Source organism: Chlamydotis macqueenii, chromosome 3 (genome assembly GCF_036417535.1).
Source record: "Chlamydotis macqueenii isolate bChlMac1 chromosome 3, bChlMac1.mat, whole genome shotgun sequence".
In the NCBI taxonomy this organism is placed as follows: Eukaryota; Metazoa; Chordata; class Aves; order Otidiformes; family Otididae; genus Chlamydotis; species Chlamydotis macqueenii.
The window spans coordinates 80,179,124-80,251,212 of NC_141558.1; the positions used below are offsets into that span (position 1 = coordinate 80,179,124).

General features: G+C 39.2%; 1 protein-coding gene and 1 non-coding gene across 2 annotated transcripts; one reads left to right on the forward strand and one right to left on the reverse strand.

The window, feature by feature from the left end:
• Positions 1-18,837: 18,837 nt before the first annotated feature.
• On the reverse strand, positions 18,838-52,416 carry HAAO (3-hydroxyanthranilate 3,4-dioxygenase). Its single transcript, XM_086745599.1, has 10 exons — positions 52,289-52,416; positions 48,642-48,720; positions 40,724-40,807; positions 39,111-39,217; positions 36,399-36,488; positions 35,639-35,682; positions 24,059-24,204; positions 22,840-22,908; positions 21,579-21,661; positions 18,838-20,131 (listed from the first exon to the last, which is right to left on the reverse strand). The coding sequence occupies exons 1-10, from the start codon at positions 52,366-52,368 to the stop codon at positions 20,053-20,055; spliced, it is 861 nt and encodes a 286-aa protein (XP_086601725.1). The 5' UTR covers positions 52,369-52,416; the 3' UTR covers positions 18,838-20,052.
• A 5,947-nt stretch (positions 52,417-58,363) lies between these two features.
• TRNAI-UAU (transfer RNA isoleucine (anticodon UAU)) lies at positions 58,364-58,457 on the forward strand. Its single transcript has 2 exons — positions 58,364-58,401; positions 58,422-58,457. It is a non-coding gene; the product is annotated as a tRNA-Ile (tRNA).
• The last annotated feature ends 13,632 nt before the right edge of the window (positions 58,458-72,089 follow it).

A 72,089-nucleotide genomic window follows, 5' to 3' on the forward strand; every position in this document is an offset into this window, starting at 1 on the left:
ATATTATACAGTTACAGGGGTTTTTTGAATGAGAGAGGAAAAAAATTGTCCTTCTAGAAATCATGCAGAAGGCCTATGTCATTTAGATGTCTTTTAAGCTTTGGTTTGAAAACTTCTGGCCCTCTACACAGTAATTACTTCCTTTGAGGAAGTGCACACATTCTGCTACTCACACTAATTACTGATTAGGAAAAGGCCAGAGAGCTCAGTGATGAAACATGTTTCATGCACTTGTTTTTCTTTTACTAAGCCAAGTTCTGCAAAGCTGGCAGCAATTACAAATAGTGCCTTCTGTAATCATCACCCCTCACTGCAATTTGAAAATTCATCAAAAATAACAAGGTAGTAGCACGTGTCTCATCAAAATGGGCTTTGCATGCTATGTGTACTTAGTACACGTGTACTTAGTGGCAGGCAGGTAGTTAGTCAATAGGCCGCAGAGATGAGTAAAAAAAAAGGAAAATTGCCTCATTTCTTCAACTGTGCTACTCACTATGAAGATTGAGGGAACAGATGCTGTTGTAAATATGAGGAAAGGGAAGGAGCAATAGTTTGGCTGGATTACAGTCTTGAACTCTAGACACCTAGTTTGTCATTTTAATTCTGATAACCAGAATTGCCAGCTCTTCTTCAGTCATACAATACTTGTCAGCGAGACAGTGAGGGAGGGAGGGAAGAAGCGATAAATTCCAGCATATTTCCTACTTCCTAGATGTCTTGAGATATCTTCCTAGATATCTTCTTGAGATAATGCTGGAAGGTTTCTAAATGAGATGAGTTAAACCTTAAAATAGATGGGTAAAAATTGAAATCTCAAATACTTTTTTCTTTTTACAAAATATTATTTTAAAATTAGTTTTGTGATTAGGAGTTTTAGTATCTGAAAGTAGCAATATTGACTGTTAAGAGGTAAACTCTTGAATTTTTTGCAGAAGGCAACTGGTTCCATTGGAGATAATAGACAGTGTACCAGATACAACAAAACCTTTGTAAATGTGTCCTTTGTTTAGGAAATGTATTCTGATACAATTTCCTATTGAAATCAGTACCAATTCCCCTAACTTTACCTGGTATTACTTTAGATTTGCTTTAATAAAAAGTTGGGACAAATAGTGAAGCCAAAGTGAGATAATTTACATCTTGCTGCATGTCAAATCAACATGTCTAAAAATATTTAAAAATCTAGGCAGCCTTAATATTTGCAGAGCAGTGGCCAAATGTGAAGAGTCTTGTCTGGAGTTTACAAGGTTTTAGAATTTCTTTAAAAAGAAAGATAAATTGCCCTCTGGAGAATGAAACAGTAATTTATGTCCTCTTGAGCTGCAGTGCCAGAAGTAGAAAACTTTTACTGAGATTTTATTATAATTCGGTATTAACACTGGCTGTCTTTTGGCTGCTTTGAGGTAATTTTCATTTAAGATTCTTGACTTTTGCTTGGTAATGTTGGGTAGAAAAAAGGTCTCTTCTTGTATGTTATTATTTCCTTGGTATCTGTATCAGGGGATGAATAGGTCAAACCTTTCTAATTTGAAGTCTCCATTTGAAGAATGACAAAAAGAATAAGCACCTGACACAGAGACACTGCTTTACTAATCTCAGCCTTTCAAATTTTATCAGCCATAATTAAAATCAACATTCATGTGGAGAATTAGCTTGTGTTTAATTATTTTTTCCCCTAAACCAATATAGACAAGTTTTGAAAACATAAAACCAAAATTTTGGGTTTAAAAAAAGTGTAAGATACTGTGGGAATCTTTGGAAGGTGCTTTGCTTGGAGAAGTCTAACATATAAACTTTATAAGAAGACTCACGAACTAGTATCTGTTCCATCTTAGTGTTCAGATGTTGCATATTAATCCCAAAATCCTAGACTGACTTTTTGCAGGGTGGTTGGGGTAGGCTTAACTATGTATTGCCTGCCTCCCTCCTGAGATATGGTACACAAAACTGGAAGCAAGACTTTACCTGCAGCCTTGTGAGTTCCCCATAGACTAGAAGAAATTCCTTCAGGATTTTGTTTGTGCATCTCAGTACAGTCTGTTATGTCCTTTCTAATGCCCTGCTAATGATCCATTTTCATCCTGTGATCCACAATTACCTCCAAACCTTTTCCAGTAGATCATTTGCATAGCAAGTTGTTGCCCATGTTTTTATGCAGTTGATTTGATGGTGCTTATGTGCGTTCATTGTTGTTCAGTTGTCCCCACTGAATTTCACTCTATTGTTTTTTTAGAACTTTCTACAAAGGTATCCAAGAAAACTTTGCATTCTAAACCTAACATCTAGGATTCTGGAATTTTACCTGGTTTGGGATTTTGTGTGTTTTAAATTCACATGCTGTCCATTGCATCATCGAGATTACTGTGATTTATACAGCATTAAATGCAAGATCATTTTGCCAGTCAATGGCTAACAATCCTCTGCAGTATTTTATTCAACTAGTTGTAAGTATTTCTTGAAGTTCACATGAGAGTATTTTCACCTACACAATAGTTTCTTGATTTGCTTCTCTCCTATATGAACCAGTGTCTAGGGCCTTAGTGGGGTCAAAATATGGCAGGTACTATTTCTCCTTTATTTGCCTTGTCTCTAGAAGGAAATTAGATTGGCTTTACGCAATGTTAGTTTTTGTTAACCCATTCAAGCAATTGTTGACTTACACACTACATGTATTTTTGTAGATAAATTACTGGTTCATTACACTGTTCTATGCTAGGTAATGAGAAGGGCTAGTAAGATACAAAAAGATCAAGAAAAGCAGAGATTTCCATTTACCATACATAGGATCGATAAGACCCAAAGATTGAACAGAGTGGACTGTTTCTAGTCATACTAGAGGGAAGTTGAAGATATTTATTAAAAATATAAAACACTTGTATTATTTTATTTTCTTCTATTTAACTATTCTTTGGAATAGTTAACAAGATCTAACAAAAATTGGAAAGAATATACTTTAAGGAAGCTCAATGGAGATTTTTCAAAATCATGTAGTATCTGGAATTTGCAAATTTAAATTGTGGTGAAACAATCTATGCTGGTTTTGGCTGGGATAGAGTTAATTTCCTTCATAGTAGCCAGTATGGGGCTATGGTTTGGATTAGAGGTGGAAACAGTGTTGATAACACAGGGATGTTTTCATTATTGCTGAGCAGTGCTTACACAGAGTTAAGGCCTTTTCTGCCTGACACCACCCCACCAGCGAGCAGGCTGGGGGTGCACAAGAAGTTGGGAGGGGACACAGCCAGGACAGCTGACCCCAACTGACCAAAGGGATATTCCACACCAGATGACACAATGCTCAGCATGTAAAGCTGGGGAAAGAAGAAGGAAGTGGGGGATGTGTTCGGAGTTATGGTCTTCTCAAGTAACCATTACATGTGACTGAACCCTGCTTGTCTGGAAATGGCCGAACACCTGCATACTGATGGGAAGTGGTGAATGAATTCCTTGTTTTGCTTTGCTTGTGTTCATGGCTTTTGCTTTACCTATTAAACTGTCTTTATCTCAACCCACGAGTTTTCTCACCTTTACTCTTCTGATTCTCTCCCCCCATTCCACTGGGGAGGAGTGAGCGAGTGACTGTGCGGTGCTTAGTTGCCAGCTGGGGTTAAACCATGACAACAGACCAGCCTAACAAGTTTAAAGCATCAATTCCTTTTAAAACGGGGGAAAATGTAGGGGTGTAGTAGAAGAGTTAAAGTAAAGTTAGTCAAGTGGATTCAGTAGCCAAGATTACACTCTAGAAGTGTTTTGATACAGTGTGATGTGAGAGGAGAACTCTAGACGTATATGTTCTGATTCTTATATAGTTTATTAATTCTAGGAAAAAATAAAGTACAGCTGAACAAATGCACAGAAAAAATGTGGGACAGCCAGTCATCCCTGGAGAAGTTAGTAAGGTAAAATGATGTGATAGTGCAATTGCGGTACTTTACCATAGAAAAACTTAATTATCAACAGGTTTTCAAACAAACAGACTTTATAATATAGCCATTGCTGTCAGATCTTGAAACAGGTAGTGTTTTTCTGAATTACAGCAGAAATGAACTGCTTAAAGAAATCAAAGCTTTTATTAAAAGGAGGAGAGAGGGGAGTACTCTAGCCCTCATCATTGTTGAGAAAAATGAAATGTAACCTAACTTCAGAGTAAGGCCTGAGAACTCAGGATAATAAAATGAAACTCTAAGAAATTGGCATAAAAATCAAGATGGTGCTTGACCTACTAGACTTTGAGTGTATAGGGAGTTATAATACTGAAATGTACTGCTAAACCTAAACATATTATGTTAGGTTAGCAGTGCTAAGACAGACCAGACCACAGAAAGCCATATAGCAAATAGATTATATGTATAGAACGATTAAAGAGAAGGTAATGTGTTATTGATCACTAAAAAGGTTGTCCAATAAATCTAACTAAATCTCTTCTAAAGTAAAGGCATAAATATTAAGGGGAATAAAAATCTAGTGTAAGGGTAACAGACCAAAAAGCAATAAGCAGCATGAGCTGATGATGGAGGAAAAATTATGTCAGATAAACTTGATTAATAATTTGGAGATGGAATTACAGATGGCTGCAATGAAGCAGATGTAACTTGTATGGCTGTCAGATCCTACTCCTGTTTATATAGATGAAAATCCCAACTGACTCTGTTGACATCCATTGAGTTTTCGCTGATTGAACTCAGAGAACAGGGAACACATCCCTAGTGTTCACTGAAACAGGATTTTCATTGTAAATATCCATTAAAATGTGTCTATGCATATTAGCATAGTCAGGTAAATTTACACATCATAGAAAGAGGATAAATGTATAGATGTGTGGTTTTGGAGGAAGGAAATGAGCTATGGATAATAATGCAAACTTTTTTTTACTTGAAAACAAGATGGTCTAAATGAGAAATTCCTAAAAGATACTGTGTTTACTGAGAGGATGTAGTGCACTTGAGAGAGTGCTACATGTTTTATGGTCTGGGATGTGGTATGAGGGTATGCCAGGAGAGATGGAGAATGCAAACCATGCTGGGGTAATATGATAGAGGATTGCAAAGGCTGAAGGGAGACAAACCTGTAACCTCATTCATCCTGCAGGGAGTGGTTGTTAGGAGTGCTCTTCCCTCGAAGTACTCCCTAATTTTGAGGGGCACTAGCTGGAATGCCCCATAACAGAGCTGTGGGATGAGGCTGGGAATAACTGCCTCACATGCAGCACTTGCCTGTTCAGCAACAGAGGTGCATCCTGAATCACAGGGTAATCCAAGAAATTTACTGACTGAACTCGTGCCATGCTCACAGTTCCAAAAAGTGAGTAGTTTCCTTTTTGCAATGGGAATTAAGATCCCCTAGACAATGTCTAAATTGCTGATAATGTACATACTCAGATTATGAAGGATATGAAGGTGTGAGGTAGTGGCAGGAAAGTAATATTGCAGAAACACATCTGATTAAAGTAGAAATACAGGTTAAAAGAAAATTACTTTACATAAAAGTGATTTTTTAATGCTAAGAAATATTAGGATTATTTTGAAACCAGTTTGGATAATGCTGGATTTCAAATTCCCAGTTATTCTGCGTATAAACACAGGTCTTGAAGCAACATTTTGGCTCACTGACTCCCATGTTACTGCCGCCAGCCATGGCATACAGTTCTCTCTCTAAAATGGAAACACAAGTGCTGATAAGCTTCAAAGTTATGAAGTTAGTACAAAGGGATAGAATAATTGTAAGTTAATAGTGTCTACAGCATAGGGATACTTTAAAGTATACTTAATGCACTGTATGCCAAACACTGAGGAAAAGACACTAGGACAGGAGAGCACATAGCTGTTGCTATATAGCTGGAAGGAATTATTTGATTGCTATATTACTGCTCACCTGAGAATATTGCTAATTTGATGTTTACACATCAAGAGATAATATCTTAGTACAAAAGCAATTAAAGTGGCAGGAACCTTTCTCTTAGTCATCTCTGTTCTTCTTTAGATGTCTTTTTCTCAGTCAGGCATCTGTATTTTCACAACATAGAGTGATTAGAGAAGCAAAGTTTTAACACAATAACTCTTTAGCTCAGAGGACTATGCAGTCTTTGCATCTCACTGCTGGATACTTAGGATAAGTACTGAGCATACAGACCTTTGGAAACGCCAGCTCTGAGAAGAAACAAACATATACTGTGGGTGAAGGAAATGGAGGACTAATGAGGCTTTTCTCATGTGCCTTTCTTTGCTTGTTGCGTAGCTCCCTTTTTCTAGCTTGCTATTTATCCTACAAGCCTCAGGGAAACAGATAATCTCCACCTAAGTTTTCACAGTGCCTTGCTGAGCATGAGAGCCTTACATCATAGAGTATTTGCTTTATGGATCTCTCACATATAGCAGGATTTGCAGTCTGTGTGGCTTTTCTTTTCCTTCCTGATCTTCAGCAATAGCACAAACCTAAGCAGTGAGAGGGTTAGCTTTCTCCCAGAGGACAGGGAATCCTAAAGAAAAACTCCTCTGAACACGCAGCAATAGCAATGTCTATCCAAGCCACGCAGGGCCACACTATGTCTTATCCACATGCTCTGTAGCTGTATGTGGTAGTGAACACCTTAAAAAACTTACACATAGTATATTAAAGAACTCAGTATTTTCATCCCTGGTGAAGAAAAGCACTTACAAGGAAGTACAAAGAGGATATGCCATCTTCCCATGCCTGGGTTGAGGGGCAGTGACATCAGCTGTGAGAGGCAGTGAGAATAAATGTCCCCTCCCTGCTCAGCTTTGCCAATGGAGTTGTTTCTGTGCCCAGTCCCTGCTTGCAGGACATTAGCTGATGAGCTGGTATAGGGATTTGTGCATCAAATATGCCTTTTTTCTTCTCTAGCTCAGCTCATCCTTTCCTTCACCTGATTTGAAGGGCACCTATAGCAAAAGCTCAGCTGCCCATCACTGCAACGCTGGGAAAAGTCCCTTTAAAACTTGCCGTCTTCCTTTTTCCCAAGAGAGTAAAAGTTAAAGTATTTTTCAGTGCTAAAAACAGGCAGAGTAGAATTGTTCAAGGAGTTCATGTGAAGTCTGGGTGTCATACAGCTGGCTTCCTCCAGCTGACGTATCTGCTGATAGTCTGACTTATTTCTCTTTCTTGATACATTTCTCCACCACTATTATGTCCTTCATGAATGAGTCCTTAAATGCCTTTTAAAATGAACAGTATGGTTTTGTCATTGTTGACCAGGCAGAGGATAAATAGCTGAGATGGTATATCACAAAGAACATTTATTTCCAGCAATTTTATTGTAAGAAACTGTCTCTGTGAGCATAGCTGTGAATAATATAACCCTTACAGGACAAAAAGGACATCTGCTCAGGTCTTCCGTGAAGTGACAGTTATATCAACTTAATGGAGAAAACTTCCAACAGGAGACTATTAAGTTTTCCTGAATAAATTAATGTTATGCACTTTTAATGAAGGTCTGAAGTAGATGTGAGAATTAAAGAGAATATGAAAACAAGGTATTCTGTGGAGCCTTACTTGAGTTGATATAAAATTCTCTCTTTCAGATGTTTGCATAAAAGTAAAGTGTATTTTTCAATCTGGCTTTAATGATCTATATCACCTACACTATAGTGCAGAATGAGAGCTTTTAAAGTATAACTTTAGCTGATGAGTAAAGGTATCAGCCATTGGCTCTGTGAGGTGAACACATTCAGCTGGATCAAGTAATCACTGTGAAGACCAGAGCTGAGAAGAGGTAGTTGGGGCCAAGTGGTTTTAGGACCTTTTCCCTATCAGCCCCATCCCATTATAAATTAACCTTGGATTGCATCTACACTGGTTGGTTGTGATCTCTAAAGTGTCGGCAGGCTGGGATTGGCAGAGTGTGTTTATCTCCTGCCCCTAACTCATGCCTGGTAAAATCAAGACTGCACCTGGAAGGAAGGGAAACAGGTATAAAGGATCTGGCTACTCCAGTTTTGTGTTTGCTAAGCCTGTATCAGATTGCTTTTTCTTCTTTTTCTTCACTCTGGAGCAATGTTTATTAATTTAGGTTCCTCTTTTTACTGTTATGCCAGAATTTCAGTTTGTTCTAGCAGCTTTGATATACTAGTGAGTACTTATTTTTTAAATATTTTAATCACTGTTGGGCACTTGTCATCTCTTTGGGATCTCTTTGCAGGTGAATTGTAATAGACTTGGAAATGTTCTACAAAATCTGGTTTTGTGCCTCTTTGGGTTGACCCTAGTATAATCTTCATGTAGTCTTACATGACATACAGACATACCTGATGTACTGTATACTAGGTAATTTAAGGAACTCATTTTAGCTATATGTGTATATGTAAATGTATTATTGTTTCTTTTTAAAAAAATTATAGAAAACATAAGGTTTTTTGAACTTAGTGAATGATTCTGAAGTTGATTCCCATAGAGAAAAAGGAAAGTTAGTTTACTTGACTCTGAACAAAAGATCTCTGTTTCGGTGATTTACGTGGTATTATTACTGTAGCTAATCATGTCCCTGGGCTCTCAATTTCCAAAATGAATACTTGTCACTACAAGTAGTTGCCATGGAAATTCTCATAGCAGGAACCTCTTCAGTGAAAACCTTATGGCAGATAACCTAAATTATGTCTATTATTTCCCTAAACATATCAGACACTAGAGTGAAAGAGAGTTTATGTGCCTTTAAAACACATGCACAAGAACTACTACTTGCTTGTTCAAGCATACATTTCCTAACCTTACTTTTTCAAATCAGATAAATGAATGTCATATTCTAATAGTGTGCATTTGTTTGAGAAAGCAATACAATGAATTGAAGTTCTTTTAGCTCCTAGCCTCCTAAAACATTTTCAGATGAACCTCTTTCTTTTTTTTTACAGGACTTCTGTATGCTGATCTCTTAGGAACACAAATATGGGAGATGTTACTGGCATTTGAATGCTTTCTGTTACTCTACTGCAGAGTCTGCTGGGAGCAGGTGTAATTTTTGCTAGGCCAGGGTCAAATCTAAAAAATGGAAAATATAAAGAGTCTTTCAGTTTCAATTTATAAGTCTTTTTTTTTTTTTCATTTAGATGATTAACACGTTAATTTTAGAGATTGCTTTGGACGACACTTAATTTTTAGTTGAAAGAAGAATTTTTAGAGAAAGAAGTTAGTTAACTGATTGTGGGGTTTTTTGAGATGTTCTCATTGCTCTCCAGTGCTGTCTTCTCCATGTATCTAGATGTTAACATCAACATCTGGAAGCTGTTCCTTTTCCACAGAATGCAGTAATAATGTCTGTTTTTCTGGCATTTCTGTAAAGGCTACCTTGGCTGTAATAGGGATGTTAAAACACCAAATGTTTTGTTCTTCTATCTTGAATCATAGAATGGTTAGAGTTGGAAGGGACCTTCAAAGGTCATCTAGTCCAACCCCTCTGCAAGGAGCAGGGACATCCCTGACTAGGTCAGGTTGCTCAGAGCCTCATCCAGCCTGGCCTTGAACGTTTCCAGGGATGGGGCATCCACCATCTCTCTGGGCAACCTGTTCCAGTGTTCTACAACCCTCATTGTAAAAATTTTTTTCCTAATATCCAATCTAAATCTACCTCCCTCTATTTTGAAACCATTACCCCTCATCCTATCGCAACAGGCCCTACTGAACAGTCTCTCCGCATCTTTCTTGTAGGCCCCCTTGAGGTACTGGAAGACCACTGTAAGGTCTCCCCCGAGCCTCCTCTTCTCCAGGCTGAACAGCCCCAACTCTCTTAGCCTGTCGTCATAGGAGAGGTGCTCCAGCCCTTTTATCATCTTCGTGGCCCTCCTCTGGACCTTCTCCAACTGGTCCATGTCCTTCTGATGTTGGGAGCTCCAGAACTGGACACAGTACTCCAGGTGGGGTCTCACCAGGGCAGAGTAGAGGGGCAGAATCACCTCCCTCGACCTGCTGGCCACACTCCTCTTGATGCAGCCCAGGATGTGGTTGGCCTTCTGGGCCACAAGAGCACATTGCTGGCTCATGTTGAGCTTCTTGTCCATCAGCACTCCCAGGTCCTTCTCCTCAGGGCTGCTCTCGATCCATTCTCTGCCCAGCCTGTATTTGTGCCTGGGATTGCCATGACCCAGGTGCAGGACCTTGCACTTGGCCTGGTTGAACTTCATGAGGTTGGCAGGGGCCCACCTCTCCAGCCTGTCAAGGTCCCTCTGGATGGCATCCCTCCCTTCCAGCGTGTCGACAGCACCACACAGCTTGGTGTCATCGATGAACTTGCCGAGGGTGCACTCTATCCCACTGTCCATGTCACTGACAAAGATGTTGAACAGGGCCGGGCCCAACACGGACCCCTGAGGGACGCCACTCGTGACTGGTCTCCACTTGGACATCGAGCCGTTGACCACCCAATAAAGTACAGTATTAGAGTGAAGTTAGAACCCGCAGATTAGAAACGTCACATTGGAGCCTACCTTGTGTTAAGCAGCCTTCACTTGCTGATGCAGTTCCATCACTGTGCCAGACTTTAGCTATAATGTCTATGTAGATAGAGAGACAAAGTGTCCTCTGTTGCAGTGCTATGAGATCAGAGTACTTCCATTAGCTACATATTTACACAAATACAGCTGAGAATAGCGTTTGTCCCAAGATAGACACATGAGGAAGTTAATAATATGAGTTCAATGTAAAGTGTTAGGAAATAATTATGGCAAATAACAGATTAATGACAAAATACAGTGGCTATTTAAAATAATTAGTAACAGGTTATAAAATATTTTCTACTGTACCTACATGTGTTTTTTTTTTAAGCAAGACGAATATTAGTACCTTTCACAAAAAGTATTTTTATTAGTCCTGCAGGGCAAGGAACTTGAGGATGACTGTTCTTGTAATCATACAAACTGTCCAGCTCCCACTGCACTGATATTGATGTCATGGAAGTAGCATCTGTGACTAACTTGGTGCCAGCTGCAGCAAAGGCCAGTCTCAAATACGAGTGGAAATGGCACTGATGGTGGGTTAAAGTACACAGATGAGGAAGAATAGAAAAGTTTCCTTTGCCACTTAACAGCTTCCCCCCCATAGTAGATAAAAGGAGTACTTCTCTCTCCTGAGCTTTCAGTCTGTCTCTCCATTCACTATATTCCCTTTTAAAATTGAGTCTGTTTAGCTTCCTCTGCCAGACACTCTGGCACTGTTCCTCAGGCGCTTAAATATCATTGCGGATTTGGGCTTCCGAGACTACATCTTATTTCCCTCTGAGGGGGAGGAAGCTTTGCAAGTAGAGTTAATTTTACTATAGAGGAAATAAGTGCCATGAAACCTTTCTATTAGATTAAAACTGATAATAAAAAAACCCAACCTTTGGCCCTCCACGAGGAACGTCCGTGAGCTGCACAGCCCTGCTGCCTGGGATGCTGTGAAAAGACTGGGTGAGGAGGAGCATTTAGTGTAATTGGCTTCCAGTGAAGCCCGGGATAGATCTTCCCTCTTGTATGATCTGCTTTTTCTGGCTTCCAGCAGTATGTATGGAGTGGATCCAACCCACAGAGAGCACAGATGTAGCTGCTCCATAAAAGCTTCTGAAACATCCTGTGTCTGACATAAATAAAAATGACCTTTAGTATCAATCTCTCTCTCTCTGACTGCCAATAATGGGCTAGTCGTGTTACAAAAACACCAAGCACACGCAGTATGCTTGGCACAAATTTCATCAGCATGGGCAAGATACAACAAATTACTGCATAAAAATATTCAGAAGGCGTATATAGGTGTGTTTGTCTGTACAATGTGCGCATATATATATACTACAAATAAACTCTATGCAACTATGCAATGGTATTTTGGGGGATGCAGAACACAGCAAAGCAGCATTTGCATTATTGTAGCATAGATTGATGTAGTTCCATAGATCAGGGCAGCTGCATCTAAAATGGTGAAGATGTAAGTACTGGCAAATTGCTTTCAGTGAAGAATTGGGTGTAAATTGCCTAGCTTATATCCAAAAGATGGAAGAAATAGCTTTAGACAACTGAATGTTGTCATCCACGTTGGAAATAAAAGCCAGAGTAGGTTAATTTTCATTTTAAACTCTAAGTCTGATGGAACAAGCCAATCTGATTCCTGATTCCAGTGCTGGCATACAGTTTCCTATCTTGGTTTAAAAGTAAAGCTAATCTAGTAGTTTTTGGTGGATAAAAAATGGAAATGAATTCTTGCCATTCTGTTAAGCTTTTACTCAGTTTCATTCAGTGTTTACCATTCTCCTCCTGAAGACAGTAACAAGATATTGTTTGATGAAGGAAACAGTTCATTGAATGTTTATTTGCTGCTCAGTAATACAGCTTATAGGGTTTGAACCGTGTGGGTTGTTAGTCACCAATATCAGGAAGCAATCAGTAACTGTTAACATTTTTCTCAGGTTGTCATAAACAAAGCTGATCTATTTGTGGTTTGACAATCTGCTGCTGCTTTTTTTTTTTTTTCCCCAAGTTAAAATGTGTTGTTCACCTTTGCTTTGTAATGTATGCCAAGATGCTATAGACAGCTCAGATCACAAATATGTTCAGGCAAATAATTGCCACAGGGACAATGGCTTTGTAATGATATGTGCTTTCTGTCAGTACCTGCTTTTATTTTCTAGAGTAATGTTTTCAAATGTACTCCATTTGAGGGGTAGTAATTTTCTCCCAGCTCACTAGCAAGACTGTAGTGCTTCCTGCACAGCTCAGTTGATCTTGCTGCAATTCCGCGCAACTGTACCAAGAGGGGGTGGAAATGCTACTATAATAGCAGAGCCTGTGACTGGGATGCTCCTGCAAAGATTTGAGTTTGATTTCCTTCTCCTCTGTGGAGACAGGAGCTGTTCCTGGGGCTTTTGCTTCTTGTGAGACTGCTCTTTTCCTGGGACTTCTGGGTAAAATGAGGTTATAGATCTCTGGCTGTGATTTACAAGGAGAGGATGAGCTTTGCTCAGCTCTTGGAAAAAGTAAAGTACAAGGCCCTGGGATTTCTCAGTGGAGGTGGCTCTCTGCAGCACCCTGAGAGCAAAGCACGGCAGGGTGGCGTTTAAATGACCCTCCAAGCATTTCCTTGTGGTGCAGCTGTGTGTTGTGTGTGCAGTTCTCTTCTTAGCACAGCTTGTTATTGTGGAGCCTATCTGGAGGTGCACAAATCTTCCTTCTGCATGAAGTCCAGATGCTGCCCTGGGGTTTTAGGAGGAAGGAAGAGCTAGGTAAGGTGCAATGACTGTAGTTCAGGATCAAACCCCAGTAGTGTTTGGGAAATGGTATGCTGAAGCTTTCAAGCTTCAGTTCTACACACTGGCGCATGTTTAGTTGCTTTATTCAATTGGATTGTCAAATTTATTTTCAGGCCATAAAGCATAAGGCTTGAACTTACGGGCAGCTTGTCATATAAAAGAGCTTAATTCTGCTATGAGTCAAGTACAAGCTTCATCACCTACATGCTTTAATATTGCCTTCTCAGCAAACTATTTTCCTTCAAGGGGAAAAAGATTAAAACACCTTTAAATGTTGTGCAAAGACTTGACACTGTCCTGCATGACATCCTTGTTTCTAAACTGGATGTCAAATGTTTCTATACATTTGATGGATGGACCGCTTGGTGGATAATTGGCTGGATGGCTGCACTCAGCGAGTGGTGGTCAATGGCTTGATGTCCAAATGGAAACTGGTGACAAGTGGCATTCCTCAGGTGTCGATACTGGGACCAGCCCTGTTTAACATCTTTGTTAGCAACAGGGACAGTGGGATAGAGGGCACCCTCAGCAAGTTTGCTGACGACACCAAGCTGTGTGTTGTGGTTGATGGGCTGGAGGGAAGGGATGCCATCCAGAGAGACCTTGACAGTCTGCAGAGACTGGCCTGTGAGAACCTCATGAAGTTCAGCCAGGCCAAGTGCAAGGTCCTGCATGTGGGTTGGGGCAATCCCAAGCACAAATACAGGCCAGGCAGAGAATGAATCAAGAGCAGGTGTGAGAAGACTTGGGAGTGCTGGTGGATGAGAAGCTCAGCACGAGCTGGCAATGTGTGCTTGCAGCCCAGAAAGCCAACCGCATCCTGGGCTGCATCCTCAGCAGCATGGCCAGCAGGTTGAGGGAGGTGATTCTGCCCCTCTGTTCCGCTCTTGTGACACCCTACCTGGAGTGTGGTGCACCTGCATCCAGCTCTGGAGCCCCCAGCATAAGAAGGATGTGGACCTGTTGGAGTGGGTCCAGAGGAGGGCCACGAAGATGATAAAAGGGGTGGAGCACCTCTCCTATAAGGACAGGCTGAGAGAGTTGGGGCTGTTCAGCCTGGAGAAGAGGAGGCTCCGGGGAGACCTTATAGCAGCCTTCCAGTACCTCAAGGGGGCCTACAGGAAAGATGGGGAGAAACTCTTTAATAGGGCCTGTTGTGATAGGACGAGGGGTAATGGTTTCAAAATAGAGGGAGGTAGATTTAGATTGGATATTAGGAAAAATTTTTTTACACTGAGGGTGATGGAACACTGGAACAGGTTGCCCAGAGAGGTGGTAGATGCCCCATCCCTGGAAACATTTAAGGCCAGGTTGGATGGGGCTCTAAGCTACGTGATTTAGTTGGAGATGTCCCTGCTCCTTGCAGGGGGTTGGACTAGATTGACCTTTGAAGGTCCCTTCCAACCCTAACTATTTTATGATTCTCTAAATACTTTTTTTTTGCCATAGTTGTACAGCACTGCAGAAGTCCTATTTTTATCTGACATAATAAAGATGTACCAAGATTCCTCACTGAAGCTCCCAATGTGCTTATGCTCAGTTTACTTTCTCATAGCCATGACATCTTTCTCAGTGCCTTATAAGATTATATAATGCAGTGGTTTTAGAACCCAAATAATTTCACCCATTCTTCAGCATAATTTATTTCCCAAACCAGGTACATTTTTTTTTGTGTGTGTAATGGCCATGTACATGCACCTGTTTATCAACTCTACAAATAAAAAGCAGTGTTCAAATCTTCAAGCATGTAATTCTGATGCAACTTAAAATTAATTACTGGGCCAAAGAGATGTATTTAACTTAGAGCAACAGCAATTTAGAAAGAATTGTTCTCTGATTTGCAGACCCCAAACCGGAGAGCTGTCTGCAGAAGGGAATCTGATTTGTGCTTTGATTTGCCTAATGACTTTGCTGTTTCCGGGCTTGTTTCTGAAAAGGCCCTGAATACAAACTGTCTGACTTCATCTGTGTATGTGTGTATATCCCTACCTTTCAATCTTCAAATTCCAGTAACATAAAAATGAGTTTTTATGCACTTACACACTTTCTGGACAATCACTGAAAATATTGATTACTGGATCCAGCTTAAGATATTTCTGTACCAGATAGTGGTAGGACCTGTAGGTCAGCTATTTGCTCTGAGCTTCAGGCAGATATTAACTTTGTCTTCTTCATTATTACTTTAAAATCAACAATTTTACTTTTGGTCCAACCAGCTATTATTCTGCATGCTTCGATGTTGAAGAGTAGCTCTGCAAGTACTTGTGTATTCAATCAGAAACAGACCAGGAGGTGATGACCTTCATTAGCCTGAAGTGTTCAAGTGCACTCTGGATTGTTAACCAAAAATAAAATACAGAGAAACCCCAAAGCCCTGAAATATCTGTATTATGAATGCAAGCTGGTTTTGTAGGAATTTGTTAAATAGCTTAAGTAATTTTTTCTTCTTTACTTATATGCAATGATGGTGGGAGGGTTGCTTTCTGTGCATCTGTTCTATAAAACAAAAGTGGCTGGAGAGCTGAAATCAGAGTACAATGAATGTTTTTAACAACAGAATGAAAGCCTTTCTTATCTTCATGCAACAAGAGAAGATTGGTGTACAGGTGTGAGTAAAGGCTGTGTGGGTTTGAGGAACCTGAATTTACCAGTTTGCTAATCAACTTAGTCTAGTTTTCTGCCTCTGGTAGGGTTTGTTACTTCAAAGGAAGAAGAAAGATCTAAAAATAAAGCAAGCATGGAGAAAAAAGGGTTCTTCTCTTGACTTTTACAAGCTGTCAATTTATACATTGCAAGACGAAATGTACTTAGCTTAAGATAATTATCTTGCCTTAACTCTTCTGTGTTTGTGGTTTTCTGTTGGTTTTTTTTTTGGGGGGGGGGTGGGTTTTTTTGTGTTTTTTTTTTTGTTTTTTTTTTTTTAAGTTGGACAATCTTGAGCTCTACTGATCTCTGATATGTGTACTACATGATCTGTGAGGGTCATTGTTTTCTTTTATAGTTTGCTCAGAACCATAAACATATGAGTTTTGCATAAAGTTCCTTTTTGTAGGTCTTATTTCAATATTATAGAAACAGACTGTACCAGGATTATTTCTTTTTTTACTATTACGATTACTTCAAGCAATACTAGTTGTTTTGAACTGGTGCTGATGTGTAATATGCAGCTAATTAAAATATTTTTGTTATTTTCTCATATTTAATAAGGAGAAATATAGTGAGACACTATCAATTTATAGCCATAATTCATGTATACCAGCATAAAGCTCAAAATAAGAACATAAGTACCCTATCAGGTCAGATCTGTCTAGCCTAGTGGCTATAGGAGACACTAATTACTTTAAATATTTTTGATCTATATTGCTGATTTACATGAGCTGAAAGACTGACTGTAAGATGTAAGTTACTTACTCCGTTTGAAGTACTATAAATAATGCTTATATCACTCATTATACCATTTAAATGCTATAATAGTAGAAATCAAAAGATATCAATAGCTAAAAAGGAATGGTTTATATTTCTGTTTAGAAAACTTAGCAGTATTCTCACTGGGATTAAACACTTCAAAGGCACTGAACAACCACAGCATTTCTTGATACTTTACTCAACAACTTGCAGGATTGAGCCACGTCATCTTTTTGCCATTTGAAGTGAAGGGGAAAGCTCCTGCTGACTTCCAGGATAGGTAAAATTCAGGCTTGGAATAACTCTCTGTGGATGCTTGAAGGTAGACTCAAACTCCTTTGTGTATATTTCTAAGCTTTCAAGTCAGCTCCAGCTTGTGATTCCAAACAACTCTGCATGTGTTTTAAGGTATAATTAATTTAAGAAGCATGGTGCAGATATGGCTTCTGATCTGTGTAGGCTTTATTGTAACACTGCTTAGAATATATATTTGTATAAAGGCTTTCCTTTTGAGTCTCAGAGAAGCAGTGAGCAACAGGTGGATTATCTATGCAATAGTGTACTAATGAGGTTAGCACAATCCTGCCAAAATGTAGTCAGTTTACTAAGTGTGAGGTGATACAATACCTGCACAATTCAGATAGAAAATAAGTGTCTGAATCAGGGTGCAGGTGTGCCTTGTATAGGAAGAGCTGTAAAGAAAAACAGTCATGTATATGCATAGGACATTATTTTGTGCTGGTGTATTGTCATGGATGTGCATGAACAAGCACAGCATCAACAGGAGTGCATTAGGACACTTTGCAGACAACATGCCTAACTAAGCCTTTGCCACTGACCTAAGCCTTGAAATCTTTGTTTATGAGGCATGATTAGCATTGGAGTTCCCAAACTGTGATCCCAGCAACTCTGGTGCCAAAGTATCTACTGAGCTGACTACACGTACACAGAAATAGCACCTAACAGCTGAAATGACTCCAAGAACCAAACTCACATCTAGCCAACTACCTCATAAGCAAAGGAGCATGGGTGCATCTAACTATAAATGTACAATTGTTGGGGCAGTTTACAATATATATAATACACAGGAAGACTAAAGCACCTGAAAAAGACTCACTTGACTGATCAGGAGCCCCCTGGAACTATTTGAAGACTTGGAAAAAAGAGGTTGCAGGTTTCTAAATCACAGTGGTCAAACACCTTGGAAGAAGTACATTATAAGATCTCTCTATGCTCTCATTTGTGCTCTGGCTACCAAATAATTATTGAATTGGGGAGGGGAGCAGGGCACAAGGAGAAACAAAACAACTGAAGTAATTATAAAAAAAAATATCCTAGAACACAAAATTATATTCTCCAAGTACTTGGTATCTAAGCCTTTTTATAAATTTTCTCATGCTGGTTTGATCCTGATTCTTAGGCATACTTTTGGGACTAGAAACCTCTTACCTAGTTTTTAGATGACAGCAGCTCCTCAAAAGAAGTTAATTGATGACCTGCTCAGTCCTGGCTTCTGAGCACAGGCAGTGGCAGAACTGCAGGTGATGGAGTTCTGGCTTAATGTTTCCGGTCTGGTTATTGCTCTGATTTGAGGTACTTAGCAGTACTACTACTTGGGTAGAATTCAGGTGTTCAAGCACAAGCTGTCATAAAAGGACTTCATCACAAACACATTTTGAGTGGGGCTTTAATTTTAAATCTTGTGAGGTATCTAATGCATTTCCGTGACGCTCAGTGCCTCTGGATGCATGAAGAGCTGTTGATTATTCTGGACATTGTTCTATATGTTGCTGTGTTTTATTCACTTATCATTCAGTGTGAAATATGTAAATAATTCTGTGGTTACCCTCTAACTGTTGGACTAAAAACATAACATTTTGATACCCTAGATCCCCCAATCAAAGATGTTCTCTCAAGGAGTAGGCAATTCTGCAGGCACACAGACATATCAATACCAATGGTAATCAGATAAATTACTCCCTTGTTCAAAGGGAGTGTTATAGCTCCTTTTCATGTGTGAGAGCTCACACCCACAGTAGCCTTAAGGACTAGGCTCAGTTTATCAAGTTAGGTCCCCTTTTATTAGAAGGATGTAGCAAAATTCTGCGGTATGCTTTACTAGAAAAGCTAGTGAACTTAAATATAAGTTACAGATTAAAGCTAAGCCATCTGAGACTTTCTCATCCGAAGAATGAACACTTTGATAAAACACATATGACATCTTAGTTTATTGTGCTTTGTAGGTGATAGATATATTAAAGAAAAATTCTGAATATTAGAGTTACCAAAAAATCAAGAAATGGTAACTTTTTGCTTTTTCAAGCACATAATTGATAATATCTGCAGACTTTAAGCAACCTGTTTTCTGATGGTAATAATGTGAAGGATGATTAAAAAAAAAAAAAATCCCACAACCAAACATCCAAACCAAACAAACTAAAACCCTCTCTGGAGAGTTCCTGGAATAAAAGCAGGAAAATATAATTTGACACTTGTTACATCTGCAAGAAACATCATCGTTGAAAAAGAAGCAGCACTTAATAGAAACTGATTATAATAATATTTCTATTCCCTTGTCCCCCAATGCATTTCTTAGGCTACTTTGACTTGAGATTTCTGCTGCACAGGAGCACCCGTGACCCAGATGCTCCTGTGTTGGTCATATTGCAGTGCTACATTCTTGATAGTGTAAAGACAGCATGCAGCGAGGTATGTGTGGCGTGTGGTTGATACTGCATTGCTGAATTTGGTAAACTGATTATCAGTTACCTGAAGCAAGTATAGTGGTGGTCCAAGTAATGCCTGATGTTGTTGCAGGCACTCCTTCCCCTTTTACTAATACACCTTCCTCTCTTTCACAAAGCACTGAGATCCTCAAGCAGTGCAGCAGTTTGCTTTGTTTTTTAAAGGGCATTTTAGCCAAAGGCCTCGGAAGATCTGTGAGCCAATTAAAGCTCCCCTACTGTGGGCTGGGTAACTAACTTTATACCCAATTTATTACAAATGACAAAACTGAGACAAAGAAATGAAGACTGTTACCTAAGTAGGCATAACAGTATCTGTCCTATCTCCTTTTCTACATCTTGCAGCAGAGACTTGCATTTGAAAAGCCTTTAACTTATTCTAGGTAGTATCATATATATTGTTATATAAGTAATCCTGCTATTTAGATGTTTTCGTTTCCTTTCTCATAAGAACAACTGTTCTATTTGTTGTTGTTTTTTTTTTAAATTAGTGATTATAGATTTTGATGAAGCTTTAACTACTCGGGGGGAAAAAAGTTTTAACTGGGCACAGCACTTGACTCTACTTAATTCAGTGTAATCATTGTGTTAGACTATTCAAATTTCCAGGCATTCTGACTAAAAGATCATTAAGATAAGACAAGTGGGTTAAAACTTAGTTATCAAAGTCAACTGGTGCAGGAGCTAGGTGAAAGGCTGCTTGCGTTTTGGATCCTGAGCAACATAGAGAGCAACACATTCTTCTGTTCTCTTCCAGCAGTACCTGGAATAAGAGAGGGAGAGGGGGAGGGGGGGAGAGAGAGACAGAGAGAGAGAGATGATCCATTGTGTAGAGGAGGGAACCACACATTCAAACTAACTACTAAAACATTGATGCTACTGAAAACAAGGGGAAAACAAACAGGTTCTGTTCTGACTATGCTTTTCTCTTTCCATATTGGTGTATCTTGCGATATTTCGGGGAATTACTCTTCCATCTTCCATTACTACCATCAGTAGTGTAAGCCAAACATCATGACATGGTAAGGAAGAATGTCTTACAGATGAACCAAGGAGAAAGGCATCTATTCTGATCTTGATGATGTGAGGATTGGAACATAATCACCTCAGTACAGATACTATTTTAACAAAATAAGTATCTACAAATTCAATAGTATTTTTCTTGTGGTCATCAATTTTGTATTAGCTGTTCCAGCTGTTCTGGCAGTTGCAGAGATGACCAGAGATGAATCAGGGTGCAACAGTGATGCATAGAATAAAAGGTGCCTGCTGTACACATCTGAGAAAATGTCTTAATGCAATATGAACTGTGCTGGCAGATCTCTGCACAAGCATCATGCCATGATTTTGAAAACACACACTCATTGATTAGACTGCAGGACTCAGAATTAATTTAAGTGATTTCACAGAAGTGATGGAAGTAATGGTGAAGGGAGGAGGTGGTGGCTATGTGTTGGAATCACAGGTGCAGAGAGCCGCTCAGTGTGCAGCTGGATGGTTTCAGCTCTTTCAGCAAAGGTTTTCAGTGCTGCAAAAAAAGTGCAGAATGTCAGCACTACTACTTATTAGACTTTTCCTGTAGGAAATAAGGCCGTTTTTATCATGTGTCTATAATCCGATGCATTGCTTTACCAGTGAGTATACACCATACTTCATCTTCTTCATGGTGGGCACTTTATCAGCTTATGCCACACTTCAAGTACTCTCCCTTTCTGTTCTCTCTGGAAACTATTTTCACTGATATTTTTCTTTACATACGTCACATATGTCATGATTATGAAACAGCAATATGCATCCTACTCCAGGAAGAGAGCTGTGTTCTTAGTGCAAACCCCAGATCTTGCTGCATTGGTGTTGATTAAGCCTGGTCTGAAGCTTAGAGGATCTGCTGTGATTGCCAGTTGGTGTATTTGTGCTGTTTACTATTATGCAGGGTCTTTTGCATGCTGCTTTTTCTTGGTAGTGCTTATCTTTTTTTACTTTGCCTAGCTTTAATTTTAAGAGGTAAACTAGAATGAATGTCTGGCTTTTGTTTCCTCCTGAAGACACTTCTGCCCTGAGGGATAATGAAAGCTATTGCAAATCCTGCATTTATAGACGCTGTGTTTCAGCACCAGCTGATGCCCAGCCTGGTGTGGACCAAAACCACAGAATTTATGTTGTTGAAAGCTGGGAAATCACACATTGTACCACTGTTCACCTCTACTCACGTAGACTGGGCAGGGACAAGCAGGCTGTCACCAGCAGATAGAGTCAAGGTTTTATCATCCATGGTAACAGTCGATGTCCCCTCCTGAAGGGAAAGAACAAATAACCAGCTTTTAATTTTCCATGTTCAGTCACTACCAGAAAGAAAATGCTGCAGGTAACTATGGAAATCTTTCCCACTGAAAGAACACTTCAAACCTGCTCTCTTTCATGAGGCCTAGCTAAATATTCAGCTGATCTTCCCTGTCCAATGCTATTAGCATCAATATAAACACACGTTCACTGTTCCCCATCATAAACCAGCAACCTGTTGCCTGACTCTTGGGAGTATGCTGCTACCAGTCTAACCTAGCAGCCTGCAAGTTGGTACAGCTCTGGAAATTACAGATAACCTCCTGAAGTACTTCAAGTTCCTCTTCTAATTTTCTGCCTCCTAGTATCTTTTCAAGTCTTGAAAAGCAGTTCGCAAGTCAGCAGGGAGCTGACAGAAATTGCTAATAGGAGTCCATCCACACTGGAATGGACTACTCATTATCTTGTCAAGCAGAGGAGCCAGGTTCTTGCTAGTGACAAGGTCTTGATTGCATAGGCTGCTGCAAGCAGCAGTGTAAACAAATGTCTTTCAAGATTATTATGTCTTTAATTAGTATTTGGTAGTCCCTGTGAATTTAAACAGAGCAGGAACCGAGAGAAACATCTGCCTCCCAAGCTAGCCTGACTTTTGTAAATGTAAACTAGCTTTTCTCTGTTTTTCCCTAGGGCTGAAAATGTTTCCTAGGACCCAGCTGAATGAAGGACATCTGGATCACCTACCACTATGCTTTAGTATAAACAAGTTCTCAGTTAGACTTTTTTATTAGCTTATTCTACCTGACTCCAGTTTGGCTTCAGTATGAGGACAAATGCTACAAGGCAGAAGTAGTAGGTGGTGCTTTTTTATCATTTGGAGGCATTCTGATAAATTTACAGGATATACCCTGCCGAGAATATATTAAAATCCCCTCCAAGACCTGATGAAGGATGCCAGTATCTCTGTCCTCAATATACAAGATGAGGAAAAAAAGACTACTGTAATGGTGGCAGTAGCTTACAGTTATTTTTCATGATAGTTTAAACCTGAAGGGTGGTGTCTGTTGGTGATCTTTTCTATGAGAAGGAAAGTAATCATTTTAATTTCCATTGCTGGTGCTAGAAGGCTTTACTACTGTTCAGTCTGATCTGAAACATTAACTCATTGCTTAACAAGTGTAAATTGCTACGTACCAGCTGCCATATCCAGATATCTGAATTCTTTTTACTTTTCTCAGTTGTTCCTGGTCCATAAACTATAACCTTTAAAAAAAAAAAAAAAAAAAAAAAGAAACAGGGAAGAAAAGTAATGGATTCATCTCAGTGACCAAAGTGTACATATTCAGCATTTAAAACATTCTATACTTACAGAAAAATATTCATAGATGATAACATTATTTTTACAGACATTAACATTCACATTATGTTTGGTATTCTCATATTGATTCCCACTGATAAAAAGGGAACTGATCACACCTGCCACTCCTTATGCTCCTCTGCATCCTCACTTATCTATTCCTTCTGCCTTCCTCCCACTCTCCGCTTTGCATCTATATCCTTCCTGCTTCTGTTCTTGGAACAGGCACTTCCTCCTCATGAACTCTGGGCCCTGTCAAGAGCCTGTTGAAGTAGAAAAGATTCTTCCATTAGCATTTAAAAAGCTGTAGACTGGACCTTATTTTTTGCGTTACCTGCCCTTTTTGTGTTGTTCCTGACAGTCCCGCGCTCTCTGTCACTTCGCTGTCAAATGTATTGGATGCTTCAGAATGTGACTCCAAGTAACTCGGAGAAAGTTTACGAAACATATTCTATCGTGCATATAGCACAGACATCAAATGGTGACAGCTTCATTTGCACCCAAGCTAGACAGTGCTTGACTAAACTGAGAAGTGCAATGCTTTAGCACAGCCCAGGCTTTCTGGTGCTATCCAGTTTTCCTTGTTTCCACTTTGTGTACACTGAAGAGGAGGGGAAAAAAAAGTGTATTTACACACCCAGATTAGACTTGGCACCAAGAACACTGTTCAAACATATAGTGAAGTTGAACACACTTGTGAGTAGTACTTGCATTATGCTGGTGTTTCTGATTTGAGAAATACGGGGGCATAGCGGGGTGGAGTGAAGCAAGCTGTTTTGATGCAAAGGAAACAAATGGAAATAAGGTTCAGGTTGATTTCGTGAAGAGGAGTATCTGAGCTAGGAAGCTCCTGCCCAAAGCTAGTCAAATCAATGGACAAAGGAGGGCCCCTCTTAAGGGCAGGGCAGATTGAGATTGAGTTGTTCTGCAGGGATGCATAACTTTCTCTGACTACATATTGTTCCCAGGCCTGGATTCGCTCCGTCTGAACAGTAGGGGCGCGTATTATTACCTTTAAAAATATCCCACTCTTTCAGAGAAATTAGACCTCCCTACCTCTGTTTCAAAGTGGTTTCCAAACATACTCAAGGATTTCTTCTCTTTTATTTTGCCACGATGATCATTTAACCAGCCTTGGAAGGAAAATGGCTTCATAACAGAAGTGGAATTTAGTGGGAAAGGCGCTTCTTTCAGGAGTTCATCTGTAAGCAAGGCACAGGGCTATCAGAGACACTTGCTTCCCTTGGTCTTTGCAAACACTTTACTGTTGTTCACAGCTTGAAAAGTTCAATTTACAGATATTATCTAGTTAAAAGTCAGTTGTAACAGCTAACAGTTCTATGGTCATTATCAGGATGTCTTAGTTGAGGTTGTAAGGTGCATGTATTCTTTGTGTATCTTTACGGAGTTGCTTCTTTGAAGCTGTTGTCAGAACTGTTGTGCATCCACACTTGTTAAAAATGCATTCAAACGGTGTGCAATAGACTACCTAGTTCTTCCTGGCACAGTCTCCATTCTCTTTCAGACCAGCTTTTGCACCGGTAAAAGCTGACTTATCATCTCTGAGCCTTTGCTGAGTCACCCTTTACATATCCTCATGTAAGTGGAATTAGGCCCGTAAAACCAGCTTAGTCTAAATCTTTCACATAGTTAGTACTGGCTTTTATGTTTCTTCTCCACATGTGTTCTTAAATACAGTGACCACAGTGGAGCAAACTTGTTATCACAGCCCTAAATTTAATAAAATGACCTTTTTTTTTTTTTTTTTTTGTGGTGTTCCTGGAGTTGTAGCTGGATTGAATTTCCAGTAATTGTAATTCATAACTGATTCAATTTAAAATAGCTGGAGGACCGAATGAGGTTTCAGTGCAGCTGGTGAAAGTTAAGATTTGTGCTGTGTGTTGCTGGTGTATGAAATTAACTTGAGTTATTTGCCAGCTTACAGTGAAGTGCAGAGACAGCGCAATCGCCTTGGTGATCCTTAAGTAGTTTGTTCTGAGATGCCATGGGGGAACACCCACGGCGTAATTTCAAGAAATAATGCCAACTAGATGCAGGAAAAACTCACTAGATGGCTGTCTCCCAAATGCATTGAGGTACTAAACTTGCAGTGAAATCATAGTCCTTGGTATTAGTAACAGAGTAGGTCTTTCTAAAGTATTAGTGTATTCATTACGCAGTGTTCTTCTGGTTCTTTTCTAAAGCTGTATTTCACTGCTCTGCAGTGTTTTGAATGTAACATTTCAGTTTTTCATGGGAGGTCATTTTGTGTGCAGTCTTTGAACAATATGTGAGAAGGTCAGTGCATCCAAGGGACAGCAGTGTACTGAATAAGCTACTGCTATTGAACAGATCATAATAAGCACAGAGTATTACATTCATCTCCAGACAATCTGGATGGGATGCTAACCATTTTATTGTGGAAATAGGTTTTGCTATTCAAATTTCTTATCCATTATGTTAAATTAAATGGAAAAAGCCAACATGTTTCGGCAAATGATTTGTCTCTTTCAGGAAATATAGAAAGCAATCTGAAGAAATCTGCAAGAAAAGAAGGATTTTATTTCTTTGAAAGCTTTTTGCCTTCAAGCTATTTTTTAAAAAAAATAAAAAGAAAAAAAGCATTCTACTTTTACATTATTTAACTCAAATACTTAACACACTCTTATTGAAAAGCAAACTCCTCCAGAGAAATTAAGAACCACCAGAAGGGGAAAGAAAATCTTGACATTAAATTTATTCTAATCTGAGCCTGGAAATATTAACAAGGTTTAGCCTGAACTTTCTATATTTTATTGTTTGATAACACTAAAAAGTAGTGCTAAGGTCACTGGTGATTTATTTTCACACTGCAATATATGTGGGTTTTGGTTTTTTTTTTTTCTTAATTTTCACAAGTTCATCAAGCCTGCTTTGGACATAATTAGGAATACTTAATACACTTTGTCTTTAAATTATGGATATGCTCAACTATAGCTGTATTGGAAGGTTGTTTTTTGGCTAGGGCAAGACATAAAATTAAGATTTAAAATACTATTAAATATATTCATATACAGCAGAGGAGAAGAAAGACATTTTATTAGAAGGTGCTCAGTGCAATTATTATTCCACAAGATTTTAAAATATATTGTTTTATTAATAGTAGCAATATTTGCCTTCTAAAGTAATACGAAGATGATAGTTTTTTTCTGTTTTTAGTACAAAACAGGTCACTCTTGCATTTAGAAAACCCTTTTGTAATACAAAAAAGTTAGCCTTTGGTAGGGTTTTCTACCAAAATGTATGTTCTCATTGAGATAATTAAAAAAAAAGGCAAACAAACAAACAAAAACCCCCAAACAAACAAACAAAAACAACCAACAACAACAAAAAAAAAACCAAACAAGAAAGCAAACACCTCGCCTGCCCCAAACCAGTATATAGCGCCCAGTAGGGTAAGAGAGACACACTGACGCACCGAGAAGCCATGGGTATCCTGCTCGGCTCAAGGGGATACATCTCCTCCACGGGTTAAGAATTCCAGCATCAAGCTAACAAGTAAGTTCAGATTTCGTATGCTGGAGAATGGATAGCAAAAAGCTGGCTCTCTAGGGTGGGCACTGTGATGTGTTAAGCAAGCAGAACTATGAATGCTCCCCATGAGTTGCAAGGAACTCGGGGTACAAAAAAGCTAAAGTACTTGTTTGTGTTCTGACCAAGAAGCAACACAAGCCTAACTATGAAAATTAGCTATAAATGTCTAAGTTTGTAGCTTAACTTCTGTCACTTATTCCCCATAAAACTTAATTTTGCTAATTTTCCTCTTTCTAGTGATCTCTGACTCCAGCTGTCCTGAGCAACAGGGACAACACGCACAGGACAACAGTAAACAGTGACCTGTGCATGCTTAAGGGGCAATGTAAAGTGTAATGCATCCCACGCTTGCTATGGAGCACTGTCTTCTCTTGCTCTTTTTTTTTTTTTTTTTTTTTTTTTTTTTTTTTTAAATTTAGACTTTAAGCTCTTCAGGACAAGAGCTGTCTTTTGACACTTGTCAGTGAGCCTTCATCTGTGATGGGGTTTTAGCTTATTATTAATTTTGATGTTAATGACACTTGCCCAGTGACAGCATAATGGCCTTTGAAAACTGGGTCTGTGCGAAATGATCCAGTGTGATCCAGTACAATGATTTGATTACCTGTTACTGCAAAACAAGTAAGAGCACACTGTGATGATGAAGTACATGACATATGTCTGACATTATTAATAGCCTACTTGACTGAGTCCTCATTTAACACTGATACTTATCCTCTGCATGATGCTGAAATCTGCAGGTGCCCTAGCGCTTGTGAACTTGAGCTAACGAGCTACAATGAGGAGGATCCTATATTTTGCAATCCCACACACATCAGAGTTGAAGCCTGGCACTTCCAAAGGAACTGAGTGTTTCTTATCAGGCTAATGGCTTATATTTAGATATTGTTGCATATATTTCTACTTAATCTGTGCATTAGCTTTCAACAGGATCTCAGGAAGTGTGAGTTGGTGTGTTTCTGGAGTTCTTATGTTCTAGTAATACCGTGAGACAAGGAGACAAGCATGTTTAATGATGGTAAAGGTAAAAATAAGCCAGCAAAATGCAAGAAGATGGTGATTCTAAGCTAGTCAGCTGAAAGTCTTGTGTATGTATCTCCAAGCAATATATTACTAAGTGGAACATCAAATCCAATATTTTCTTACATGTTCAGGAGATACATTTAAATAGTTCAATAGTAAAGTCCATTTTTGTAGATCATTACTATTAAATATTCATATCACAGCAATGTGTTCATTATGAGTTTTATAGCTCTTTTCAGCTTTAAATTAGAATATGATAATATCATGCTAAGCTGAAAAATACATCATGTTTACCAAATGAGTTTGGAAATATTTTTAAAAATGAAATTACAGGTTTTAGAGGAAGTTTATCTCTGTTAAAGAATAGAGGCTTTACTGAGACTGAGAATATGAAGCTGTGCAAAGATGGAGAGAACAGCTTGCAAGAAAACAGCCAGTGAATGTACAGGTACTTGCGGCCTCAACAGAGACCATCGAAGGAAGAATTTGAACATGCTAGCACTGTACCTCTGCAGGTATATTTGCTTACCCCAAACACACATGTTAATGGAAGCTCCCCCTTCCCTACCCCAGTAACATGCCTAAGCTTTCTTGTCAATAAATTAGAACATCTCATTCTCCCAGAGTGTTTCTTGAGCCCTACTATCCCCAAGCTCTTCCCATAGCTCTCTTGCAAACCTTGTTTCTTCAAGATTTGTTGCAAAGGAAAAGAGCAATAAAGCACATGAAGTACAAGATATTGAAATAGTGTCAACTATCTAACTGATTACATATTGGCTTTATGAAAAACTATTTTTTTTTGGTGACATACCATCCTTCACTTCTAGGCAGCACATTCTAGATGAAACAATCTTCGAACCTTTAAATCACCCTATATGTTCTTATTAATTATGAAAGCCCCTCCATCCTAAGTCACTGTGCTGCCTCAGAAACAGTCTGTCCCTGTATGCTGTGGCCCCATCTCCACTCAAGGACATGAGAAAGTCCCTTACAAATAATGTCTCCCTCTGTAAAAGCAGAAGACATCCTTATCCAAAGTGGAGTGGTTAAATTCTCTTTGTTTTGTTGTCCTTGAACTTGAGCGTAAAATGGTCCAGACTAGGTATAAGGAGCTCAAACATTATTTTAGAATTATGTGTTGATTTACTTCTGTCCACTTTCCAACCATCCCTTCCATCTCTTAAAGAATACTGTACCACAATGAATAGTTCTGATGTGACAGTTTTGCAGCATTTCACGTTTAATTGCCCATGCCGGCAATACTATATACCCTGAGATGTTTTTCCCATATGTGCCTACCTAATTCCTATGAAAAGTGTGCTTTATTCTCAATGTTAACAGAAACGTCAATTAGACTAGTAGGAGTTTAATACCTCTGCAAATAAAATGTGTGGACTGAGGGACATAATTTCAGGCATCTAGGTTTGAAAAAACAAGTAGCTAGCTCATTCCATACAAAAATCCAGAGCAAAAGCACTGATGGTGATTGATTACTTTAGGGGCCGTTGCTTCATTTCACTGTTGTTGAGTACAGATGCAGAAATATTTAGCTGAAAATACATCACTCATTTGGTGTAATCATACATTTTCCTGTGTAACTGTATTTGTTTCTGTAGCGTGCCCTGAGAATTGGCACGACTGCTAATTCATGACTTGTCCCTGTAATTATTTCTACGCACATTTTTCTTTGTGTCATTAAATCTATGCTGGAAACTAAACAACATTCATTTTTTCCTAATTGAAACAAAGAAGTGTGATGAGGAAAGCTTTGAAAAATATTTTGTAATAAAGAAATACAGCCTTTTCCAAAGGAGGTATCACCAGCCAGAAGGAAGCGAATAAATTAGAACAACAAAATTGCAAAATTTAGGCCATAATTCTGTTTAAAGGCTCTTTATGATATAACTAGATCATTGTAATTAAGAATGATAAATTGTATTGAGAAATACTAGCCAGTGTTCCAATCCTAAAATCAGGAATTTTAATTTTTGTTTCTGAATCTGCCTTTTGTATGGCTCTGAGCATTTCATTAACTGTCTTTGTGTATAATGTCTGCTTCCATGGAAGAGGAATAGGGTATTACATTATAACAAGTGCTGAGACCTCACTACATTTGTGAGACAAGGATTGTACAGCATGTGTGAGCTATTATTACTAAATAGCCTTAGAAATACTAGTGAAAATGTCAGGCTGACTCCATTAGTGAGTTTTCGGTTTCAGATGTTGCTGTCTGGGGACCATTTAAGAGCATAAGGAGGAAAGAAGCTACCTTATTAGAGAAGACAAACCTGTTGTGAAACTGCTCTGAGCTTTAGAGCTGTTAAAAATACTAGATTCTTTTTCTTTTTCCTGAAATCTGAACAGAAAGCAAAACAACTTTATAGGGCATTTCTTCCAATTTCCCTGATAGGTTTATTATATACATTATGTACTAAAGGTCAGCATTGCTTGATTCCCATGGTGAAGCCTTAGGAGAACTCCTGGAGATCACAGTTTATGTTCTGCCTCTCTTTAAGGAGGCTCAGCAGAGAATATTGTGGGAGAAGCAGCCTCCTTCATTAAGACTTTTTTTAGTTTTTGTTTGGTGACTGTTGTCATTAGCAGTTCTGGGCTCTGGGAGCCTAATGAACTTCTCAGAGCATTCCTGGCTCCAGAGAACGTGCAGCCTGCAGTCTAGGGTTTTGGACAATACATTGTAGTTTGGGATTAAAAAGTTTAGTAGAAGTTTTCATATGGTCAATTATAGCAGCCTTACTCCAGATATTATAATTCTATTTTATTTATGTATTAAATGTTGCTGACTTAGGTTGGTTCGTCTGAGCTCTTTGTCTCCAGTACTGGGTATATACTCACTGGGGACCGGTGTGGTGTGGAAAGCTATTAAATATGAAGGGAGGGGAAATGAATCAAGCCAGTGAGGGGTTGCATGGTTATACAAGATTGGAGGTGTAGATTAGATGATTCTCTTCCACCTATGTAACCTTCACAGTTCAGGTGGGCTTCAGGAGAGAGATTAATGTGGATTGGAAGTTAATGAAAGGATTTGGTATGACAGGATAAAGATGAAGAGTGTATTTATATGAGTATCTCTGCCAGAATAGAGACAATGAGGATGATATGAAAAAGGAGCGGATTGAAGTTGTTGATAAAAGTTGTAGAGACATTGTCTCAAACAATTGCACAATTATGGTGGGTCTAGGCAGCTTAAATGATTGAGAGACTGTATTGGTTGATGCTGTTCTGTCCTGGAGACCTCCTGGTCACTCTTCGCAAAATAAATTCCCTAGAGGAACACTCCTTAACATCTAGATGCTCGTGAGCTGTTTCTTTTAATACAAGTACTCAAAGCAGAAACAAGTAACATATCATAGAAAAGAAGGAGCAATTTATCTGGATATTTTGAAAGCTCTTAAAAGATGAGAGAAAAGACAATCAAATATTCAATTTTCTAAACAGCTTCATAGCAAATAAAACTTACTTTCAAATCATCATTCTTATTTTAAGAAACCCTACAGTGAAAGTATCTTTAGATTTCAATGTAGCCACAACGGAAAGGCACAAATATTTCTGCAGTTATTTTAAGTTCAAAAGAATGGCCCTATATTTCTTGTAGTGTAAATGAAGACAGAATTTCTTCCCTTTCTTGTTTTTATTTTTCTAAGGTAGTTTTAGTTGAATAAATATTACCCACTAGCCAGTTATCTCTATTTTTCAGCTTTTTCTTATTTTCAGTTATTAACACTCTTTGCTTTTGATCTGCTTGTTTTTATACAGCAGTGAAACAAGACTGAACAGCAAATACTGTCCACAGAGGTTGCACTGGTTTAGCTACACAGGATGACAGTACAGGAGCTAATTTTTATAGCGCTGACCTCACCGTTATAACTTGTTTAATAGCACCACCGAAAGCAGAAAACATTTTTAATAGACGATGTCCTAGGCTGTATGGTATTCTTACTCTAACTGACTGAAGAAAGCACTCAATTTTTCATACTCATTCAGTTCCTTAGGTTTTGTCTGCTCTGAATCGTAAGCATAGATCTGTGCTGTATTCTAACGATACAAACCAGATTTTAAGCCCAGACTGTAAATTACCCTAGATATACCTAGAATTAATGTAAGTTTTACTAGTGAAGTCACTACGGGACTGGGTTTTATTTTACATATCTCTATGTCCACTGACAACAAAGCTTTTATGGGAATTAAAATTTCCTTGATAATTAGATTAACCAATTTGGATAAACAAAAACCTTACATTCTACCTACACCGTTAATGTTCTTAAAGACCGTTTTTAAACAAGCCTAACTTAGGATAAGTCTTTTCTTACACTTTTTCCCATCAAATTTCACATGAAAGAAGCCTGGATGATTTCGGTGAGCATGGCAGGATAAACTTTTGAACTTCTGGATACTCTTGTGAACAATATTCAGCCATCACTGTTTATTAGAACTGGAGTTGTCTGAACTGTCTCTTGTCCTCTTGGCTATAAAATGCAGATGAAATAGAAACCTTGAGAGGATCTTGCTTCCAGTCTGATTCAACTGAAAGTAGCAAGAGTTGTTTTGATAACTGTGCCAAAAATTGTGTAAAGTAAACCAAACCAATCTATCTTGAGTGCTCCATGTTTAGACTATATCCTAAATATATTTACCCTTATCGATAAAAGGAGGGGGGAGTTTTCTCAGGGTTTGTTTCTATATATGGTAACAAAAGGCTAGTAATTCAGTACAAAACAGATCCAGGGAAGATGCCTCAAGTAAAGATTGCATGCAACACATGTTTTCAACTGTATTTTACCTGACAGTACTTGAGTCCCTCTTCTGACAATGCATCTTTGAATAGCTACTGCTGTCTTTTCATATATTCCGAGTACCCTGCTATCAGAAGGACTTGCCCTACTGTTGGCTGAGTAAGAAATCCTAAGTAAATCAAGGAAAAGGCTGGACTTACAGGGCTTTTTTTGTGTGTTGTGTTTTTTTTTAAAGCACTTGGAGCTTGATTGATTACATTTATAGCTTTCCCCTAAGACTGAGCTTCAATCAAGAGTTTCTTTTAAGATGTTTTTCTTCAATTTTATTTCATTTCTCTCTAAAAATGAGAAGCACTAGTTCAGATTTATGTAGAGATGAACCTGAGGGTACTTCAGCTGGCACTTTTAAACTGAGGGAATTCTGGATTTTCAGAAGAGAAACTGAAAGGAAAGGCTGAAACCCAACCCTCAGTATAGGCTAGCTTGAATGTTTTTAGAATGTGTCTTCAGTGAAACATCACGAGAAACTGGTGGTAGCTTATTATACGGTACAAGTGTCATGCTAGTTGTTGAATTCTGCTTCTTAAGGAAAAAAAGATAGAAGCTGAGGAAATAAAATCCAAGGCATTATTTCTCTGTCGGTTTGGGTATGCCTCCAGAAGGAATATATTACCAGCTTACTCGTAGCTCAGTCAAACTTTGTTTCATTTTTTTTTTTTTTTTTAATACAAGTCTCACTGACAGTTACAGGAGCTGCTAGCTAAAACTTCTGTAACTAACAATCTGGGGTATATACCTCATGTATAAGACATCACTGAGACTTTGAGCTCCTTATTGTCTACGAGAACTGAAAATTGGAAAAATTGAGCTGTTTCCCAGGCTGAAGGCCTGCCACGTAACTTTGTTGACTGCTTTTTGCTTACAGCAAGTTAAGCCAAGAGGATTTAAAATATTTGTTGTCTTGACTTAGTGGCTAATCTAAGAGGAGAATCCATTCAGGGGAAAAGATGTATTGAGCTTTGAGCAAAATAACTTATGTTTACTTGCTTTATTTCTTTTTGTCTTGAAACATTTTTTTCAGTTTTAATGGGAGTCTCTCATGCCTTTTGGCCTTTTTACAGCTTTTGAATAAATTACAAGGAAAGAGGTTCTGTACTGGATTTATCAATAACAATTTCTCAGAGTTCTGTGTTAAAAAAAAAAAAAGAAGTGTCAAGATGTATCACACCTGATTGATTGTCAGGTTTTTTCTTTAGCTTTAATCTTCTGCAAAAATGTTAACAATATAAATCTTTAATGCTCCTTTTTTTCTGCACTGATATAATTAATTTGTTATGGACATATAAGCTCTTAGTTCAGACTGGTGAGGGATGCTTACTGGAAATCACTGTATTGAGCAAGGATGCTATGTGTAAGATGATTTTTTTTTTATTATTATTATTATTATTATTATAGCAGCATCTAGAGGCTTCATCTGAAAGTGTATTTCCTCTGCTAGACACTGTCTGAACACACAGTGAGAGACAGTGCTTGCCCTACCTAACCGCTGTTGCTAAAAAAAAAAAAAAAAAAAAAAAATCAAACCAACAAAGGCCAAACTGCTAACACCCAAACATGTCACGCAGGTGTGACATACTCAAATTAAAATAAGCTCAAATTATTTTTAAGAAAGGTGATGTTCATACAAAAAAAAACATCTTTCCTCGATTTTAGGATTTGAGTAAGAACTTTGTTCCATTATTGATTGGTGAATATTAAGCTGAGAAATGGGATAGATGTGGAAATAATGTTTCACTAGAACTTTTGTCTTTATTAGAGTAATTAATAAAAATCATCTCAATTAAGGCATTCGGAAAAGGATATGGAGATTAAGGACAACTGGTTCCAAAAACTTCTTGGAGAGGAGAACTGAAATTTATCTTTAACTTGTGCAAAAGCTATGGAATTTAAGTTATGTGTGTGACTGAAGGATGGCATTTAAGTTTGTCATGTAGTGGTAAATAGTATAGCTGTGTGTTTGTGCACAAGCAGTGCACCTGAGCCATACATTTCCTGGTTGATGCAGGATGTCCCCCAGTCAGACAACAGAATTATTTGAAACAATAAACCTAGGTGAGCAATGGGATTGACTGAACTGGTGGCCTTCACAACAGCATTTGGCTTACTGGCGCAGAAACTCTCCAGGTAGGAATCTCAGGCTGTCCTGGAGATCCCACAGGCAGCTTCTGCTGTGCTGATGTTGATTTGTACTTTTCCACGTGTCAATTAAGAACCTGGTAATGTCATGGAGACTCTCCAGGTAGTTCTGCAGCAGGACTGACCAGGTTGCACCTAACTAAAATACTTGCAAATAGTCCATAGAAACTGTTCCTTCAGGTGCAGAAATGGTCACATAGTGCAGTCTTTTGCACATAGGTAATACAAGTGGGTGGTATTTTGTACATAGTTTATGTTAATCGATAGCAATGGATCATGCACATGCTGGATATTCATGTAGAGCTGTGGGCCAACAGGACTGTAAGACTTCAGCAAAACAAATTTCCCACTGAAGGTGCTGTTGCAAGTATCCTTGCAACAGAGACGTCAGTTGCCATACAGAAAGTAACCATCATGTTTGAGAGATCTGATTCCTAGAAATACTAATAAACTAGTTTTCTGCAACAGTCACTCTCTCTATGTCCTATGTCTCTGACCAAAGACTCGAGAGAGCAGTTATGACTGGAGTATCTGCTCCAGTGTGGAAGTTGCAATCACTATCCATAAACAGAAGCAAAATAAAAAAATAGGGCAAGACAGCAAGGAAACAAAATGCTAAATGGACCAGACCCTACATGAACTAAAAGTATCTGTCTTTCTCTAGGTGTCTTTATTTCCCAAGAGGAGATCACCATGTATAGTTACAGGCAAAGGAATACAAGCAGGTATAGAGTGTGTAGATTCAACTCACACAAAAATCTCATTCTCCACTGTCAGAAATTAATTTTTTTTTTTTTTTTTTAGTATAAGATCTGAATGGCATGCAAGGATAGAGATATTGAGATTTCACACTGTACAGTTACCTGGTAGGTCATTATGATGGCATCACGTGAACAACCAAGACGCTGTTGGTAATCACGTATATGGATTTTGTATATTTATATTGCGGTAATGAAAGGAATTGCTTCCCAAAGTAACTTTAATTTACATAATCAGAAAGAAAAACAGAAACTTAGTCATTTTATGTGGACAGAATCATTGCTGTTCAATCAGATACAACAATTGTTTTAATTCTGAAATTAATTTGCATTACCTGGATTTGGTTTTCCAGTTTGATATTGTCTTGAATTGAAAAACCTGGAATAATAAACATTTAAACACCAGTAAAAAGTCACATTCATGTTCTGTAGGTTAACAAAGACAAGATAGTAATTCTGTCCATTAAGCTCTGTGCTGAGAAAGCATATGCCAGATCCTCAGCTACTATCACATATATTAAACAGAACTAGATCTATTTTATTGACAGGAGGTTTGTCTGACAGTCCTCCAAAATTCATATCACTAAACAATTTCCTTGTTCACCTTTAGCAAACATTTAAAAAATTAATTAGTTAATTGATGACATTCACACATTTCCTAGAAAGCAGTGCTCTACCAAATTTGCCAGAGTTCTGATTATTCATGAATAATATCAATTGAAAGTACTTAGATTAAAGCAAGAGTGAAGGAAGCCCTAAGGCAATTTAGTGTTTTACCTAGTTAACCTAGCATCAATTCAGTGTTCATTTTCCATTTGATTCTTTTTGCACTTAGCAGCAATGTGTTTTTACTTGCCCAAAAATTATGGTCCAGACAGATGTGAGGAACACTTGATTTTCAGGTTTTTTTTTAAAAGATCCGATCTAATGAATTTGGGGTATAAAAGATATGATTAAAAACTTGTAAAGCAAGAATTAACAAGTCTTTGTAAAATGCAGCATAAACAGAAAATTAATGATGTAAGTCACAGACTGATGAAGATCTATTAGATCATTTTAAGCATTCTTTTTAAATTTACACATAAAAAAGCTTACTCTTCAATTATTGGTTTAAGTTGAGTGCCAAGATCTTCACAGTGAAACCATTTTTCAAAGAGGACATTAGTTGTTTCTCCAACATAGTATCTGACAAAATAAAAACGTTAGTCAATCCTTTTATTAACTAACTGGTCAGGCAGTTTCAGTCTTTTCAAGAAAACAGTTACTTGATGTGAGTAAGACCCTGTTATTCTCAAAACTGGTGTACTTTATCCTGAAGAATGGTTATTTAGGGAAGCTTTCTATTTCCCTGATTAGCTGACTAGTTGGTGGGGTACTCACGCTTCTATTTGAAGGCTTTGTAGTTTTGCTGATCAACCACATATAAGTCACCAAATTCCTTTAGCGAACTAGAAACCGATTGGTGCTGTAGTCCCTTGGGACCAACATCTCTCACTTTGGATGTAGTCACTGCAAAAATAACTGGTCCCAAATACCATTCCCAGCAGCTGCTTCCATGCAGCTGTAAGATAAATGCTCATATTTAAGAAAGTCAGCTTGCATGTTGTCCATGCATGGACTGGTAAGAATACGACGTGGTCTATAGACTTGTTTGCAAAAAAAAAACTGGATGGCTGTCAGCTGCTTAAATTTGAGAAATGTTGCTTAGTTCACCCCTCTGAAGAGGAACTTAGTGCTTCCTTTGCATTATTTTATGTCTTAACAAATAAATAAATTGTTCTGAGATCAATAGGTTAAGGTTACTGTAATCTATCGAATGGCAAAGGCAGAATTTACCTATGGATTGAAAAAAGACTGCATGGACCAGCAAGTTGAGTGATGCTTCCGCACTGTCACCCATATTGTAACTGATTCTAAATGGGTCCTATGTATCCTTGGGGTTAAAGTCACTGGACTGTGTGTTTGAAGAGGGAAACAAGATTTACACAATTACACTGTGCATATATGTGTATTAATGTCTCTTACATACTTATATAATTATTGTCCAATAATTTTCTAAGTGCCCTCCAGATCCTCAAGTTTTGCAAAAACAGGGTACTCAGAAGAAAGTAACATTGTTAACATCTCCAATATGGACAAAAGCTGTGATACAAGCACAAGTTTTGAACACACAGAATCTACAGAGAAGAGAGATGTTACAAATGTCTTGGTGGGGAAAAGGCTTTGCACCTTACTACATGTTAAAGAATCCAACCACACAACTGACATCAAACTTAGTTGTTTCTGTACTGGTTTGCCACAGGATTAAGGTTAGGTAGTACATTTTCCTTATAGTAGAAAGCATATAATCACTACTTAGGCTGAAAGACTGGGGCAGGCTTCTTATTCTTCACTTGTACAATAATCAGCATGCTGGGGGCTCTGTTCTATCACTGAGGCTTGTAGGCATGGTAAATACTGGAACAGTAACGTAATACTAGACCTTGAGTTGGCATACTTCAAAGTTTATTATGACTTTTTCTTCTACAGTCTTTGCTGCAGGTTGCTGGGACTGAAAAATGAGAGACTAGAGGTTCTGGTTGTAAATCCCCATCTCCCCCAGGAGCACACAGACAGACAACGCAGGTTTAAGAATATGACATGATGGTTCACTTCTAAAACTTCAGGTGTCTTTGTTCATCATGTCAGTGTGATAACAAGGGCACTAAAAACCTCTAAGTGATTTATTTTTGGGCATCTGATTAGGTATTTTCAATTAAGAGTGTGCTTTGTTAATCCAGTTATTTTTTCCACCTGCAAACCAGATGAAAGACTGGTAGTTTTTAGTTTACTTTCTCCACAAGAGCATGACTATATTGGAGTGCAAATCTCTAGATCTACCTGGGATCCCTAAAAAGCCATTCAGCATCTCTCTAACTCATACCACTCACAGACTTCATGTATGAGGTATGTTATTTTACTTAATTATCTACAGCTACTTAAGTTGCTTTACTACAAATAAACATTGTTATCTGAATCTCCGGCCACTTGTTTTTAGCTCAAAATATCTTTTTTAAAATAATGCAAGTGCTCCTGATTCACAGACCTGCTATGAAAGAAAAAAAGGGACAAGTGCATAGACGAACAATGTTTTAAATGAACATGATTTGTCTTTAGCTTGGAATCCAATCAGGTGATTTTTTGGTCCTTTTCTTAGTTTCTTATTTTTTTTTCTTTAGACTTTTTTTGTTTGTTTGTTTGAATGGAAAAGTATGTATTTCTAGCTCCGCATATTTGCAATCTTTCTGCTGTATGACCAGAGATTAGTCCTGCTTCCACTAGAATACAAAGTAAAACTCATTTATTTGAAGATGTTGTTCTCATAAGGTAATAAAAGCTAGGCAGAGGTGTGTACAATATAGATGGGTTAGTGTTAAGAAAATTGACTTTTGTTTCCATCTTCCCATACACTTGCCAAGAAAGCTCTTCTTCATCCTTTTGCTTTCAGTGCAAATAAATGTTCTGCTTGACAGAACTGATAAAAAAAAAAAATCCTTTTGATATGTGTTGTTACAGAACTCTGAGATTTTAAAACTTAAAGGGACAGTAGTTGGTAATACATAAGTAGACAGCTATAACCACAACATGCATTAAAAGCCAATATTTCTTGTTTAACTAAATCAAATGCTAAATGAGATCTCTGTTTATGTGTGTATAGATAAATAGATGTGTGGATAAAATTTCCAGGGTGAATCAGATAAGTTATCAGGAAAGTAAGTCACAATATTGCATTGACATGAGAAGATTAGCCAATAGTTTATACTTCACCTGAGCCCATCAATTTCTGTCTTTAATCTTTCCCTCTCAATCACAAGACCTACAGTGTCTGCGTATCTCTGAGGAGAATGAGGTATCCTAGCAGGTAGGAGGAACATCTGTTCAAAGAAATGGGAAAGCATCAGTGTCAAGAAGTCTTTGTTCTTTGTGTCCTTTGCCTGTCCCCCAATCTGCAATGTCCTCTGCTCATTACCCTACTTTTCCCCTACTCCTTGTTTCTCCTTTGCAGCTGTACCCACTTTGATACCAACAGCACAGCACATGCTGTTTCTTGCTTTCTCAGTGAATGATGACCATTGACTCAGGAATTGGCATTGCCTTTATGGCAGTCAAAAGCTCTCCTCCTGATTTGATCATCATTGCTAGACACAATTGAAACTAAAATCTAACCAGTTACTCATCTGGAATTTATAAATTTACTGCAATTTCTGAGTAGCAGAAATGGAAACAAAAAGCAAGCTTGTTGTCAGCTCAGGAAGATGTCTAAACTAATCACCCACGTGTATCCCTCCAACACAGCAAGCACCTGTAATTGCATGATGAGAAGTGTTTTCTCTCCAGAAATTGTTAACAAATATAAGGGGCTATGTACTTATGCAAGTGACAAAGTGATTAGGAAACACTCGGTTGGCTGTTACTGAAGTATGAGAATCAACCTTTTCCTAACAGCTATCTGACTACGTAGGAAGGTGGTAAGCCTGTATTGTTCTTCAGTGCTGAGCCAAGTTTGGGCAAGTCATTACAATTTCTCTGTCTGCAAAGCAGAGCTAATGATAGTCCTTCACCAGGACTAGTGTTAGCCTTATAGGTTTGAAAATGTAGATCTATTTCTTCATTGAAAATGTTGTAATACTGTTAATGACATCAAGCTATTGGGTCTAATATATGTCTTCCATTTTAAAGGCTGGCTCCGCTGGATCTAATAATTCTTTCAAAGACTGAATGCAGTTCAAGCTTGTGACAATAATGATGAGTGGCAGTTGCAGCACATCCAATAACTGGCAGTAACATTGAGTAAAATATCTAGTCACAGTCTCATTAAGAGCACTGCAAACTATCCTTTACCAAGTCCACTGCTATAAGGAAAAGCAACTGAGTGCAGCTGGAGACCTTTTATCCATAAATTGCTCTTTTAGAACTGTTCTTGTATTGTAATGGTTGCAAAGGCTGGCCGTGAAGACTAACGAAGCCTGAAAATAGCCAAATCTCTTACCTTTCTAAGTTCTAGGCAGTTCGCTTAATGGAATGTTGGGGGGGGGGTGGGCAGTAAGTACCTGACAGAGTGTAAATAAATGACTGATCCATTGGAATGCACATGGGAGATTCCATGCCATGCAGGGGAATAAGAACTCCTCCCAGTATATTGGTATCTGAATGGGTATCCCAAACACCGAAAGAGATTTTTATCCGTCATTGAAATAATGAAAAGTTGAGCACAGTGTACTGTAGTTTGCTGTTAATTACATGGAATCTGCTACACTGCATTCAAGTTTTTATTTTTATTTTTTTTATCCTAATGCCATCTCTTGCACAGCAGGGATAAATTGTTTTTTAAATACTTCATACCTATGTACAACAATAACAGAAAAACAATGCTGTTTTACCTCCCCTTCTCGGATGACAATGTCTTTTTGTTTTCCATTTTCAATTATCTTCAAACACATATCTCCTTCAACCTGGTAAAAAAGCTGAAGGAATAGAAAAACAACATTAAGGCAACTACTCCAAAACATTCTGTACTTAATTTTCTGTATATAAAGGACAGACACATGTACATTCAATCTATAATTGCAAATATTTACAGGGTTTTTTCTGACAATAGATAACAGACTTCCAACCTTTGTTCCTTTCGAAAATGTTACTAAAGATGTATTATTTTCATTAACTTATATACATTTGACAATCTAAGAGGTCTGTAACTGCTTACACAGTTATTCTGTGAACCTAGTGTAATTCCTTTGCACTGTATTTACTCCTGGGAATTACTCTTTCTAGGGCTGGGACATTATGGTTCAGACATCCGTTATTAACACTATATACAAAGCTTCATTTCAGATGTAGCAGAGTTTTCACTATTATATTCAGTCAAATTAAATGTCACTTTTCCAAATAAGTTCCAAATGTGCATGCATGAGTTTTTTGGGTATGTTTTTTTTTCTTTTTTTTTTTTTTTTAATGGAGATTTCTCATCTAGGAGTAATTGCCCATTTGGAGACTGTTCTGCTTTATTTCTGTGGGTACCCTTGAAGCCCAGCAACAGCTGCTCCTCTTCCTACTGTGTATGTAAAGGGATTACATTCGAAGCATGTGTAAGGACAGAACCACTGAACCTGTGATTTTGTCTTCAGTGACCTTTCCACAGCTCTGTTTTCAGAGCAGCTTTGTGAGGGCTCTGAGGTGCTCAGACCTAGCCTCATGTTTTATGGCAGAACTGTGCTATGATCTGTAAGCAGGTCTCTCTTTGACCTGGAATAATGGGCACATTTTTTTCTCATTTTGAAGTATTATTGATCTGTATTGTATAAAAGTCAACTTTAATTTTCTGCCACTCTCTGCCAAGCTTCTATAAGCTTTCCATGTTCTATTTGCCATAGCTAGAAACCAAACGGATTAATTCATACAATGGCTAGTGCAGCAGAAATTGTCTGAAACCTGATTGAAAGTTAGAAATATAATGAAAATAATTTTATTTATAGTAATTTACTACAATTTTAGGAAAAATGGAAAATAAATAGGGGAAAGAAGAAACCACCAAAGTATATAAAAACCCTGAACTAAACCTTTTCCAACATCAGAAAAGCTTAATCAGTTCTTTAAATCAGGGTTATTTCCAAAACAGCTTTGAAATAATGATTGATTCATGCCCCTAAGAATTCAAGAAACACATTTATGAACATAAGAAAGAATAAATATGCTGCCAAGGGAATGAAAGAGTTGAGAGACCTGAAAATGTACTGGAAAAGAGCTCATGATGAGATCTCTTATGTGAGTGAAAAGTTCACCTTGTGCCAGGGACATCACCATGGATAAATTATAACTCTTGTGTTGATGGCCACGGTGCCAGGCTACTTATCCTCCTTGCACTCCATTTCCCTATGTCCTTTTCCTGTAATTTGCATTGGTATTACTGAATGACCACATAAAATGCTACAGTAGCCCTCATTACAGAGCACATCTGGCAAGGCTAACTGCACATTGTACAACATAAAGTGGTTTCAGTGGGGAAATGATCTCTTCTTCATTTCAAAAAAGACTCATCTAAGACTGTAAGATCTTGATGGATTATCACACAGGCTATTGGGAATATCACACTCATAATACTGAAATTGAAAGATCCTTTTTGAAATGTTGAGCTTTGGAGTGTTACCTTCTCTACAACTACTGAGGGAGCTATTACTGAACATGCACACAGGATATGTAGATGAGGGGTTGGGCAACGGAGGTAGAGTTTTATTCTGCTTGTGACCGTGAATCGTAGCTAAGCAAACTTTCTGGTAATGAAAGACAGAGAGGGGAAAGGGGGCCATCCAGTTCAGTTGTCAAGCATCACAGTCATAAGGACAGATTCTGAACACAATTTTGCATTAAAAGAATTGCTTTGCAGTGGGATAAAAGGAATGAGGTGGGCTACATGTTGTCAATAAAAGCATTTTTTTTCTGACTGAATTTAAATAGTACCTTTCACTGTAAATTATGGATTATTCTTCTAATTTTTTTTTAAATGTCTGAGTGCTTCAGTCATCCATAAATCATCTGATGTGATTAATACAATTCAATTAATTATTGAATTTACTGCTGTGCTTATTATTAAACCTTGAACTTTTTACAAGAAAACTGTCAACTGTTTAATATCTCAGTGAGTTACAGTCCATGCCCATTTCACAGGACAGTGGCAATACAGTATTGTACGGTATTTTTGCTGGAATGTTATTTTTTCTAAATGCTGACGGAGCTTTGCATTCCGAATGCAAATCCAACCTCTTCCTAAGTATGTCCTGGAAAAATCAAGACCTGAGTAAGGAAATACTGGTGTGTGTGGATGCATGCACATGCATATGTATATGTATATACACAAATACATAAGCATACATAGAGAGTAAGTCAGTACAGTTCATGCCACCTGAAAATATAAGCTTTCCTTGTTGGCATGTTTTTACTGGGATAATCTAGTATCCATTCTCTGCAGCAGTACTGAAAACTGAGGAAATGTGTAACGTTCTCACTTTATTAGCATCTTATTAAAGGCAAGGTCTCTTGTTACATGTAATACATATATCCTTGCAGAAAAACCTCAATTTGTATATTGCTACTGCATATTGGGTCAAAATCAGACATGGATTTGTCTTTCTGGGTGAAGAATACGGCTCAAGGAAGAAATAAAGTTTGTCCACCAGTCTTTTTATCCCTTTTGTTGCTAAATGTGCTTATTTGAGTTTTTTTTTTATTTTATTATTTTTATGCCTCCTTCTTTTTTCCATTTTTTTTCCAGACTTTTGCCTTTCATTTAGCTTTCCTGCTTACTATGTGGCATCTTCTTGCTATGATTACACTAAAACCACTTCCTCTTAATAATTCTTGCCTTACCTTTAGAAGTTATGAGCCATCTAGAAGTCATTCTTAACTTTAAGCATAATGTTTTTTCATAACATTACTCAATATGATCATTAAAACTGCAGTTTTACCTATGAAGACTAAACTGAAAGCCCCTTAGGATTGATAGTTTATTCTTTTTACTCATTTAATTTTCCTTAAATTCTCTTTACATCCTCCTTCCTTAGTCTGCTTCACCCTTCTTGATCATTATTCAACCTGATAATATTGAGTTAAGCTGTGATGAAATGCAAGCATGGCCAGCGCTGAATCATTGTCAAATCTGTGAAGTGGTATTTAACTCAATTATATAGGTTCATAAAACAAATTATGCAGGTATTTCTGTAGAAAATAGGTGAAGATGCAGAGAGGTGGGAGTTCACTGCTCCCTTCAGTAGCAGCATCAATGAAGCTGTTTGTCTTGATAGGAATTAATTTAATCAAGGTAGCAGAAAGTTTAGATACTGCCTTAAAAAGAATGGTATCATCCAAACTGTATTCACATGGTGAGAATTGTATTGCTGCTTCATCCAGGTATGTGTATCCTAGCAGAGTAAAGAAGGAAGCACGTACTAGAAAAAGAACAAAATATTTCTAATTGGCTTGTATAGGCCAATTAAAAAACAAGTCTATTTTAATTTATGTACAACAATGTATGTAATTTAATTTAGATCCACCTTTGATAGCAAACTCTGCCTAGATGTAGGAGCCCAGAGTTCTGTGAGGGCTTTTGCAGCTGAGAGCTTATTCACAGATCTCTAAAGACACCTGCAATTTGCAGTGTACTTTGAGTACTGACTGCTTCTGAAAGTGGAATTTGGGTTTGCTCAGCCACTTCTGGGATTAAGTTCTCACTTGGCACATCCTGGCTTGTATTGCTTGTCAGATTGCTAAGTACTAAATTAATTTGCAGAGTAAATCAAATTCTGATGTGGGAGTAGAGCTTGGGTGTTCTCCAGACTTCAGTGGTGACTGATTGAGCACAGAAAAACAATTTTCTCCCTGTCTCATCACAAGGTTTTTCAGCCATCAGAAGTCTGAAAGGCAAACAGATGAGGAAGGTAGAGAAAACTACATTGTGGGGTTTTGCTTTTTTTTTTTTTGCTTTTTTTTTTTTCCCCTACACTCATTTACATGTCATCTGTGAAACCTGAATACTAGCCAAAACTCATCCCAACTTATTTCTGAAAATGCAATCTCTTTCTGATGCAAAAGGATCATCGCTCTTATTACTTTGTAATAGAAGATTTATTTCTTATTAGAATATTCAAAGAGTTTTCATCACATAAATGTGGGGTTGTTTTTTTTTTTTTAAATGTGAAGAAGTAAAAAGGTTTCTCTTGCTTTACTGTGACTCATGTTCTCAGTTTTATGTGTGGGACATACACTGCAAAACTACCTACTGGAATGCTCACCTAGCCCCTCTTTCCCCTCCCTCTTAGGCATCCAGTATCCCCATAAAAGGCAGAGGGAGAATTGAGCTGCTAGGGAAGAGTTTCTCAAAAGCACGCTGACTAGAGAGCAGTATATGCTAGAAGAAGGGGTCAGGCTTTGTTTAAGCAGGTGATTTGTCATGAACTGGAGCCAAGTCTTACTTGTGGTGTCTGTGTGAGGGGGAGAAAAAGAGAAATCAAAACTCAGGTTAGAAAACTCAGGTGAGCAGATGTGACCTCAAATCTGTATCATGTTTCAGAGCAAGATGTTACTATATCTCAATCAGACCATGTAAATATGCTAGAAGAAGCTGAAGAGATTGGCCAAGATGATCAAAGGAGAGGGGATTTCTGTTCTGAGAGTCCTCTTTAGGACTGCAGTGCAAGGGCTCAGATCTGTGGGGCTGTATCCATAGGAAACAACCCAGATGCTGAGTGCAGAAACTTAGGGTAAAATACATACAGCACAACGAGAAGTATTTAAAATCTGCTTTTAAAAACAAGTGGAATATTGTGCCAATGCAAATGTGTTGCAGGTGGTAGATGAAAGGCTGATTTGAATTTCTCTGCGTGGAACTGCACTGTTTTATCTAGACTCAACATTAGAATATAAATTTGTAGGAAATCAAAGTCAGCTAGTTGGGATTCATTGTGTTTAAGTGGTGGACTGAAGTGGGTAAAGAGACAGAAGCTTAAGTACTTTTGTGATCCTAGATTTAGCTGTTAGCATATCTCACTTTCCCCCAAAGCAGACCATGCAATGAAGAAAATAAAATCCACAATTGGTTTTACTATAGCTAAGCTCTGTTATTACCATGGCATTTATCTGTCATTAACTTCCTCCAAAACATACAGTCCCCTTTAGTTTTCACTTACTTTATTTCTTGAAAGTTATATGGTGAATTTGTAAGATAAGACTAGAAGTTTCCCCCCACCCTAACTTCAGGCTTTGGAAGTAAGCAAAATGCAGTAAATACACCACGAAGTTGTTGTGTAAGTGTTGAAACTCTTGAATGATGCTGTACTATGAAAAGTTCAAGCGACAAAGGGACGTCCAGGACTGTCATCACATCAGGGGCACCACAGAAGCTTTCAGTGGTCTTGTCAAGTTGACTACACAAGAATTGTAGTCATTAGTCCATGTAATCCAAAGCTCCTTGACGAGTCAGATAGATTGGAATAATTATTCATATGAAAACTCAAAAAACTAGCTATAGAGCACAAACATTTTCATTTTAATACATATTAAGAAAGTTTTGTCTGTATAGCTATATAGGTGCATTCTCACAGCAGTTGTTTTGCCATGTTTTAACAGAAGATCCATTTCCCAAAGTAATTCAGTTTCATTATAACAATGGGTCTGATTTAGAGGCAGAGAACATTCAAGTAGATGTTTGTCAACTCTGTCTCTGGTCTGATGGAGAAGGGAGCAAGGACTTAACATTTACAAACTGGAAAAAGAATGAATGTGACATAGTGATGAATTCAAGCCAAAGAATGTGAACGGCTTATCTCTTGTAAAGTGCAGCTTGATTTGGCTTCTTATAAAACCTGTTCAATAGAAAACAATGTCTCAGGTATGAGACAATAATCTGTGCAGAAGGATGGCAAATAAGTAGTGTGCATAAAATTAAGAAGGAAGTGAAGTAATACAGAGAAAACTAAGAAGGAACAAAATGTTGAGTTACATATTTAGGAAACTCCTGCTTGCTGAGAGGAGGAAATAAACTGTGCAAAACTAGCTGTCATTTTAGCCTAAACAAATATTCAGGAGACAATCCTAAAAGGCTTTGAAGAGAGTCCAAATCAAGGTTCCAGTCTTTCTCGTAATTAGCCAGTCACAACTGATCTTCCCAATACATCTGCACATTAACAGTGCCAGCAGAGAACAGCTCGGCAGCAAGAGGATGCTCCTAAGCCCTCATCTCTGCACGTGAAATTCTTGCTGTTGTGACCCTTTATTTGCGTATAATACTTAATAATATGCAGTAACAGCAGTGTATAGATTAGATATTATTTCCAGTGCTTTCTGAGTAGTCATACTACAGATGTGATTACTCCTTTCCCAGGGACATAATCATGTTGATGAAACCACATTTTGTTTTCCCCAGCTAAGTATCTCTGGAATTTCCTTGTAAATATATGACGGGCGCTCAATTCTCTGGTTAGCAACAATCACTTCACACGCAGTGCCCTGAGACCCGGCTCGCCTCTTTCTGAGCCCAAGCAACCTGCTGGCATGGTCCCAGGAGTTGCCAGAGCTCCCCCTGCGCAGCCAATGAGAAGGGACATAATGGAGCACGTTGGGTAACCTGGTATGTGACAGACCTGCCCGTACCCACAGCCATGGGTGGGCTGTGAGACCATGATGGCAATGCAAAGCAAGCAGGAGTTCAACAATGTTAAAGTAGCAACCACTCCTTCAGAGCGGTATGGTTATAATGACTACAAACACCTGCATGGCACAATTATAACAGAAAATTAATGAACACTGTTGTGAAATGGTTGGGTTGGTTTTCTGAGAAATGATTCAATGATAAGCAAACACAAATTTTTGTTTATTTTTAAAAGGATTTATTTAACTTGACTCACTTCTGCCTTGACCTGTGTAGATGCTTAAGCCTGAGTTTCCAAAGGTACTTAAAATTAGGTGACCACATTTTATTTGAATTACATGAAATCAAATTACTCTGCTGGGAAGCAAGAGAAATTGTCTCCCATTCTGAAATCCTTACTGCCAGGCGTCTAGTGTCCCCTTTCCCTTAGGATTCCTTCAGAGCCAGTTGTGATACCTCCAACTGGGAGGAGTCCTCAGGCCAAGCAGATAATTCCACGAAAAAGGCAGTAAACAAAGTAGATAAATTATTACAATTTTGATATGTTTCTACTCTTTCTTCCTATATTGTGCATTTGGCACGATGGCTAATTACAACTCAAAGCAGTGTGACGGCTTTCTTTTGACATGGAAGATGTGCAGCGAAGGGGACTGATTTAAAAAATATTTAGAGACTCTATTCTTTAACCTTCCACATCTGACTGAAAGCTGAAAATGTTGATATTTTTCACAAAGTCCAGAAAAATAGAATTTCAAGTCAACCAAAATATTTTTTGTTTTTTTTTTTAATTTCAAAGTTACTTTTGAAATACAGATTGATCTTCTGCCACAAAATATCACTTTAAAAATATCGCTACCTTTCCAAAGTTTTGTTCCAAAACGTTGAAATGAGACATTTTGATGTGTCAGAACACTTGCCTCTAGTTTCCTGTTGAAAATGAATTACAGCAACATAGAACTGATCCCATGTGCTTGTTTCAGAGGAAATGCACAGATGGTGTATGGTTCTGGTGAATGATTCTGTTTAAGTGTTTGAATAGATCTAATAAATACAACATCACTGAGCCTGGTAGTGCTAATCTGTAGATGTAGCTTCACAAGTAGCTGCTTTTTAATCATTATAGAACAATTAAAACAGCAAAATGTAAACAACCTATAGGTTACCTCTTCTCCTTCTTCAATATGATAGTCCTTCCTTTCATTTGGCCCTCCAACAAACATCACATTCAATTGATGGCGATGCCTAGAAAAGAACATGACATTTTAAAGCTACCTCCACTCATGATTTTCTTTATTTCTTTTTTTTTTTATTTTTATTCTTTGAGCACAGTGAGTCAATGAAACAGTACTGAGTGACAAGCAACATCCAGAACGAGAACTGAAAAGACCTTGGATGCATCTCTCTGCTCTGCTGCTGTCCTGCTGGGTGACCTGAGGCCAGCTGCCTTCCTCCTGGTGTTTCAGCGCCTCCAGCTATGAACAGGGGACAACGATAGTTACCAGCTGTGGAAAGAGCTTTGAACTGTAAAGATAAAGATTCCTACATAAGAGACAGGAACAACAGGAAAATGTCTTTTAAATGTGAGCTGATTAGATCAGGATTCTGTAAAGGTAAAACATTTTTTAAGGTTAATAAAGATAAAAACATTTTTTTTTTCTCCCATTGGTATAGTTACTAGAGGATACTGATGGTAGGAATTATCACCTAATTTCTTTTCTGTTTATACTGGTTTTGCTAAGGTGGAAGAACATTACAGTGGTTTCATTGTGGCTGTGGTTGATTCAGTAAAGGAGATTCAGGCTCTTTATCTTAACTCTGCCCCTTTTAAGAGCCCCAGTGTGCACTTCTCTCAGCTGGCACAAAGAATAGAGATCGTCCCAATTATCTATTGGTCCACTTAAACTGATAAAGAGGTAAGGTAGCAGGTTTTCATTTGCTAAAAAAAAAAAACCTGTATGTCAGGCCTGTTAGCAGTGATTAAAAATTTGTCCTTAAGCTCTTTTTGACATTTCAGCTGCGGGGTGTTATCCCCTTTTCAGTGAGGAGATTCTGGGCAATACTTGGGTTGACAGAACCAGCAGAGCCACGCTCCCCTGCAACAGGAGGAGGAAGGATGTGCCTCTATCAGCACCTCATAAGCCTTAATTGAGAGAAGCTGTGCTGAATTGCTGAACATATACATTTGATCTACTACTATTACTATGTTTACCTTGCAAAGTATTTAAATTATAAAGAACAACACAGTAGGGATTAATAAAGCAGAAACAACAAATAACAGTGACAAGTTCCTTGATTAAATAAAAGCCTAAAGAATGAAATGAGATTACAATTCTTAAACTGACTATTGTCACCATAGGAAACTGTATACATTATAGCACTTGGCTTCATGCCCATTTCCTAAAATAAGGAAGCAGATTTAATGTTTGTTTTCAAGAACTCACTGTAATACTTCTGCATTAATGAACCCTTCTACTAAACAAGGGAAGGAAGACCACAACAGTAAGAACAGCTAATAGCTAATGAAATAACTAAAAATCAACCCTGGAGAATAAAATAAGAGAAAGACAACCTGTGGGTATCTTGTAGCCTAGTTCTAGGATGAGTTAGTTTTTTACAGGAACTCATACAGTTTTGTTATTAGTTCAATAACTAAAAGTGAAAATCTTGCTCTAAAAATCATTGTTGCTTAACTTTTTGTTTGGCAATTCTACCATTACTTCTGTTACTATATGGATTTAGCTGGGTTTTACATAATAAACAGGCAAGCATAGGGTAATCATTTCTATCATTAACAATTGTATAATGACACCATCAAAAAATTTGAGCTATCAAATACAAACAGGATGTCCGATAGGTTTGTTTGTCCATACTGCTAAATAAGTCAATATAATTGCATTAAGTTAAGAAGAAAAATCATAAGGAAGGCAAGCAGTTTCAGTTAAGACTGCCAAAATAGAGTATCATAAGGGTTTCAGGTGAGTGAAAATTACTTGATTGCACTATTTTTAGAATGAGGTGCTAATCAATGGCCTGTTAAGTTTTAGATACTCTTATATTTCTCTTCTTAATCACATAAAGAAAATGGTACCAGCAGGCAACCTTTTAAAAACATCTCAAGACCTTGAAGAATCAGTCCATGACCACAGTAAGGTCTCCTTATGGCAAGTATCATATTCTGAACTCACATAAGAGCTTTAAAAGTGCCATAGCTACCCTGTAAAAATCAGCTATGTCAAGGGTTCTGATTTTGCACTAATTGCTCATTGTTGAGGTTAAAAAGCATTTAAAATTGCAAGATAGTGTCATTAGAATACATCTAATACAGTAAAATATATTGTCTCCTTCACTGTACTCTTTGCCGGGTAAAAATCTTGCTGGATGACTGGCCCCAAAGAGTTGTGGTGAATGGAGTAAAACACAGTTTGTGACTGGTCAAAAGTTATGTTCCCCAGGGCTCAGTTTTGGGGCTGGTCTTGTTTAATATCTTTACTATTGATCTGGACAAGGGGATTGAGTGCACCCTCAGTAAGTTCGCAGATGACACCAAATTGGGTGGAAGTGTCGATCTGCTTGAGGGTAGGACGACGCTGCAGAGGGGTCTGGACAGGCTGGACCGATGGGCTGAGACCAATTGTATGAAGTTCAACAAGGTGTCGTAGTTTAGCCCCACTCAGGACCAAGCTACACAGTCTCTCGCTCACTCCCCCCACCCTCCAGTGGGACAGGGAGGAGAATTGGTAACGAAAATGCAGCAAAACTCGTGAGTTGAGATTAAAAAAAAGTTTAGGAGAAAAACAAAAGAAAACAAAACAGGGTAGGGCAAGAGGCACAGTCTTTGGTGCTTTTTTAAACGATTAAAGTTGCAAAGCAAGATTTATTTAAAAAAAAAATTAAAAGCAAGAAAAATGTTTTTCTATTTTCTTTATAAAACCTGGAGTTATATCACTCTTTATCATAAGAAAGAATTCTCTGTAGCCTTCTGTATATGGCATTTTGGACAAAATATATTGTCCTCAACTTCACTGAGAAAAGAAATCCTCACTAAGATTGTGACTAGAAGGTGCCACTCGTCAGACCATTTACACTGGAATTTGTTCATGAGCTTTGACACTGAGAATACCCATGCTGTACAACTGCATAATTCCCACACTTTTTTTCTTATATTAGCTGAATATCCTCAGAATATGGTTCATAGCGCGGAGGTGCCAGTCATTGCTCTGAAGCACTGCCTCTTCAGCCTCCCACTGAACAGGTCCTACCCTGCCTTGACAGCTCTGGAAATGCCCTGGAAGCCTGCTCCTCCAGTGCCCCTGCCCTTCTTTTCTCCTCATCTTTCAGTGACATGTCCCATCGGTTTTGATTGCTCCTGCAGATTCGGCTCCTCTGCAATGTTGAAATTACTCTCAGCAGCTCCAGCAGCTGTTTCAGGTTGTAATTTGGTAGCACTAATCTGTTAGCTAAATCTTATCATTTGTGGATGTGATGCTGTCTCCTCTGATTTCTACGAGTTTATTGTCACAGGCCCTGACACAAATTCCCTTAGCTCAGTCTAACTGCCTACAAGAGACTTTGAGTTGAGGCAAATATCTTATATGCAAGTTGATTTTTTTACAGCTGCTGTAGAGTTACTGCAAACCAGATTTCAGTCACTTTCTATTCTTTGAAACAGCACTCTGACTGCAGTGTGAGAGGAACTACAGTTCCTTACTAGTCTTTAGCATGTATGTATGCATTTTAGCAGCTTCCTCTTATAGCGAAGAATATCGATGTATCTAAGAACTGCATAAAAATATAATCTTCATTTACTTACATAAGCTTATTGCACACAGGTGGTAAAAAAGCAGTTTTGTTTTCTTCTATCCATTTTCCTACGTTTACAAGAAGCTCCATGGTCCACCAGCTATGAAACTTTTGACGGAGATGTTGGAGTTTGCAGAGTGCTCTTCCTGTGAGCAAACTGCGTGTGACTCCATCCCCAGAGCTCAGGGGATTGGCTGGTAGAAGAGGTGTCTGCAGGCTTGAGTGCCAAAGGGACAGGTCCATCAGCCAAAGGTTACTTTGTAAAGAGTGCTAATGCTCCAGCAGCTTAGCTAATAATTGACTAATGTTTTAAAAATATATATTTTCATTGGAGACTTATTCTGCCCACAGGAGGTTTCTTAACTCTCTTTACTGCATCGACTGGAGTGTGTATGTTACCGCTCTACAACACTTGCCCTGTTACACAGACAAACTCGTAGCTAGGAAAATGGGCAAGACTTGGGCATGCACACCCTTGAAGTCTAGTACAGAAACAAGTTTGAAAGCTAAACATAAGTGGAGAGCAGTTGCTCAAAGTTTAGTTACATATAATATATATAAGCATATATATAGGTGTTCCAGGCTTCATAAAAGCCCCATTTCCTTTTCCCACCACCCCTCAACCTCGTTAGGCTGAACATTTGGGGACGTGTGTTTGAAAATATTGGGATCTTCTTCTGCAAGATAACAAAAATAAAGATATTTGTAAGATCAAAACCAGCTGCCCATAAATGCTCATTTTAATTTGATCCACTCCTTGCCAATGTTATAGCAGGGCTTGTTGGAGAGCTGAACACGGCTCTGTGATGCCCTTTGGGAAAGTGCAGCATATTGTCATCAAATTATCAGGAAAACAAGAAACCGAGAACTACCAGGCATTCCAGATCCGTATTAGTCTTCATTGCCTCACTAGTTTCTGTTCAGCAAGTACATAGTTCCTACAGTACTGCTCACTCTGTTCCCTGCCACCCCCATTTTTTAACTAGTAAATGTATAAACATTTATTTTCAGACTTGAGATACATCAAATGAGTGGTAAATAAAAAACCCCAGGACATTACAGAATGTTACCACTTTTCAGTTGCTCGTGACATAGTTTAGTCTACACTGTGCTTGGTGGGTGAATGTCTATGGGTATAAGGTCATAGTATGATTTGTTCAAATTGAGCAGTACATCCATGGCTTGAGCAGTGCTGCTGCTGCACATGAAGAGTCGATATGCTGGAACAGGAAAAATCTGGGAGTTCTTTAGCTTATACTATATAATTTTCCAACGGAAAAATGCAATGGATGGTCAGTTTGAACTAATACCATGCTCTTATTCCAGTATGTGTAAAGTTGACTCTGTTTTACCTTAATCTCTATCACTTCTTTGCAGTTTAGTTTAAACTAATTATATAATTGATCAAAAAAATTCACTTATTTTGGGATAAAAAGATTCACATGTGAATTACAGTTCTGCTATATTAGTACAATCACAATCAGACTGGCAATAGTTTCCTCTGAAATAAGCCCAAAGTAATTATTATTTCACTCAATTATAAAAAAAAACCCCAAAACATTATTTAAATAATTTAGCACATGAAATTTCTACCATCAGAATGGCTGTGGTGAGACACCAGTGCATAGCAACATCATTAAGCCTGGTTTTGGACCTACAGACAGGAACATTTCAGTGCTTTTTGTACTGTAGGCTGCTGGTACATCATTTAGCTGTGAAGCAAAGAGATCTTCTATTTAAAATGCAATTTCACATAGGAGATTGTGACCCAGCCTGGTGGGACCAAGAGAACTGAAGACACTATTTTAATGACCACGGTTTTGTAAAGCTCTTCTTCATCATTAGTAAACTGTATTGCAGAGCAGGACTCCATTTACCAGGCATGAAAACCAAGAGATTGTACAAAGCCACAGCAGGAAAAAACACAGATCCTGGAAAGGATAGGGCTGAGCCTTGTTCACCACAATATTAACGTGCCAGTTTTAACTGCAGGGCTACTGTCCACAACCCCTACTCTAATCCCTAGTCTCCACTTTTTTTCTCTAGATAGAATAAAAGGTACTATTTTCTGCAGAGAAAGCTATCTCAGTCGCAGGCTGATAAATCCGTTTTGTGGCTAGAGAGAGGTATGAAAATCCAATAGCTACACCTACTCAGGGAGGAAACAAATGAAGTTCCCTTATAAAATTCACCATTTGTATGAAGCTGAGGTCATTATCACAGAGTAGCATTCTCTGCAACCTTCTGAAATCAAGAAGTTTTGAAAAATGCAGCTAATGGCCTCTCCATGCCTACAACAGGTTTAAGTGAACATTGTGCTTGTTTTTTGAGGAGAGATAAGAAATGGCCTGTATCTCCTGGAAGTACTGGGCCATGAAACCCTATTTCTGTGAAGTGCATTGGAGAGGCAAAGAAAACAGCCCATGTTGCAGTCCCTGTGAGACTCAGCACACCTCGTGACCTGATCAGGGCCTGTATTTTTCTTGCTGGTCTCCTTTGCAGTGACTCTTCACATCCATCAAAGTCTGTTCCAGAAGCTGGGGTTTCTGCTTTCACTTTTGGCTCAGATCCCTTTATGCAAAGGTAAGGGCTCGGTTTGTCAGCTTTTGCTGCCAGAGAAGCACAAGACTACTAAAACGCAAAACTGCTATACAAATAATTCATCTTTTTGCTTTGAGGGTGCAGGGAAAAAGTGGTAGTAGAAAAAACTGAATTTAGGACAGCACCTACTCTATTTCTCTACTTTCCTCAACCATCAGACCTACTAGAGACTTAAATTTACTAGCTGGTGTACAGTAAGCAGCATATGTTAATGAAAAGCATGTCAGCTAAATATTGTGTTTCTATTTAGAAGATGTATTCAGGTTCACTGGCCAGAATTTTTATCTGCATTAAAGTGATATTTGGCCATTTTTCCGTTACTCTATTTTTTTTTTTCACCTACAGAACTGGTGATAAAGACCTAGAATGATTTAGAGCCCCTGGGAAGGGGAGGAGGAAGCAGATCATAAAGCTAGTGATGCTACCTGCTCTGCTCCGCCCATTCTACTCTTGAAAGCAAACAGCAGTGTGAAAATTGGCTCTTAAGCCTTGTTATTTTCATACTTAGTGCTAAGAAGTATTCTCAAAAATCTTCACCGGGGGAGGTTTGCATTCACCAACAATTTGAGAACAAATTCCTTTTAGTATCATTTCAACTTCGCCTTTCTGTCCCCGTGCAATACAGAGACTGATTTATCTACAATGGTGTTAAAATAATGGAGCAACACTGAAGTGATAATCTAGAGATTCTGCAAGCAGCAGGAAACAAGTAATGTTCAGCAGCAATAGGACAGCTTTAACTTCTGCTTTCTATCTTTTTTTTTAATATTGTGAAAAAATGAAAAAAGGAAGACAGATACGACTAAATAATCCATTTCACCCAGTTGAACACTACTCTTATTTTTATTAAAGTCTGTACTTTTCCTGTTTGTTCTTTGAGGACAAATACAAATTAAGTAATTATTTTTAAAACATGAAAAATTATTTATATTTTAAAACCTTATATAGTTGCTGAAAACAAAAATTCACATCAGTAACAAACTTAGTACTTGAACTCAATTACAGTTATGTTCCGAAAAACTCATTCATGTGGCCAAATTTCACTGCTGCATTCATAAACATACTATCAAGGGCCTCAGGCTCTGTGGGTACAAACACAAGAAGCAGGGGAATCACATAGCACAACAGAAGAGTTAAAGATCCCATGAAAACTACTAGAATCTCCACCCGTTACTTTTACAGGAAGGCTGATTAAAATACAAGAAGCAGTTATTATCATCCATATAAACACCAAAATTAGACTCACAGAGTCCTCCCTCTTGCCTAAGTCTAAGGTTAAATCTGCAATAAAGAGCTTGTCTGTACATTCATATCTTCAGCTTTGATTTTTCCTGACATTTTTTTATTTGCTAAAAAAGCACTTGTTTGGATAGAATTATGTTCACAGCACTCTCTGCATGGTATAGAACATTTTATTTTCTAGTGTAATGATGCACTGCTAAGGGTAATGAAGGCAGCTGCCGTCTTATGGTATGACAACTAAACTTACGTGATGATGGAAAATATCTCTAAGAAATAAACTGTCAGTTTTCTCCTTTTCTCCATGCCAGCCGCTCATCAATGGTCAAGATACAGCAATTGCATGTTACTTCCCCTGTCAATTGTGTATACAACTGAAATAAACTCTAAGTAATGCCCACAGTAACAGTACCAACAGCAGAACAACTTTCTTGACGAGTGAGAAGCACCTTGTCTCCGTTCAAGACAGTCTCAAAAGGTTTCAGCTCAGTTACGGATCAGAGGTGGGGGATGGAGGTAATGAAGTGACACATAACTGCTGCTCAATCTGCCACAAGTAGTTGGGAAATCAGTGCTAGTTACTTAAAACTGAGTGCTTGTCACCTGCCGCTGAGCCACCAACAGTTCATTTTTAGAGGCCATGGAAATCCAAGCTCTGTGCAGCACTCCCTACAACCATCCACTCTGTAATGAAACGCCCAGAGCTCGTTGCTTTGTCCACAGTAAAATAGCTGCAGCAAGGAGAATGCTTTCTAGTACTTACGTCAGTAACTCAACAGAGCCATCTAGGAAAGTAAATATGGGGACAATGCCTAACCATGGGTGGAAAAAAAGAGCGAGCCTCAACTGCATTAACAGTGTTTGAGCATCACTTGGGTTTAAATATCTGCTGATGCCAATTATGTTTACCATCTTCCTGCCACATAAAGATAAGACAGATCTGACTGCAGAATAAATCCATGTTCATGGTATACTTTAACAAGAACCATGTGCATAAGGCTGCGTGTTTTCTTCGAATAACCATTTCTAAGCATGTAATACATCACATACAGACTGTGTTCTTTGCATGTATAAGTAACATTAGTCTTTTAGATCTATTCAGCATTTTCATATCAGGGCACCTGATTCCATCGGAGGTGGCAAGACAAAACCTTCAGGTACTGAAACACGCAGTTTCAACCCTGTGTATGTGACGTCTTTGTATTACAGATGCTCTGTATTTAGCGCTTGTACTAAAGTAAACCAAGATGAAGTCAGCCCAGAGGTAAACCCTCAATGCATTATCCATATGGGATAAAGGCCAATGTTTTTGGTTATTGCTATTAAGCATCATTAAAAAATAACATTGTATGATTCCTTTTAACCTGTACTACTTGTTTTGAAAGCACCAGAGTACCTCCATCACACCGCACACAACGGCAGTGGTGTAGCAGGTGGGCTGCAAAGCCCTAGGGCCCACAGCTAGCGACACTACAAAGATAATAATTTAATTTACTGGCAGTAATTAGCTGCTTTTCTCTCTGGCTTGGACCTGAGCACGACAGACAGCTGCGTTATTCCCGCCCGACATGAATTAGCGTGGCGGTGAACTCCCCTGACCTGGAGGCCAACGCTTTTTTCCGAAGGCCGGCGGGAGCTTTGCTTCCGCACGGGCCGGGGCCGGGCCGGGCCGGGCCGGGGCCGGGCCGGGCCGGGGCCGCGGGGGCCGCCGCAGCCGCCAGCACCCCCCGGGGGCGCGGGGGGCGCCAGGCCGCTCCCCCGACCCGCCCGTCGGGCGCGGCCGCCCCTGCCGGCGGTGGCCGGAGGCTGCGCAAGGAGCTGCGCGAAGCCTCACCGGCACCGCGCTCCGCTCGCTGCCCGGTCTGGTCCCGCCCCGCTCCGGGCGGCAGGCCCCGCCCACGCGGCACGGGGGTGCCGGGCGGGCCGGGTTGTCCGCGCCGCCGCTGCTCGCCGTCGTTACGGCCGTGCGCCAGGCGGGGAGCGGGAGGGGTTTGTCCGGGGCACGGCAGCCGCGCTCCTTCCTTCCGTGCTTGGGGGCGCCATCCGTCCCACCAAGTCCCTTTTCCCCTCCGTGCGCCGGTGTTAACGGCCGTTAGCGACGAGAGCGCGACTCAAGCAGAGATCTGAGGCGACTCAGGGCCGCTGCCCACCGCGGGGAGCAGGCGGGTGCGGGTGCTCCGCTGACCTTCCCCCGCCGGGGCCGGGCGAGCCCTTGATAAACCGTTCGGGAGGAGTTGGTGTCAGGGCTCCAGTGGCGCAATCGGTTAGCGCGCGGTACTTATACAGCAGTACAAAGCCGAGCAATGCCGAGGTTGTGAGTTCGAGCCTCACCTGGAGCACACAGCTTTTTGGGAGGACAAACGGGGTTTTTTTGGGACTTGGGCGCGCCCCGATGGAAGGGAAAAAAAAAAAAAAAAAAGTTAACGGAAAAATTATGCGGCCGTGGCGGCAGCGTGGGCCCGCGCGCCTGCACGCCGCCGCGCCCACAGGCCTGTGCGTGCCGGGCCGCGGCGCCGGGGGTTTGTGGTGCGCTGGAGACGTGAAAAGGGGCTCCCCACGAAGGGAGCGCTTGCGTGGGGCGTTTTATTGTCAAAAGTTTGCACGTATATGTTTGGTTATAGGGATATGTGCTCACGTGTCAACCTAAGTTTTGTATGTTCAGAGCAGCTTGTCAGTGTGGAATAATGCTTTCCTGGCAAGTGCTGCTGGTGTAAACTTGCAGGAAATAAAAGGGTTTTTTTTTTATACTGCGTTGTTTAATACAGAGTGCAAGTAAATACTGACTGGTGCAGTCACCGCAACTGAAGGGTAACACAGTCCCCCCCCCCTTACTTTGCCTCCTTCGGCAGTGACAGTCTTTGTAACAGCTCATTACCTTGGTAATGCTTTACAAATGTGTGGGCTGTAGCAGGAAGGAAAATAATTAAAATAATTTCATATTTCTTTTCACAACTGGAGAGGCAGCAGGGCCACAGGAAAAGGGCAGCTTCCTGAAAGAGAAGGTTGGGGGACACAGCCTGGATGTTTAGGCCCAGATCTTGTGAACCAACCTCTACGTTAACATCTAGTCTGCTACTTTCGCAGTGCTATCTATATCATAAAGTTCAGCAAGACCCTCAAGATCGTGCAGCCAGAGGTGCCTTTATTGCCCAGATCAGCCCATTAGTGTCTGTACTGCAGGCGTTAACTCCCTGAAAGTGCCACTTTAAGGTTTCCAATTACCACTGCTTCCCTATTCTAGTTATCACTTTGCCCCTCTGAATTTTGCATTAACTTCATTGATTTCAGTCACAGTGCAGTCATGCCTCAAGCCTGCGACACATCAGCATAAGGAAGTCTAAATCAGCAAGAGAGATCTGTAATACAGCGAAGGGTAAATAAAATTAATCCTTTGCCTGCAGGGAGTTTTGCACGTTCTCCTTCATGCACGAGTGCCATGTCCCAGTGCTGAGGAGTACAGGCAGTAAGAAGGAATATTTGCAGAGCTACTGGAAATACTAAAAAATTAAAATACTTTTTTTTTTTTGTAACTGGGGAAAAAAAAAAAAGACCTAGCAGAGGGAGAGGGACTCCATTCCCTGGACAGAGACCACTTTTTTCAGAAACTGAGTGGGGACGGTGCTGCTCCCTCTTCCCCTGTGTGCCTCCAGGCACAGGCGCTGGCACTTATGCTTCCTCATCAAGAAGGAACCGCTGGTTTTGCATTTGGGGTCTTGCTTTGGTGTGCTGGGTGGGTGATAGTGCAACTTTTGCCAAATACGAGGTGCACAAAGCAGATGTTGTTTGTTGCGTTCACAGCTTTTTTTGCAACTTTTCCCTGCAGTGCCAGAGAGCAGCTGGCACAAGCAGTGAGAGCTGCATGGTGCTGTGGCCTTCTTCACAAGATCTCCTTCATCCCTTTGGGCCTACCTTGGCTTTTACTTTCAGTCCAAGATGATTTTTGTCTTGCTTCTGGGGGAGAAGAAAAAAAAAAATAGACCAAAAATCACCATGTAAGACAACACTTGTTTGCATTCCTGCAGCAGTGGCCTTACCTCCTGATTGACTTCTATGCCTGACACCTGAGGGAAACATGGTCTGAGACGGGGATTTCACACTGAAAATTATACTAAATCAGGACAATTTATGGGGATTTACTAGAAATCCCTGTTCAACAAAAGAATGTTATTTATCTAATGTGTAGTTACAAAATAAAGGGAACTGCTGCAAAAGCATGAGGGGCTTCCTGACAGAGGCAGGGCTGTGAAATAAGATGAAATAAACCCCCTGGAGTGGTGCAGCTCATTGTGGCCTGGCTATGGGGAGCTGGACTGGGGCACCATGCTGGAGCTGAGCTTAGTGAGCCTGGTTTATTTCCTTCCCCAGGGCGCTGCTCTGGGGAGCGGTTGTGCCCAGGGAGGGGAACAAGGCTTGGGCCTTGGTGGGGTTCCTTCAGGGTGCACAAGGTGTGTCCTTGTGTGGTGCTGAGCTGGAGCAGCCATGGCATTGCTGTCGTGGCCTTGATAGCTCTGATGGGGTGAAGTGTGCAGTGGCCTGGCCTGTTGCTTGCATTTGCAACTTTTCCCTGAAAATTAGGTGTTTTACAGGAATATGAAAATAAAGTATGTGTTTTTGTTTACAGCAAGGTGGTTTTTTGTTGGGCTTTTTGGTCCTGAGTTGTTAGTTAATACTTTAATGCTAGTTGGCAGTGGCTTATATATGTATGTATACAGAATCATAGAACAGTTTGGGTTGGAAGGGACCTTCAAAGGTCATCCAGTCCAACCCCCCTGCAAGGAGCAGGGACATCTCCAACCAGATCAGGTTGCTCAGAGACTCATCCAACCTGGCCTTGAATGTTTCCATCAATATATATATGTGTAAAGATACCTTTACACCTTTATGGGACAGCTCCCAATGTCTTTGTGTAAGTGCTATCTTATTTTCTAAATCTTTAGTGTATGCAGATGACATATTTATAAAACACCTGTGTGTGAGTGGTGCAAAATGCCAGCTGTACTGACCTGATCTAGAGAGAGGTAAGCCCTCCTTCCCCCTCCCGCCTCTTCCCCAAATTAATAATGTGGTTCACCTGTGCCTCATTTTACTTTTGAAAACCTTCTGCCAAATATTGTTCTCTCTGCTCTGAGCTACTGCCTGGTGTTCATCACTGCCCTCACAGGCAGTGACCAGGGGAGTCCTGGTCTGAGCCTGGGGACTGCTGTCAGCTGGTAAGGGGCTTGGACAGGCTTTAGGTGCTCCTGGAAGTGTCCTTGGAAGGAAGGGTTTCCCCATGGTAAGTCTTCCATGATGCCTGGTTTATCTAGGGGTCTGCTTTTTCTAGCCTATGCCATGTTCTTTATTCTCTGTCTGTTTACCTGGGTGGCATGCTTGCAGGCCTATGTCTCCCCAGCTCCTCTGAAATTCTTCTAGGGTCCCTTTTAAAAAGGTCCCTCCTCTTAAAATTTATGTTGCTCTTCATTCAATGTTAAGTATAGACTATGTATACTTTACAGGCTTACTCTGGCTGCTGAGTTCCCACTGACCATGGAAACAAAGCGGGCTTGCTAAGAGGTGCAGATAAACTTTACATGCTTATTGCTGGAGGGAGAATTTACAAATATCTTGCTATTGCCTGATTGTGGAGAATTAATAGTAATCAGGTTAGGAAGAAGGCTTTGTGCTTAGTCCTATATGGTCTTCCTCAAATGGGGAGTCCCACGGGAATGGAAGATGCAGGATTTAGGAGAAGGAGAGATGGGCTCATGCAGGATAGCCCTTCCTGGCATTTATTTGTAAAAGTTGGAACTTTTGTTTCTGGTACATTAGTACAATTTTGGCGTTTGTGAGGCCTTTAAGTGTTTGCTTAATTTAAGCTTTTTTGAATGTATCAGTTAGGAACTTTCCATAACATTGGGGCTTACATATCCTAACAAATGCCTACAAAAGTCTTTGAGAAAGACTTGGCCTGCCTAATTGTTTTGAAACTGAAGTATAAATATTTTTAGTCTTAGCTACAAATAGTAAATAGCCAATGATAGTCTGCTCTTCATAACTTTTCCAATAGATGGCACTATGGTCCCACAAAGTGAAAAAGAAAAACCAAAGCAAAGCATTCCCAGACATCCTAAAAATAGAAATCACTTGCCAAATGCTCCGTTGTACACAGCAGAGAACAATAGGCAAAAATTCCAAGGGTTGGTTAGAAAACAAAGTCCACTGAAAATATAGATGTGTTTGGTTTGTGGTTTGGATTTCCCCCGGCTTTGTATGTAACATTTTGAGGAGAGGACCTTTCTGAAGTTAAAATCTATTGATTAGTTGTGTTTGTAGTAACAGAGGTGGTTGGGGTATATAGTGGTTTTTTTTAAGTCTCTATGAATTCAGTACTGTGTCAAAGTGCCAGCATAGCAGGCCTGGCTCAGATTCTCTTGAACAGTTTTCTTTTTTAAAGAATTGCTGGTGTTAGAGGCTCTCATGCAGTGCTGCCTGAAGTCCAGGTGGCTGCTTCACACTGAGGGTGTCCATCCTATGCAGGTATTAGGCTTGGAAGCAGCATCTGGGAGGAGAGGAAAAAAATGTAGGTGCCTGAAAAGCATGGGGAAGGACTCTTTTAAGCCAAATAGAAATGTGCTGCTTTTGTGAGGGGAAAGATAAGAGGGGAGGTCAGATGGCCACATGGAACTTTCTTTGGTGAAGAGAAGGGCTGACAGATGAAGGGGATAGTTGGGCTCATACAGGCTGACAGAAGAAGGAGAAGTGAGAAGAACTTGTAAGATCAGTAGAAAAGCAAGCTCAGAAAGAAGAAAGAATTTGTGCATTGTTCTTTGAAACCTGGAAAGTGGATGTTACAAGGAGGGAGCCAAAGAAAGAAAAGGAGGAGGGAAGCAGGTAGAAGAACATAGGTAAGGAAGTTTTAAAAAAAATAAACACACCTTAAAAAATGGGTTGTCTGGCTTATAGCTACATGAACGTGCTGCCTAAGGCAGTGAAAAACAAATGAGTAAGTGTTAGCCAGTCAAGCCAACCTAAGATGGAGTTGCTGTAGAAAGCAAATTGGCCTGTACATTTTCCTTGAGCAAAGAGTGATCTCAAGAGGCAGATTTTTCTTCTCTGTATGTTTTGTGTGGTTGCTTTAGTGTGGCAATGTAAGAGACCCCTTGGTCTCTCTAGGGATTTATGCTGGTGTTGGGAGGGCTAGAGAGCTCAACTTTCTGGTTTGGAAAAGGAAGGAAATGGACAATCAGTACTGGATTTCATGCCCATTTAATTTTCTTGCTTATGCTGAGTTTGCTGTGTTAGACTCTGCTTTTAAGGTGGAAAAAGACTCTTGGTTTCTTCAAATAGTTTTGGTGCAGCCTAAATATTTGAAACCCTGGATAAGTCTCAAAACACAGCAAAACAAACTAAACCAGACCCAGAGAAAGAACAAGCTGGGGAAGTGGCTGAAATGTCAGGGGATAGAGAGCCTGTAATTAAAAATTTTGCAAGAGGGATGCTCCCTTGAAGGAGACAATTGAGCCTGTATGGCCTGCTTTACTTAAGAGTTCTTTATACATGGGATAGCAGATTTATGGTAGTACTTTTAGAAACTTTACTATCAAGTTATACACATGAAGATTTTAAGGAAGGAGAAAGCAACAATTTCAAAACATTTGTCTTCTGAAAAGACTGTATAAAATTCTTAAGAGGCAATTGTGCTGCAGGTCGTGTGACCATATGGTGTACTTTAGATACTTAGATGGTTTTCTGGTTTTATGAAGAGACACTGTCAAATTAATCACAAATATGAACATCCAGAATTATTTGCAATGTCTCAGAGTCAATTGACTTCACTACTTGCATTTATTTTCCATATTTCCTACCTATTGAAATGAGAATGACAGTTGGTTAACTATACATCTCAATTTTAAGCACTATTTACATGCTGTTTAAAGGAAGAGTTTAATGAAGCATATACATCTGTCTTTTAAGGAAAGTCACATCAGACTTGTGTCACCATGTATGAAGGCCATTTAATATTAAAAAGCTGTTAATAATGCAAGTTTATGTAGTTTTGTCAGTGAGCTCCATCCTGGAAAATGGCTCTGTCACTTTTGCAAAAAAACCTCATACCTTGTTGCGGCAAGCTGAAAATATCTTACAAGTGAAAATATACTTGCCTCACTTAGGGTTTAGGGGAGTTTTGTGGGAAACTGATGCTGGATTGGAGGGTGCTGTCAGCCAAGGTGGGTCAGGAATATCTCTGTATTAAGTGCCTGGATCCAGGGTTGGGGAGTTACTCTTTTGCCTGCTCTGGGCTGCTCTGCTTCTCCCTCCACTGACCTTGCTTCTGCCCCACCTTCCCCCTCACGGAGAGGCTCAGCCTCAATAGAGAGAGGGTTGTCCTGGAGCTGGCACTAGTTTAGGGAAGGCAGGAAGCACCCATTCAGATGCTTCTCTCCCTGTCTGCATTTCCCCATGCTCCCAGCTGCCTCCTGAGGGACCCAGCTTGTCTCTCTTTGGTCAAGTGCTTTAAGGGCTTCACGCTGCATTGCGAGGTCTGTGCCAGTGGCCTTGTCTCGGTGCAGCAGTGAATGCATTCCTGTGAAGTGGCAGGAGGTGCTGAGCTTCCTGGGGTGGCTCAGGAGGGGCTGCATGGGCACGCATGGCTGTACGGTGGTAGCGACTTGGGTCAACTCAGCAGCTAAGTCCTCTGGATCCAGCCCTAACCCCTCAGGAATGCTTGTTCCTTCTTAAGACTTGTGACGTCAATTAAGCTTGGTGGCCGTGTCCCATTGAAACCAGTATCAGTAAAAAAATACCTACATTCAGATCTATTAAGATCTATAGGTGCTTGCATGTGTGTTTAAGTCCCTGATAGCTTTGAAAATTTGACTGCTGTTTGCAAAGCCTATAGTAGCCTACATCTATTTAAAATACTGCTGTGACTGATGGGTGTATTTGATTGTATCTGTCATTCTCATTCAGCTATTCTACTCCTGTGCTGTAACCTAGCCAAAAAAATTGCTTACTGCTATTTACTATTATAGAGAAAATGTTTGGTGTGACTGTCATTATTTCTTAAGCTCTTCACATATAGTATCTTTGAAAATCCATTGTCTTCTAGTACCCCAATGAAATAAAAGTCTCTAACTCCAGGAGTGCTCTGGTGTGTCTTTGTGTTTGAAGGCAAATTTGTTAATAGAGAATTAGGGTACTTGTCTCATTGTCTTTAGGTTCCTAATGACTGTTGCCCTTTGACAGGATTCTTACAACACTTGGCCAAATTTTCAGAGCTATTTAGAGATGCCTGCCTGTTGTTGATATTTGGCTGGCTGCTTCTAAGCATCTGGATGTTGTAAAGGATATTGAGCAAACAGTCCTCTCATTGCAAAGAGGATATTTGAAGTATTATTGCAGGAGTAGCCTCAGTCATCTAAATACTTTTGAGAGTAAAAGCCAAACTGTCAAGGAATCAAGATTGAAGTGACTGTTTTTGAAATGTAGTACTAATATATAATACAAATGTGTGCATTTTCACTGATGTCAGTGAGTTTGCTTCATGTTCCAAAAGAGGATAAAGATTGGCCCGAAGTAATGAGAAGCTTATGTCTGGCTGCAAGGAAACTAGGAAATTCATGGGGCTTTAAAGTATGACCCACTGCAATATTCAGTATGTGTGATTCTTGGCATGCTTCAGCAGTAAATACTGGTTAAAAACAGGAGCCCAAATTATAGGGTAAATAATTCAGGCCAAAGAGAGGCCTCCTGCTTATGCATACCTACTAAAGGAAATGGAAGTAAACCACAAAATACAATTGCTGGGAAGAACAGCAGCAGTTTGGAACATTCATTGCTAAAACTGTGGAAGCAATCCTCCTGGGTGACACCTGAAATCAGAAGAGCATAATCATCTCCTTTGTATGTATGTGTGTGCACTGAGCTGTGAATCATGTGAAGGCTGCTGCGCTTGGCAGGCATCATTTTGGAGGGGACTTTCTGTTCTGTGGCCACTGGGCTGAAGGATATAATCAGCATAATGCTGCTTTGGTAGATGATCTAATAAATGTCTGTGACTTGACTTTTAAAAGCTTCCCCCCCTTGTGGTCATTGGGCTAGATTCAACACGCACTGGAAGAAGAGAACTTTATGCTAAATTGTTATTCTCATCTTTTACTTTGCATTTTATTTAGTATTTAAATAGATATCTTTGGCTGCTGACAGAAGACAGTGCTTATCTCCTACTCTATACATAGAGAGCCACCTAAGCAATGTTCTTGCATGCCACTTGATATGATGACTTTTTTTCCCTTCTGGCAAAAAACAGAGGCAAGGTAGTCACAACAGATGTGTTTGGCTAGTCCTGTGACTGAGTGATCTGGCTTCCAGTTGCTTCAAAAATCAACAAGTCTCTTCCACAAGTGAGGTGCAAATTAAGGCAAAAATGAACTGTTAGCACAGTAACTTCTCTAGCTTGGGTATCTTTTAGTTGCTCTTGGAGCTTAGATTGCCTTGGCTTAATGTGTACCAGGCTTTTCACAACGGGGAGGAGTATTACTGGTGTGTGAACCAGGAGTTGAAGAGAACAGCTAGTAGCATCAGTCAGGTGTGACCCATGGTGAGCTGTTGCTTCAAGATTGCTTCCTTGTGCAGTCTGATAATTGGAAAACTACAACTGCTTGATGTCTTCAGTGAATGCTGGTTTGAAATACACATCAGACTGTATTTAATTTTTCTATGGAATACTTCTACTTATTAAGTTGCTTATTTTCTCTGGAAACTAATCTGTGGGATAATGGGGTGAAAATTCCTGTAGCTTACTTCATTAAATAACTGCTGGACAACATAAGAAAGTGGGGTTTAAGGGTCAATTTGGAAAGTAACTTAGACCAGAAGAATCCAAACCACAATTGTTATTGGAAACAGTTGAAATAAGAACAACACATCTAAATTCAATTGTACTTGCATTGGCCAAGTAATAATCTTAGAGTAGATGTGAAAAATACACGTTGGAGACTAACAAGTTGTATCCTGAAAGAAAATTATAACTGATACAGACAAACAGGAAAAAAAGTGGTAGTGATTACAAGCTATGAAACTGCTGGTCCTAGCTGTCCCACTCAATAAATAATCCTGAAGGGGTATTAGCAGCATTAGTAGTAGCAGCATTTAGCCATCTGGCTTGGCTTCTGTAGGAGGTTTTAAAAACAAAAAATAATAATAAAAAACCCAAACCAAAACAAAAAGAAAAAACCTCAACAACAAGCCATCATCCATTGACATTGTAGGACAACTTGGCCCTGCATTGCAGTGTTTTAGTTCCTTGTGTGCTGTACGTTCTGCACTTGGATCTCATGTGATCAGTTGATTTGATAGGGCAGATATTTTCTTGATATTCGTGGACCACCAGTGGTCCATGAAGTCCTAGTTAGCAGTCAGATCAAGTTATGATGCATCAGTCTAACCATGCTGATGGTCTGCAAGGAACCTTGAGGTGGCTTCAGACATATGAACCTTTGTCCTGTACCGTTGGTGGCTGCAGCTTCAAGCTTGTGTTGCCCATTGCACTGCAGAGGAGGGGAGACCAAAAAGAAACAAACAAAAAAGCTGTTTCTGTCTCTTGTGTAATCAAATCTACTGTCTTAGTAAAGACTTAGTTTCCTTGGCTTGGAATTGTAAACATAAGCGTTGATCTGGCAAAAATGCTTCTTGCTCATTCTTTACTGAGTATTTATGAGCTACTCTGAGTAAATAAGTCTTTGCTGTAGCTTAGTGTCACCGTTGACTGGATTTCCCACACATTCTGTTTGTGTCTTGTTTTACTGAAACTCTTTTCATCTTGTGTCTTTGTTTAAATAATGTAACACTCACAAACTATCAACTTAAATGTAAAATGTCTGCTTACTACATCTAATTTTTTTGACTGTTTCATTTTTCCTCTAAAATTTGCCTTTCTTCAATCCATAAGAAAATGAAACTAAGGATGAATGTTTTAATCTCCAAGCAAAAGCGCTTTTTTTTTTGCCTTTTATTTGTGCTATTGCTAGAACTAAAACTGCCTTGAAATATATAGTTGATAGTATTTCTTGGTGTGTGATTCATACCATAATCAAACTGACAAACATCAATGGAGCACTTACAGATTTATGCTTGAATTAAGTCCAGCAAAATGCTTCTAGAATCTCCTGGTAATTTCCTTTTATCAATGTAAGTGATGCAGCATAAATCCATCATAATTTGGAGCTGCACCAAATCAGATGATATGATTGAGGCTGAATTTTTGCAATGGATTTTTTTAAGAAAAGAGAGATGGTAAAAAAGAGGCAGGCTGTGTAACATTCATCACTTGAAGAGTTTGTTTGTCCTCCTGTATAGGTGTGTCTGCTAAGACCTATTTCTTCTGTTCAGTGTTCCCCATTAGATTGCTTACAGTCTGTTCAATGTGATTACCAAGTACTATCCTTATACAGTAGTGATATATTACAGTTCTGTTCTTGTTTACTTCAGTGCAAGGCATAAATTAAGCTTTTACTGCTAAACATCTGTATCTGGTAAGGCCACGCGTGACTAGATTTGGTGCAGTGGCTCAGATCTTTGATTTGTTTACAGTGATAGAAATTGAGGTCCATGTCCACTCAGCTAAGCATAGTTATTTCAGATTTATACTGATGAAATTAGAAAAAAAATCTGCTGTGTGCTTTAAGTGCACTAGGATAAACTCTTTAGTTTAGTCTCATTTATCTGAGAAGTGCCAGTCAAACAGTAGAGGACTGGGCATGAATGACTGCTTCATGGGTAACGGTTGTGCGAGACAGACCATACTATGTGAGAGCTCTGTAGGTGTACCTAAATGTAGTTATTGTAGTTATTGCTATTATCTAGGTCACAGTGAAAACAACGTTGTGGTACTTTAACATGAGGGTGTTTTTTGTTGTTTTTTTTTGTGGTTTTTTTTTTTTTCTTAGCGGCTTTTGCTTTGATTTGACCCACAGATGAAAAATGTTGTCTCTTGGCAAATTGAATATGAATTCTGGCAATTACAGCAGGCCATCACTTGGAAGAGAGGACAATTCATTATTCCATGCCTAGATGTGGGGAAATAAAAATAAATTAAAAATGTGGACTCCTAAGTTTTCCAACAAGCCTACCACCCTTGGGTGCAGCTCTGGCTACTGGAACACCCAGCCCAAGCTGCTGGAGGGGATGGTGTCCACCCTGATGGGCGGCTTTCCTTCGTGCAGAGCCAGAGGTACATGCAGGCTTGGATCTACTATTCTAGAGTTGTCGCTATGCATGAAACATTTACCTTTGGGGCCTGTTGCTGACAGTTGGAACCTTCTGCAAGGCTACAGTGCTCCATTGTATGCGACATATGGAAACATGGGACTTGCTACCAAGTGTTGTGTAATCATCCCATTAGAGGGAAGTAGAGCTACTGTACTTGACTACTACTGTATCTGTATACACAAATGCTTGATCCAAATGTATTTGTTACTCTTCCTCAAACTGATGAGGTTAAATAGGTCTAAATAGCGTTGAATGTTCAAAAGCCTGTAACCGAATCTTTGGAAATAGTCATTAGACCGTGAAGACAACCAGTTTTCAGCAGATGGCAGCATTGCACTCTGTAACTTCATTTTTCTCCAGCAGTGCTTTTGCAACTCCTCACTACTTCGGCTGGTAGGAGGCTGCCAGCTAAGAAGTAATCCAAAACCACTTCTAAAATGTTTTGAAATACAGGTCTTAGTAGATTATGATGATTGGGTATTGTTTCAGACTTAGGGCTTTCATATGGAAAATACCACTGTGCTGCATAAGAAAATATTATACTAAAAAGCAATGTGAGTACACCTAAATCTTTTCTGTTAACTCTTTAAGTAATTGCTTTGAGACAGAGGAAAGCTGTTTGATAAAAGTATTCTTATTTGTAAAAATATTAGCAAATCACTTAAACATGCGAGAATTCAAACTGGAACCATGTGTGTAGAGCTGTAAGTGACTTCCTGCATGTTACGTCTTTAAGTCTAAAACACTCCCCCATTCCTTCTTTAGGGAAAAAAAAATGTGAATTTTCATAGTCTTTTTTTTTGTACTCGATCTTTTAAACAACATGCAGCCTGATCACTGGAGTCCGTAACTAGGCAGATGTACAAGTGGACGTGCCCTCATTGAAACTTACCAACACTTTGACAGTGTTCAAAGGTTCAGATGCAATAGTGTGGTTTTTTTTTTTTTTTTTTTTTTTTTTTGTCTGTGTGAACTCAGTTAAGAATATTGCATTGTATACAAAGCACATGCTTGACTGGACATTCAGTCTGGTCAATTTATAGCAATTATGGCAAAACTGGAGAGGTTCTCCTCCTGCCCAGCCTCACTTGTTGATTCATGGGAGTTCCAGTAAGACAGTGGAGGAAAAGAAAGCTGTTCCCCCTGCTGAAGGAAATGGCTGAATTCAGAGACCTCTTCCAGAGGAAAACTTCTAGATAGATATCTATTTGTCATGTACTGTTATAGACATAGTCCTAAACTAAATAAGACTTCATTTTTTGTGTATTTTCTTAGGGAGAATATAAAGCTAATCTTAGGTTTGGCACAAGATGCACGTTGAGAGTACTGCATTACAACCAGCTAGCGCTGATGTAAATGGCAACACAAAACACAAGGCAATAGTAAATGGAAACTAGGTCAACCATTGTAGCCATTCAGAAAGAGGTTAAAAACCATACTTCTCTTGCAGATTGTGCCTCTGCAGCTGTTGGGTAGAGGCAAGTATATTGATAGCAATTAAATTACTGGTTTCTTTAGGAAGTTTTACACACCTGCATGAGAGTTTGGCTTCAGAGTGAATGAAGAAACCTTCATCCTTCTTCTTCTTTTTTTTTTTTTTTTTTTTTTCTTGCAGGACAAAATAATAGTATAAGTAAAATCAAAGTTCAAGGTGAATCATTTGGGTTACACTCTAGTACAATTCTATCTTTTGTCGCTCAAGTGAACCACAATAGAAATTTTGAATTATTCTGGGTTGTTTTTTGTTTGTTTGTTTTTTGTAGTCTGGCACCTGCAGTATTCTATTCTGACTATTTTTCTGAGATGAACGAATAGTTCTTCAGCTAGACACTATCAGGATGTGATGATCTCTGTGTTCTGGAACTTAAGCATATGCAAGTTTCACTTGAATGGAAGGATTTCAGGAATATCAGCAGCATGGGAATTGGTTCTTTAAATTGAGAGGGGTCCTCATACTAGCCGCATCCTCAGAACATGGTCTAGTTGTCAGAGCAGTCCAATGCACACTTTTTTTTTCACCTCTTTTGTTTTTTGTTTGTTTTGTTAAAGCCACATAAAGGCATTAGTGACCAAAAGTTGTGTTATGTACTAGAAATCTATAGCAAGAGACTTTTTGGCCTATTTGGATTTCCATTGCAACTTGAGCAGAGCAATAAGAATTGGAAGTTATTTCCTGTCTTGATCAATGATTCAATGAAGCTTGCATAAGCCGGTTTAAAACAAAAAGCAAAACAAACAAACAAAAGGTTGGTTAATGTTGCAGCAGGAAGTACTTTGAAAAGATTAGAAAATTTAATATTTTATCCTTTAAAGGTGCATTGAGAAACTACGATTTGCTGCCGTGTGTGCGCATATTGTGGAAGGATATTATTAGTTATCTTTCGTCTTGCTCGCACTTTAAAGCTTTGGCGTGAAGATTTTGGATGCTTTGAATAGAGTCATCCTTTACTTTCTGCTCCCTACAGTTAAAAACATGGTATTGTTGTATTCTCCTGCAAGGGAGCAATGTATGCTTTCTAAAAAGCAGTCAGTATTGCTTCTCTTGTGTAGTAATATCTCCTTCCTGGGAAGTGGGAGGAAGGGAAGCTCTTAACTGTATCTACCCTTCCAAAGATCTTGCAGAAAGCCAAATAAATGTCAGGAGTATTTTGGTCTTGGAATTAAATCAGACAGTCCATCTCCCATGTCTCTCTGGGTATTAAGGTTGTGAGATAAGTCACTCT

What these genes read in the sequence shown, in the direction of transcription:
- HAAO (XM_086745599.1), bottom strand. Translation starts at nt 52,368, where the DNA reads ATGGAGCTTCTTGTAAACGTAGGAAAATGGATAGAAGAAAACAAAACT. An exon ending in CCTGTGTGCAATAAGCTTAT is followed by an intron (nt 48,721 to 52,288) that starts GTAAGTAAATGA and finishes GTTCTTTTCTAG; the next exon opens with GCATCGCCATCAATTGAATG. An exon ending in ACAGAAATTGATGGGCTCAG is followed by an intron (nt 36,489 to 39,110) that starts GTGAAGTATAAA and finishes TTATTTTGTCAG; the next exon opens with ATACTATGTTGGAGAAACAA.